We start from the raw sequence: 72,089 nt of genomic DNA, 5'->3' as shown, positions 1-72,089 counted from the left end.
AGATGCAGGGTACATCAAGTTGATTGTGGAGCTTTAATCCGCTGCTTCTGAGGCTGCTGGGAGAGATTTCCCTTTCTCTTCTTTGTTCTCACAGCTCCCAGGGCTAAGCTTTGGATTTGGCCCTGCCTCTGCGTGTAGATCGCTGGAGGGCGTCTGTCTTTTGCTCAGACAGGATGGGGTTAAAAGAGCCGCTGATTGGGGGCTCTGGCGCACTCAGGCCGGCGGGGACGGAGGGGCACAGAGTGCGGGGCGGGCCTGCGGTGGCAAAGGCCGGCGTGACTTTGCACCAGCCTGAGGCGCGCTGTGCGCTCTCCCGGGGAAGTTGTCCCTGGATCCCGGGAACCCGGCAGTGGCGGGCTGCACAGGCTCCGCGGAAGAGGGGTGTGGAGAGTGACCCGTGCTCGCACACAGGCCCCTCGGTGGCGGCAGCAGCAGCCCTAACTTCTCCCGCCCGCCTCTGGGGGTCCGCGCTTTCAGCCGCGGCTCGCGCCCGTCTCTGGATTCCGCGCTTTCAGCCGCGGCTCGCGCCCGTCTCTGGGGTCCGCGCTTTCAGCCGCGGCTCGCGCCCGTCTCTGGGGTTCGCGCTTTTAGCCGCGGCTCGCGCCCGTCTCTGGAGTTCCTTTAAGCAGCGTTCTTAAACCCCTCTCCTCACGCCCCAGGAAACAAAGAGGGAAGGAAAAGTCTCCTGCCTCTTCTGCAGGTGCAGGGTTTTCCCCGGAATCCCTCCCGGCTAGCTGTGGTGCACTAACCCCTTCAGGCTGTGTTCAAGCCGCCAACCCCAGTCCTCTCCCTGCGCTCCGGCCTCAGCTCGCAGCCCCGCCCGCCCCGGCGGGTGAGCAGACAAGCCTCTCGAGCTGGTGAGTGCCGGTCGGCACCGATCCTCTGTGCGGGAATCTCCCTGCTTTGCCCTCCGCACCCGTTGCTGTGCACTCCTCCGCAGCTTCGAAGCTCCCCCCTCCGCCTCCCGCAGTCTCCGCCCGCGAAGGGGCTTCCTAGAGTGTGGAAACTTTTCCTCCTTCACAGCTCCCTCCCACTGGTGCAGGTGCCGTCCCTATTCTTTTGTCTCTGTTTTTTCTTTTGCCCTACCCAGGTACATGGGGAGTTTCTTGCCTTTTGGGAGGTCTGAGGTCTTCTGCCAGCCTTCAGTAGGTGTTCTGTAGGAGTTGTTCCACGTGTAGATGTATTTCTGGTGTATCTGTGGGGAGGAAGGTGATCTCCGCGTCTTACTCTTCCGCCATCTTCCGCCTTCCCCCTCAAGATCCTTTTAATGTGCTGTTGGATTCTGTTTGCTAGTATTTTGTTGAGGATGTTTGCATCTATGTTCATCAGTGTTATTGGCCTGTAGTTTTCTTTTGTGAAACCTTTGTCTGGCTTTAGTATCAAGGTGATGGTGGCCTCATGGAAGCAGTTTGGGAGTGTTCCTCCCTCTGCTATATTTTGGAAGAGTTTGAGAAGGATAGGAGTTAGCTCTTCTCTAAATGTTGGATACAATTTGCCTGTGATGGCATCTGGTCCTCGGCTTTTGTTTTTTGGAAGATTTTTAATCAAACTTTCAATTTCAGTGCTTGTGATTTGTCTGTTTATATTTTCTGTTTCTTCCTGGTTCAGTCTCAGAACATTGTGCTTTTCCAAGAATTTGTTCATTTCTTACAGGTTATCCATTTTATTGGCATAGAGTTGCTTGTAGTAACCTCTCATGATCCTTTGTATTTCTGCAGTATCAGTTGTTACTTGTACTTTTTCATTTCTAATTTTATTGATTTGAGTTTTCTCCCTTTTTTTCTTGATTAGTCTGGCTAATGGTTTATCAATTTTGTTTATCTTCTCAAAGTACCAGCTTTTAGTTTTATGTATCTTTCCTATCGTTTCCTTCATTTATTTTGCATTTATTTCTGATCTGATCTTTATGATTTCTTTCCTTCTTCTAATTTTGAGGGTTTTTTTTTTCTTCTTTCTATAATTGCTTAGGTGTAAGTTTAAGTTGTTTATTTGAGATGTTTCTTGAGGTAGGATTGTACTGTTATAAATTTCCCTCTTAGAACTTCTTTTGCTGAATCCTGTTGGTTTTGGATCGTCATGTTTTCATGGTCATGTGTTCCTATGTTTTTTATTTATTTATTTATTTTGCAGTACACGGGTCTCTCACTGTTGTGGCCTCTCCTGTTGGTTGCAGAGCACAGGCTCCAGACACACAGGCTCAGCATCCATGGCTCACGGGCCCAGCCACTCCGTGGCATGTGGGATCTTCCCGGACCGGGGCATGAACCTGTGTCCCCTGCATTGGCAGGTGGACTCTCAACCACTGCGCCACCAGAAAAGCTCTCTAGGTATTTTTTGATTTCCTTTTTTATTTCTTCAGTGATCTCTTGGCTATTTAGCAGTGTATTGTTTAGCCTCCATGTGTTTGTATTTTTTCCAGATTTTTACCTGTAATTAAAACTGTGTCTCACAGCATTTTCGTTGGAAAAGATACTTGATGCAATATTAATTTTCTTAAATTTACCAGGGCTTGATTTGTAACCCAAGATGTGATCTATCCTGGTCAATGTTCCATGAGCACTTGAGAAGAAATTGTATTCTCTTGTTTTTGTATAGAATGTCCTATAAATATCAGTTAAGTCCATCTTGTTTAATGTGTCATTTAAAGTTTGTGTTTCCTTATTTATTTTCAGTTTGGATGATCTGTTCATTGGTGAAAATGTGGTGTTAAAATCCCCTACTATTATTGTGTTACTGTCAATTTCCTCATTCATGGATGTGAGCATTTGCCTTATGTATTGAGGTGCTCCTATATTGGGTGCATAACGATTTACAAATGTTATAGCTTCTTCTTGGATTGATCCCTTGATAATTATGTAGTGTCCTTCTTTGTCCCTTGTTAATAGTCTTTATTTTAAAGTCTATTTTGTCTGGAATGAGAATTACTACTCCAGCTTTCTTTTGATTTCTTTTTGCATGGAATATCTTTTTCCATCCCCTCATTTTCAGTCTGTATGTGTCCCTAGGTCTGAAGTGGGTCTCTTGTAGACAGCATATATACAGGTCTTGTTTATGTATCCATTCAGTCTATGTCTTTTGGTTGGAGCATTTAATCCATTTACATTTAAGGTAATTATCGATATGTATGCTTCTATTACCATTTTCTTAATTGTTTTGGTTTTGTTTTTGTAGGTCTTTTCCTTCAGTTGTGTTTCCTCCCTAGAGAAGTTCCCTTAGAGTTTGTTGTAAAGCTGGTTTGGTGCTGCTGAATTCTCTTAGCTCTTGCTTGTCAGTAGAAGTTTTAATTTCTCCATCAAATCTGAATGATATCCTTGCTGGGTAGCATAATCTTTGTTGCAGGTTTTTCTCTTTCATCACTTTAAATATGTCCTGCCAGTCCCTTCTGGCTTGCAGAGTTTCTGCTGAAATATCCGCTGTTAACCTTATGGGGATTCCCTTATGTGTTATTTGTTGTTTTTCCTTTGCTGCTTTTAATATTTTTTCTTTTTTTAAAATTTTTGATTGTTTGATTAATATGTGTCTTGGTGTATTTCTCCTTGGATTTATCCTGTATGGGACTCTCTGTGCTTCCTGGACTTGATTGACTATTTCCTTTCCCATATTAGGGAAGTTTCCAACTATAATCTCTTCAAATATTTTCCCATTCCCTTTCTTTCTCTCTTCTTCTTTTGGCACCCCTATAATTTGAATGCTTGCACCTTTAATGTTGTCCCAGGGGTCTCTAGGGCTGTCCTCAATTCTTTTCATTCTTTTTTCTTAATTCTGCTCTGTGGTAGTTATTTCCACTATTTTATCTTCCAATTCACTTATCCGTTCTGCCTTACTTATTCTTCTATTGATTCCTTCTAGAGAATTTTTCATTTCATTTATTGTGTTGTTCATCATTGTTTGTTTGCTCTTCAGTTCTTCTAGGTCCTTGTTTAATGTTTCTTATATTTTCTCCATTCTGTTTCTGAGATTTTGGATCATCTTTACTATCATTACTCTGAATTATTTTAGGTAGACTGCCTATTTCCTCTTCATTTGTTTGGTCTGGTGGGTTTTTACCTTGCTCCATTGTCTGCTGTGTATTTCTCTGTCTTCTCATTTTGTCTAACTTACTGAATTTGGGGTCTTCTCTTCACTGGCTGCAGGTTTGTCGTTCCTGTAGTTTTTGGTTTTTGCCCCCACTGGGTAAAGTTGGTTCAGTAGATTGTGTAGGTTTCCTGGTGGAGTGGACTTTATATATATATAAAGGAAGAGAGCAACCAAATCAATAAACACATCTACCAATTATAATAAGCTCTAAATACTAAACTAAGAGCAACATAAAGCTAGAAACAAATTAGATACAGAAAGCAAACCCAAGTCTACAGTTGCTCCTAAAGTCCACCACTGCAATTACGGGCTGATTTGGTGTCTATTTGCGTATTCTAGAGATGCAGTGTACATTAAGTTGATTGTGGGGATTTAATCTGCTGCTCCTGAAGCTGCTGGGAGAGATTTCCCTTTCTCTTCTTTGTTCACACAGCTCCCGGGGTTCAGCTTTGGATTTGGCCCTGCCTCTGCATGTAGGTCACCTGTTCTTCACTCAGACAAGACAGGTTTAAAGGCGCAGCTGATTCGGGGGCTCTGGCTCACTCAGGCCGGAGGTGGGAGGGGTACAGATGTGGGGCGAGCCTGCGGCGGCAGAGGCTAATGTAACATTGCACCAGCCTAAGGCGCACCATTTGTTCTCCCAGGGAAGTTGTCCCTGGATCATGGGACCCTGGCATTGGCAGACTGCACAGGATCCCGGGAGAGGAAGTGGGGATAGTGACCTGTGCTTGCACACAGACTTCTTGGTAGCTGTAGCAGCAGCCTTACTATTCCATGTCCGTCTCTTGTGTCTGCACTGATACCTGTGGCTTGTGTCCATCTCTGGAGCTCGTTTAGGTGGTGCTCTGAATCCCCTCTCCTTGTGCATCCCGAAACAATGGTCTCTTGCCTCTTAGGCAGTTCCAGACTTTTTCTGTGACTCCCTCCTGGATAGCTATAGCGCACTAGCCCACTTCAGGTTGTGTTCACGTAGCCAATCCCAGTCTTCTCCCTGGGATCTGACCTCTGAAGCCCAAGCCTCAGCTTCCAGCCCCCACTTGCACTGGTTGGTAAGCAGACAAGCCTTTCAGGCTACTGAGTGCTGGTCAGCACCTATCCTCTGTGCAGCAAAGAGATCCTCTCTGCTTTGCCCTCTGCACCCCTGTTGTTGTGCTCGCCTCCATAGTTCCAAACCTCCCCCCCTGCCCACCCTCTGTCTCTGCCAGTGAAGTGGCTTCCTAGTGTGTGGAAACCTTTCCTCCTTCACAGCTCCCTCCCACTGGTGCAGGTCCCGTCCCTATTCTTTTGTCTCTGTTTATTCTTTTTTCTGTTACCTTACTGAGGTACATGGGGAGTTTCTTGCCTTTTGGGAAGTCTGAGGTCTTCTGCCAGCATTCAGTATGTATTCTGTAGGAATTATTCCACATGTAGATGTATTTTTATATATTTGTGGGGAGGAAGGTGATCTCTATGTCTTACTCCTCTGCCATCTTAAAGGTCCACCCTACAATACTGTTTTGATTACTGTAGCTTTGTAGAATTGTCTGAAGTTAAATGGTGAACTTTTTAAAGAAAGATTAAGTAGAGGTATGAGGGAAAATCCAGAAAAAAACATTAAACTAAATATACCGTAAGTTTATATTACTAAAAAGATATTTCTCTAGTATAATTTTAGTGTTGTGATATAGTTGTTTTACATTGATTTAGCCATTTTAATTTAATAGTATCATCCAATAGCATCTAAATTTTACCAGGACTACAATGGTAGAAAACATAGAACATAGATATGCCAGAGTGCTTAAAAAATTACTCCACATGTCCATGTTTGAGTCTAAGTCGTTTTATAGGAAATTACTGTATCACCTATTTACAAGGAATAAGTCATTCCTATAGCTTTTGTTCCATGGCTATACCTTCACAATATAGTGTCATTTCCAATTCATTTATCTCTACAGACAAATATAAATATAATGATTATATTTACTGGACCAGTTACTGAATGATCAAATATGGGTAACTTACCTGAATATTACAAAAAATAATGCATAAATCCATAATATGTGTAAGTTGTTTTTATAATATACTCAGTAATTTTTAAATGTATCAAGATTTTCAATGGAAATACATTTACATTAGGTATATTTTTTAAATAAATAGTTTCAGGCATGTAACATTTATTAAGACATACACTCATTCAGCTTTTTTGTCTTTGCCTTTATATTTTTTATTGTTCTACTTTTCTCTGGGTGATATAGAGAACTTGAACACTATTTTACAAGTGGCAGCACCAATATCTTGGTCTTTGATGTTGGCACTGGGCTTGTCACATGGTCACATTGCTCTTGGACTATCAGGTTACCCTTCAAGTCTTCTGCAGCAACAGTTTCCATGACTAAATCTTGATTAAAATAATATCAAGGTTTTATCTATAATATTGGAGAATTAACTTGTAACTATTTTAATGTAAAATGATTTCTTTTAATGCCAGGGATGGGTGTTGTTTGAGATGCCTGTGTCTTATCCAACAGACAGTAGAGACCAATCATAAAGAATGTGAGAGACAAGAAACAGCTCCCCACTCTCCACTATGATTCTTCTTGTCACTATGAAAGACATAATCTGGGAAATAATTTAACAGAAAATAGGAGAGAATGGCACTAGAGTGTTCTGATTTAATTGTTTTATAATTTTAAAAAGCAAGAAAGAAAAATTTAAATTGAAGGAAAATGCAGAATGAATCATGTCAAGTTTTATCTAATTTGGGGAGAAGGGAAAGGGACAGGAAAATGAGAATAAATGAAAATTTCTAGTTCTATCTTGATTGGAGGAGATATTTTTTGTAATCAGTACCTTTATAGGGCTCTACCCATTAGATTAATAAACTCCATACTTAACAAAGATCATGAAATATTGCATTTAAAATAACTGAGATGGTAATGTTTTCTACTTGTCAAGTTTGGCTAGAACCTACATTATATTTCACAATAAAATAATGATGGATGAGCAACAAATATCACAAACATCCTGTATTGTAGGTACCTAAGTCAAAGAAATATATTTCTATGATGACTTTATGATTGAAAATAAATTTTAGTTATAAATTTTAAAGGAAAAAACAAGTTTATTTGAATAATAGTTCATTACTCTCATGATTCATCTACCTCTAACTGGACTTAAAAGAAGTGAAATTTGAATTAAATATTAGAATCACTTTAATAAAATATAATTCAACTATATGCTATATGATGCATTGATTTTAATTATATCAATACATCATTTTCTATCAGAAGTTCCAAGAAATATTTGCACATTACCAAATTAAATTTTGTTTCGGAGTTCTAGAAGTTGTATGCAAAATTTGTCCTACTTAGATTTAAAATTCTCCCTGTAGTCTTTTTGTCCCTGAAGATTTTAGGTATGTACAATATGTAATATACATATAATGAAATACCTTGATAATTCAAAATTGACAATATGAATTTCAACTATTGAAGTGGGTTTCATGTAGTTCCATTTTAAATGTCTATTAAATTATGTTATTTTCCTCTGTGGTAAGTACAGTAAACCTCTATATTTATAGCATTTCTGTTTTCTCTCCTATATATAAATTCTTTTTTTCTCCTTTTCTTTAAGTCCTTTATTTTTTTTCCTAGCATGTGAATATTACTTTTATTTATTTATTTATTTATTTATTTATTTATTTATTTATTTATTTATTTATTTTACATCTTTATTGGAGTATAATTGCTTTACAATGGTGTGATAGTTTCTGCTTTATAACAAAGTGAATCAGTTATACATACACATATGTTCTCATAGCTCTTCCCTCTTGTGTCTCCCTCCCTCCCACCCTCCCTATCCCACCCCTCTGGGTGGTCACAAAGCACCGAGCTGATCTCCCTGTGCTATGCGGCTGCTTCCCACTAGCTATCTATTTTACGTTTGGTAGTATATATATGTCCATGCCACTCTCTCGCTTTGTCACAGCTTACCCTTTCCCTTCCCCATATCCTCAAGTCCATTCTCTAGTAGGTCTGTGTCTTTATTACTGTCTTACCCTTAGGTCAAGTCCTTTATTTTAATTTCATGTCTAATAGAAATATATCCGAGTTATACAGAATTAAATGATGTCACACATATCACTCTTAATCCCAAATGATGCTGGTACAATGAAGCATTTTTTTCTGTAGACAGAATATCTGAATCCTTAGTCACTAGGGTAAAGAATGGAAGCTAGTATTGATTTAATTTGCATAGACTGTTGGAACATGGGCCATGGGAATTGGTGGTCAAAAAGAATGGGCCTGTGTGGTACAAGGACAGAAGACCTATTAGGTTCTCTCCACATGTAACCAGGTAGAAAAGATCCTTCAATTTTTTTTTTTAATAACAGGAAATAATGTGTATTAAAGATAAGTCATTCTAATTTAAATTTTGAAGTCTTTTATGAGCCAAACAACACACACCTGTGTGGCTCACATGGCCTCTGGGCCACCAGTATTTTATTTTTTCATATTTTTGTTTTCCTTGATTATTAGTTAAATAGTTTTGCTTTGTTTTGTTTTGTTTTAACAACTCTATTGGAGTAAAATTTCTTAACAATGTTGTGCTAGTTTCTGCTGTGTAACAAAGTGAATCAGTTATGTGTATACATATATTCCCATAGTCCTTCCCTCTTGAGACTCCCTCCCACTCTCCCTTTCACACCCGTCTATGTGGTCACAAAGCATCAAGCTGATCTCCTTGTGCTATGCAGCTGCTTCCCACTAGCTATTTTACATTTTGTAGTGCATATATGTAAATGCTATTCTCTCATTTCATTCCAGCTTAACCTTCCCCTCCACATGTCCTCAGGTCCATTCTCTAACTCTGTGTCTTTAATCCTGCCCTGCTCCTAGGTACATTAGAACTTTTTTTTTTGAATTATATATATATATGTGTTAGCATACGGTATTTGTTTTTCTCTTTCTGACTTACTTCACTCTGTATGACAGACTCCAAGTCCATCAACCTCACTACAAAAAACTCAATTTCATTTATTTTTATTGCTGAGTAATATTCCATTATATATATGTGCCACATCTTCTTTATCCATTCATCTGTCGATGGACACTTAAGTTGCTTCCATGTCCTGGTTATTGTAAATAGTGCTGCAATGAACATTGTGGTACATGTCTCATTTTGAATTATGGTTTTCTCAGGGTATATGCCCATTAGTGGGATTGCTGGGTCATATGGTAATTTGTTTTTAGATTTTAAGGAACCTCCATACTGTTCTCCACAGTGGCTGTATCAATTTACATTCCTACCAACAGTGCAAGAGGGTTCCCTTTTCTCCACACCTTTTCCAGAATTTATTGTTTGTAAATTTTTGGATGATGGCCATTCTGACTGGTGTGAGGTGATACCTCATCATAGTTTTGATTTGCATTTCTCTACTGATTAGTGATGCTGAGCATCCTTTCATGTGTTTGTTGGCAATCTGTATATCTTCTTTGGAGAAAAGACTATTTAGGTCTTCCTCCCATTTTTGGATTGTGTTGTTTATTTTTTTTTATATTGAGCTGCATGAGCTGCTTGTATACTTTGAAGATTAATCCTTTGTCAGTTGCATCATTTGCAAATATTTCTCCCATTTTGAGGGCTATCTTTCTGTCTTGCTTATGGTTTCCTTTGCTGGGTAAAAGTTTTTAAGTTTCATTAGGTCCCATTTGTTTATTTTTGTCTTTATTTCCATTTCTCTAGAAGGTGGGTCAGAAAGGATCCTGCTGTGATTTATGTAATAGAGTGTTCTGTCCATGTTTTCCTTCAAGAGTTTTATAGTGTCTGGCCTTACATGTAGGTCTTTAATCCATTTTGAGTTTATTTTTGTGTATGGTGTTAGGGAGTGTTCTAATTTCATTCTTTTACCTGCAGCTGTCCAGTTTTCACAGAACCACTTTTTGAAGAGGCTGTCTTTTCTCCATTGTTTATTCTTGCCTCCTTTGTCAAAAATGAGGTGACCATAGGTTTGTGGGTTTACGTCTGGGCTTTCTATCATGTTCCATTGATCTATATTTCTGTTTTTATGCCAGTATCATTCTGTCTTGATTACTGTAGTTTTGTAGTATAGTCTGAAGTCAGGGAGCCTGATTCCTCCAGCTCCGTTTTTCTTTCACAAGATTGCTTTGTCTATTCGGGGTCTTTTGTGTTTCCATACAAATTGTGATTTTTTTTTGTTCTAGTTCTGTGAAAAATGTCATTGGTAGTTTGATAGGGATTGCATTGAATCTGTAGATTGCTTTGGGTAGTATATTCATTTTCACAATGTTGGTTGTTCCAATCTGAGAGCATGGTATATCTCTCCATCTGTTTGTATCATTTTAATTTATTTCATCAGTGTCTTAGAGTTTTCTGCATACAGGTCTTTTGTCTCCTTAGGTAGTTTTATCACTAGTTGTTTTATTATTTTTGTTGAAATGGTAAATGGGAGTGTTTCCTTAATTTCTCTTTCAAATGTTTCATCATTAGTGTATAGGAATGCAAGAGAATTCTGTGTATTAACTTTGTATTCTGCTGCTTTACCAAATTCATTGATTAGCTCTCATAGTTTTCTGACATCAACTTTAGGATCTCTATGTATAGTATCAGCGAATATGCAAACAGTGACAGCTTTACTTCTTTACTGATTTGGATTACCTTTATTTATTTTTCTTCTCTGATTGCTTTCGCTAAAACTTCCAAAACTATGTGAAAAATTGTGGTGAGAGTGGGCAACCTTGTCTTGTTCCTGGTCTTAGAGGAAATTGTTTCAGTTTTTAATCATTGAGAATGATGTTGATTATTGGTTTGTGACATATTGCCTTTATTATGTTGAGATAGGTTCCCTCTATGCCTACTTTCTGGACAGTATGTTTTCATAAATGGGTGTTGAACTTTGTCAAAAGCTTTTTATACATCTATTGAGATGATCATATGGTTCTTCTCCTTCAATTAGTTAATATGATGTATCGTATTGATTGATTTGCCTATACTGAAGATTCCTTGCATTCCAGGGATTAACCCCACTTGATCATGGTGTATGATCCTTTAAATGTGCTGTTGGATTCTGTTTGCTAGTATTTTGTTGAGGATTTTTGCATCTATGTTCATCAGTGTTATTGGTCTGTAGTTTTCTTTTTTGGGGACTTCTTTCTTTGGTTTTGGTGTCAGGGTGATTGTGGTCTTGTAGAATGAGTTTGGGAGTGTTCTTCACTCTGCTATATTTTGGAAGAGTTTGAGAAGGATAGGCATTAGCTCTTCTCTAAATGTTTGATAGAATTCACCTTTGAGGCCATCTGGTCCTGGGCTTTTGTTGGAAGATTTTTAATCACACTTTCAATTTCAGTGTTTGTGATTGGTCTTTTCATATTTTCTATTTCTTCCCTGTTCAGTCTTAGAAGGTTGTGCTTTTCTAAGAATTCTTCCATTTCTTCCAGGATGTCTATTTTATAAGCATATAGTTGCTTGTTGTTGTCTCTCATGATCCTTTGTATTTCTGCAGTATCAGTTGTTAACTTCTCCTTTTTCATTTCTAATTCTGTTGATTTGAGTCTCCTCCTTTTTTTTCTGGTTAATGGTTAATCAATTTTGTTTATCTTTTCAAAGAACCAGCTTTTAGTTTTATCAATCTTTGCTACTGTTTCCTTCATTTATTTTCCCTTTATTTCTGATCTGATCATTATGATTGTTTCCTTCTGCTAATTTTTGTTTGTTTGTTTGTTTTTCCCCCTCTAATTGCTTTACATGTAAAGTTACATTGTTTATCTGAGATATTCTTGTTTCTTGAGGTAGGATTGCATTGCTATAAACTTCCCTCTTAGAAGTGCTTTTGCTGCATCCTATTGGTTTTGGGTCATCGTGTTTTCATTGTGATTTGTTTCTAGGTATTTTTTTTTTTATTTCCTCAGTGATCTCGGTATTTAGTAGTGTACAGTTTAATCTCCATATGTTTTATTTCTTACAGTTTGTTTCCTGTAATTGATATCTAGTCTCATAGCATTGTGTTCGGAAAAGATACTTGGTATGATTTTAATTTTCTTAAATTTATTGAGGCTTGATTTGTGACCCAAGATATGATGTATCCTGGAGATGCTCCATGTGTAACTGAGAAGTGTATTCTGTTGTTTTGGGATGTAATGTCCTAAAAATATCAATTAAGTCTCTCTGGTCCATTTTGCCTTTTAAAGCTTGTGTTCCTTATTTATTTTCATTTTGGATGATCTGTCCATTGGTGAAAGTGGGGTGTTAAAGTCCCTCACTAGTACTGTGACACTGTCAATTTCCCTTTTTATGTCTGTTAGCATTTGCCTTATATATTGAGATGCTCCTCTGTTGGGTGCATAAATATTTACAATTGTTATGTCGTCTTTTTGGATTGATCCCTTCATCATTATGTAATGTCCTCTTTGTCCTGTAATAGTCTTTATTTTATTTATTTATTTTTAAATTAATTAATTTATTTACTTATTTTTGTCTGTGTTGGGTCTTTGTTTCTGTGCGAGGGCTTTCTCTAGTTGCGGCAAGCGGGAGCCAGTCTTCATCATGGTGTACCAGCTTGTCACTATTGTGACCTCTGTTGCTATGGAGCTCAGGCTCAGTAGTTGTGGCTCATGGTCCTAGTTGCTCCACGGCATGAGAGATCCTTCCAGACTAGGGCTCGAACCCATGTCCCTTGCATTGGCAGGCAGACTCTCAACCACTGTGCCACTAAGGAAGCCCAATAGTCTTTATTTTAAATCTATTTGGTCTGATATGAGTATTGCTACTCCATCTTTCTTTTGATTTCCATTTGCATTTAATATCTTTTTTCATCCCCTCACTTTCAGTCTGTATGTGTCCGTAGTTCTGAAGTGGGTCTCTTGTAGGTAGCATATATATGGGTCTTGTTTTTGTATCCGTTCAGCCAGTCTGTGTCTTTTGGTTGGAGCATTTAATCCATATACATTTAAGGTAATTATTGATATGTATATTCCTATTAACATTTTCTTAATTGTTTTGGGTTTGTTATTGTAAGTCTTTTCCTTCTCTTGTGTTTCCTGCCTAGAGAAGTTCCTTTAACATTTGTTGTAAAGCTGGTTTGATGGTGCTGAATTCTCTTAGCTTTTGCTTTTCTCTAAAGATTTTAACTTCTCTGTCGAATCTGAATGAGATCTTTGCTGCGTAGAGTTATCTTGGTTGTAGATTTTTCCCTTTCATCACTTTAAATATGTCCTGCCACACCCTCCTGGCTTGTAGAGTTTCTTTTGGAAGATCAACTGTTAACCTTATCTGGATTCCCTTGTATCTTATATGTTGCTTTTCCCTCACTGCTTTTAAATTTTTTCCTTTGTATTTAATTTTTGATAGTTTGATTAATATGTGTCTTGGCGTATTTCTCCTTGGATTTATCCTGTATGTGATTATCTGTGCTTTCTGGACTTGGTTAACTATTTCCTTTCCCATGTTTGGCAAGTTTTCAACTATAATCTCTTGAAATATTTTCTCAGACCTTTTCTATTTCTATGCTTCTTCTGGGACCCCTATAATTCCAATGTTGGTACACTTAATGTTGTCCCAGAGGTCTCTGAGTCTGTTCTAAATATTTTCATTCTTTTTTTCTTTATTCTGCTCTGTGGCAGTGTTTTCCAATATTTTATCTTCCAGTTCACGTATCTGTTGTTCTGCCTCAGTTATTCTATTATTGATTCCTCCTAGAGTATTTTTAATTTCACTTATTGTGTTGTTCATCATTGTTTGTTTGCTCTTTAGTTCTTCTAGGTCCTTGTTAAACGTTTCTTGTATTTTCTCCATTCTATTTCTGAGATTTTTGGATCATCTTTACTCTCATTACTCTGAATTCTTTTTCAGGTAGACTGCCTATTTCCTCTTCATTTTTTTGGTCTGGTGGGTTTTTAACTTGCTCCTTCATCTGCTGCATATTTTTCTGTCTTCTCATTTTTTTTAACTTACTGTGTTTGGGGTTACCTTTACTCAGGTTGCAGGTTCGTAATTCCCATTGTTTTTGGTATCTGCCCTCAGTGGGTGAGTTTGGTTCAGTGGCTTGTGTATGCTTTCTGGTAGAGGGGACTGGTGCCTGTGTTCTGGTGGGTGGGACTGGATCTTTTCCCTCTGGTGGGTGTGGCCATGTCCAGTGGGGTGTTTTAGAGTGTCTGTGAACTTTGTATAATTTTAGGCAGCCTCTCTGCTAATGGGTGGTGTTGTGTTACTGTCTTGTTAGTTTTTTGGCAGGGGCATCCAGCACTGGAGATTGCTGGCCATTGGGTGGAACTGGTTCTTAGTGTGAGATGAAGATCTCTAGGAGAGTTCTTGCCAATTGATATTATGTGGGGCCAGTCCGTCTGGAGGTCCAGTGTACTTGACTTAGACCTCCCAACTCAGAGGCTCAGGCCCAACACACAGCCAGTGCACCAAGACCCTGCCAGCCACACAGCTCAGAAGAAAAGGAAGAGACAAAAACTAAAACAAAAATAAATAAATAAAAGCAATAACCAAATAGACAGAACCCTGGGACAAACAGTAAAAGCTAAACTATGCAGCCAAAATCACAGAAAGAAGCATACACATACACACTCACAAAAAGAGAAAAGGAAAAATTATATATATATATATACATGGAATTTTATATATATATAAAAGGAAGAGAGCAACCAAACCAGTAAACAAATCCATAATTGATAATAAACATTAAATACTAAACTATTATAAACATAAAACCAGAAACAATTTAGACACTGAAAGCAAACCCCAAGTCCACAGTTGCTCCCAAAGTCCATTGCCTCAATTTTGGGAACATTCATTGTCTATTCATGTATTCTTCAGATGCAGGGTTTATCAAGTTGATTGTAGGGATTTAATCTGCTGATCCTGAAGCTGCACAGAGAAATTTCCTTTTCTCTTCTTCGTTTACACATCTCCTGGTGTTCAGCTTTGGTTTTGACCCTGTCTCTTCCTGTAGGCCACCCTCAGTAGTCTGTTACCCTCCCAGACAGGAGGGGGCTAAGACAGCTGCTGTTTAGGGCTCTCTTGATCTCTCAGGAAGGGGAGAGGGAGGAGTAGAGTAGTCATAATTGGAATGCGGGTGATCCTGCAGTGGCAGAGGCCGGCACAACATTGCAACAGCCTGAAGAGTGCAGTGCATTCTCCTGGGGGACTTGTCCCTGCATCTTGGGACCCTGGCAGTGGTGTGCTGCACAGGCTACCAGGGCGGGGTGTGGGTAGTGACCTGTGCTTGCACACAGGATTCTTTGTGGCAGTGGCCACAGTATTAGCAGTTTATACCCATCTCTGGGGTTCAAGCTGATAACCGTGGCTTGTGCCCATCTCTGGAACTCATTTAGGCAGTGCTCTGCCTTCTGTGGGCACACTGGGAAGGAATCCCCTCTCCTTGTGTACCCCAAAACAAAGGTCTCTTGCCTCTCCAGCAGGTCCATACATTTTCCTGGACTCTCTCCTTGCTAGCTGTGATGCACTAGCCCCCTTCAGGCTGTCTTTATGCAGCCAACACCAGTCCTCTCCCTGGGGTCTGACCTCCAAAGCCTGAGCCTCAGTTCCTAGCCCACACCCTCCCCAGTGAGTGAGAAGACACGTGTCTCAGGCTGATGAGTGCTGGTTGGTACCACTTCTCTGTGAAGGAATCTCTCTGCTTTGGCCTCTGCACCCCTGTTGCTGCACTCTCCTTCATGGCTCTGAAGCTTCCTCCCTGCCCACCACCATCTCCACCAGTGAAGTGACTCCCTAGTGTGTGGAAAGTTTTCCTACTTCACAGCTTCCTCCCAGAGGTGCTGGTCCCATCTCTATTCTTTTGTCTCTGTTTTTTCTTTTTTCTTTTGCCTTACCCAGGTATGTGAAGATTTTCTTGCCTTTTGGGAAGTCTGAGGTCTTCTGCCAGCATTCAGTAGGTGTTCTGTAGGATTTGTTCCACATGTAGATGTATTTTTGATGTATTTATGGGGAGGATAGTGATCTCCACGTCTTACTCTCCTGCCATCTTGAAGGTCTCCCCACGTGTATTTTGACTCCTAGTTTAGGCAACAAAGATGAGAGAAGTGAATTCAGATGGTGTAGAAAACAGTAATTCTTCTGCATGGGGGAAGGGACGTCCATAGGTGAGATTTTGTTGGAAGGCAGTGAGGGCACTTGGCTTTGAGCTTTCTTTGCATACCCAGACACTGTTTACACTTATGTTGTATAATTTGAGCTTAGCTGGGGAGTGAGTCTATGATAGATATTTAAGATATATGTGAATTCTTAATAGCTGTCCCTTAGTTTGTCCCTCATTCACTGTCCTGTTCTAAAAAGAAAAGCCATGTTGTTTCAACGACTAGTCCAATTTTGTAGACTATGTTAAGGCAATAGAGACAGAGGGAGTGTCTGTCTCTCTTTATAGACTAATGCAGTGTAATAAAAGAATATAGAAACTTGTCATTAATTAGCTCTGTGGTCTTGACAACATCATTTATCCCATCTGGTTTTTGTTCCTCTGTTTGTAAAATGAGGAGGTCTTACCAACAATCTCTCTAAAATCCCCTCTTAAACATAAATTTTTATGATATAAATTTTGATCAGATTTAATACAATATTTTTGAAACAGTGAATGCAGAAGTAAAGTAGTAATTTGGATGGTTTGCTAATTAATGTAAGATGAAAGTGAATCGAAAAAAACCACACATCTTAAGAGTCTATCTGACAATAGTCATGATCGCAAATGATTTTGCTATTTCGATAACACTATTCACCTATGCCAGTTCCCTCATGCTGCTCTATTTATACTCCCAAATGTAACACTTTCAGCAACAGAAAAATGTTACTCACTTATTGAACTACCCAATACCCATGCAAATTTTTGCCAAAGTAGCATTGCTAAGTGATTGACCCACCCCCATTGAATTTTTTTTTTCAAATAATTCCTTCACTTGAATCACAAGCAACAACCAGCCAGTGGAAATTTTTGCAAAACTTTTGGCTTTTTGTACTAACCTAATAGTAGATGGATATTTCCTCACTACAGATGAAACAAATGTTTCTCTTTGGGTAAGTTTGCCCATTAAACAACTTTTGCCATTGAAATCTGTTTAGATTTGGGCAGTTGGGACATCACCAAGTTAAATAGATGCTTGCTGAAATATCTGTTTTATTTTGCTGATTCAGAAACATGTTAATTGTTCTGTGAATTTAATAACAATCATCAAGCATTATTTTAAAATAATTACTTTGTCAAAAGGTAGTACTTCTAATGTTTGATTTTGTTGGCTTGTGAAGTAGACTTCAATCTTTTAAAATTACTTAAACTATCTACTTTTTCCTGAATACAAATGAATCATTTCTTTTGTGTGTGTGTGTATGACAATCACACTCTGCTCAAAACTTGCCCAGAGAGAAGTCCAAGACCAACAAAACACATCATTGTTGCTTAACAGAATAGAAAAAAAAATGGGATTTTTTGGAAAGTTCATACCTATATTTATTTTGAGCAACTATCCCCTTCTTGATCTCAGTTTCCTGTGTGTGAAATGATTAGTTTGCATTAGATGATTTCCAAGGTATCTCTCAGCCCTAACTTACCAGGACTCTATGACCCCATTTATAAACCTTATGAAGCTAATATTCTGCAGTTATGTTTTGGTCCAATATCAATACCAATAAACATCAGCACTGAGAAACAATTAATAAGAAGTTAATGTTTTGGATGCTGCAAACAGATATTAATATAAATGAAAGCACAGTTTAGTTTTCATTAGATGTAACTGGATTTCTTCTGTCATTCTTTTTGTTACGTACTATATATAAAGTTGGAATTCTTACCTAACTTCGGTGTATTATCCCCATTCTCTTTTCCATCCTCACTTTATTCATCTTCTATCATATTCTGAAGATTCAGAGGGATTGAGTTGAGAAAAGCACCAGTTTAAGGGGAGTATTAATAAGCTCTTTTCCAAGCCTCAACTTCTTCCCCTCCTGACCCAAATGCTCAGATGCCCTGTATATCGTTGTAAGGCATGTTCTGCTTAGGGATCAATGTGGTTACAAATTAAGAATAAAATCACCTGTAGGAAATACTATATTTTTTTGCTTAAAATATATCAATTCTTTGCTTTTCCCTTATTAATAAATGACATCAGGCAACAATATTCCCAGCCTCATAAAATTAATCTAAGTCAATCAGCATAATCCTGTGTCCTTCAGAGAACTATTAAATTTGCCAATCTCCCTTGCTCTGTGACCAATCTGAATTATAAGAGTTAAAGGTACATCCGCTGGAGGACTTTAACTTTCTAGATATGAGAATCATGATCAGATAATGAGAATCATGATCACATTTTCTTTTTTATCTTGATGCTGGAGTTGGAGTTGCCATCTTGCAAGAATAAAGAAAGACCAAGAGAAACAGATATACAGAAGTCCTGACATCACTGAATGGGTGAACCTAAACCATAGCAACTATTAATATCTAGTCTTCTTGTCATATGAGAGAAAATAAAGAGGTTTGTTTACAGTGAATGAGGTTATGGGATGCCTAGATTTCCCCTTCAAGATTGAAGGATTTATTCTTCCACCTGCTAAAAAGATTATGAGCTGACATCCCTCAGCTGTCAAGCCCTGTTCCAGAATTGTATCAGCTGAAGAACACCTCTTTGCTGAGGGAGGAATTGTCTGCTCTCTTGCTGGAGAAGCCCCTATCCACTGCCTGTTTGATGTGGGAGTATAAATATCTGGGTGTCTCCCTTCAACACAGGATAACCATCTCTGAAAAACCATCCATCTTTGGAGTTCCCCACAAGCTCAGCTGACATCTTGTTATAAATTAACCACAGCCCAACTCTTCCTCTACTCAAAGTCTTGCTTTCTTCAGAACTCCTAAGGTGATGTTTCTGAGAACACTCCCTCTGAAAACTTCTGATGCTAGTCTCTGTCTCAACTTGACTTCTAACAAAAAACATATTACAGTGTTGTTTAATCCACTGTTAAACTTTCTGTTACTTGTGCCCAAAATTATGCCTAATTTATACATGAATATATGAGACAATTAGAACACTGGTTAAATGCTTCTTAAATAGAAACTGTTACCAAATTGAGTCATTTGGACCCTACTCAGACCCTAGCCCAGCCCAGTCTCTGCATCCACGGAGGAGGGTTTTTTTTTTCCATTGTGGTTTCAGTAGATGAAATCAAGGTTGAGATCAACACAACACCAGCTTTATTCAGTGGCCAAAAAAATGGAGAAGGGGGAACTAAGTTTACAGATCACCTTCTAGCCCATCTAGGTAGAGGGATTTAATTTTAAAGAGTAAAGACAAAGGGAGGAGGAGTGAGGCTAATGATTGGGAGGCATATGCATTAGTCTATGGGGAAGAGGCAGGGCTTTTTCCGAGGGAGTGCAGTGCCACCCCCTTTTTTATCCTTTTATGGTCCTTAATGTCCAGTCATGGCCACCAGTAGGTGTGTCATTTAATATGCTAACGTAGTAAAATTAGTGTATAATGAGACTCAGGGTCGGTTGGAGGTCAGATTTATTAACATTGTCATCTTGGTCCCAGCTGGCTTCATGGGGTTTTTTTGTTTGTTTGTAGCTTCCTTTCTTATTTCTGGATCCCTTAATGTAAAGATTTATGTTAACTCCTTGGGGTTAACATAAAGGTGGGGTTTGATGGGTTTTGAGCAAAGATTTGGAGCAGCTCTGGCAACAAAACCACTGGGTGAAACTAACTGTTTTAGACTCCAACAAAGAGAATACCCACCACTTTTCACAGAGGTAGGGTTCAAATCCAGGCTTGGTCTCTTAACCAGCAAGGTAAATTTAAGCAAAATATTTAAGCCTCTTTGTCCTCAAGTGTTAAGTCTAATAATAATACCATTCTTATTATTTAACTTTTTGGTGACTAATAAATAGGTAACACATGTGACACATCCAACACATATAATTGTCCTTGATCATTTTTTGTGAGGATTCAACAAAATAACATCTGAATAATACCTAACATATATAGTTACCCACTCTGTAAACAATAGTTATTACTATTACATTAACTTCAGAATTGTTTTCCTAAAATGACACCAGCCCAAAATTATAATTCCAGATTTGATCACCTCAAAGGTTATCTTGCATATGTAACTCTTTGACATTTATTAGGTTTCTCCTTTTAATTTTATTTTTAGATGTGTGTGTGGTCCAAGTTCTTCACTGGGATTTATGGAAGTGGCATGAGTGGGGAGATTTGAGAATGTGGCAATGACAGAGGTACTCATTCAGACCTGTCTCTGGAGCATCCTCAGAGGAGGGCCAGAGGTCCAGAGGATCTGTGACACATTACAGTGGCCTCGGGTCTCAGGTGTAAAATGACTTCAGATAGGGTCTGAAGCTGAATCTAACCTCTGTACCCCAACACCGAAATAAATCTCAGAGGCAGAGTTTTGGGTGAAGTAGAAAAATATGGCTTTATTCCTTTGCCAGACAAAGGGGACCATAGTGGCTAATGTCCTCAAAACTATATGTCCCAACCTGGAGGGGGTAGTGAGGAGTTTTATAGTAATGGTTCAAAGAGGGCATGATCAGCTCATGGACATTCTTCTGATTGGTTGGTGGTGAGAAAAGTGGGAGTCAGCATCATCAACGTTCTAATTCCAACCAGGTCTGGAGTCTCCATGCTTGTGAGCACCATACCCTTAATTTCTCCCACCTAGTGGGGATTTCAGTCTTTTCATAACAGCTCAAAGATATTGTTATGTGTATCCCTTGAGAGGGAACCAGGACCCAGCCCCAAGGCTGCACTATTGTTTCTTTTGACTGCTCCTCCCTTGTCTCTGTTTTCTCTTCCTTCCCTAATTAGCAAATGTTGGAATCTGCCCATTGGAACTAAGGAAAGGTCATGGAGGCTGAATGAAGCCTATTTCCTGTAATCAAGAAATAGGGGCCACAAAAAAGCTTTTGTGTCCAGGAGCCCCACAGTGTCTTGCTAGGTAATAGGCCTACATGTCACTTCCACCCAAGAGGATCAGGACCTCAGAATTTTATATGCCAATATTGACTAGTTCTTTTATGCATGTCGGATTTTGACAGACACTCGCTCCCCACATCACATGTGGGTGCTTCTGCATCTATAGCTTTGCAGCACTTAGTGGAACCTCGGTAACTATTTCCTGATCTTGAAACAGTTTATCAGTGGGTTTCTGTTCTCCACTATAGTATGCCTTTAACAGTAAAGAATGAATTCTTCCTCTGAGTTAGTCAGGACTGTTTAGCCAAGAGATCAAGTATTATCTCTCACTCTTAACATTAAAAAAAAGTCAGTGTTTCAAAGGAGTCATCTCTTAAAATTTGAGGAAAGAAATGTTGGAAACACTATTGTAGAATTGTTGGTAAAGTAAGGCTCATTCATGGCAATTAAGCTGCCTCAATTACTGTATGATTTTTTCATGAACAAAAGCTTCCTCCCTCTTGAGGAATTCATGGCCTGTGGGAAAGTTAATGGTGAGATTCTATGTAGTGAGACTCCCTAAGGGAGTGTATTAGGCTTGCCACCTTCGGAATCTGGATGGATGAGGGTGGGCTGCCAGGGAAAGTTTATCAAGGTTCTGTTTCTGTTAAGAGCCACAGGTCCTCAGGGAGGAAAATTACTGGGCAGTTTGCTATTGTAGTTGGGCTCCAGCTCAATGTCTCTAGAATAGAAATTTCAAACCGGCAACCTGAAAGCTGAACATGGCCTATGGATTTGTTTTATTTGGCTCCTATACTGTTTTAAAAAATGATACCAACATTTAAAACAGGAAATTTCACATAAAAATCCAGATTTCTGGCTTCTGCTGCAAAAATGGAAAGATCTGGCAACATGGGGCTCACATTCCTGTATGACAACAATTGGCTGGATCTATGTAATGGCTCTTCAACAAGAAAAGAATATGCTCTTCTGTTTACCACAGTCCCCACCATTCCCTAATATTCTCCAACTCTGAACATGACTGTCAGTTGTCATTTATCATCATGCTTGTAGTTTTCCAGTGTAAAGAATTATTTCTTCATAAAGATGTACATCTTTCTCAAAAGAAGGATAAAACAGAATGAGAGGTCCTCAGGTTAAAAATCAATGAGATAATTTTCCATTAGAGGTGAAGAATAATCATACACATTTAATTCTGTTTAATTTAAAGTTTATACCTAGCCCTAAATTAAGGGAAAATCCTCACTACTCTTTGAGAATTCATAAAAAATATTAATTTGATGAAAAGACGATTTTGTTCTCACCATATACTATTGACTTTAAGATTAGATTTGACATATCATAAGACTTTGACCACTTAGATAAATAAATATATTTGCATAGAAAAAAAGATCTAGGACCAAGCCGTTTCTCATTCCGAGTAAGTCATACAGATTCTGAGGGACTTTCTGTCCCCTAGGATGTGAAAGAAATGTGTATATTTTAAATCCCTGTCTGAGATATTGACACCTCTTCACTAGCTGAGAATACCTACCCAAAACTTTATGAATCTGCACTTCCAAAATGCATCCATCAGAGTCTTTCATACTATCATCTGATAGAAACTTTAAAGGATGTGTCCCAGAACTTTATGGTTGACCTTGTCTGTTCATATTTTTTTAAATCAAGAGTTGATGAAGACAATGATGATTTGCTTAATTTATTTACAGATGACAGTATTGGGGGAAAGAATGTCTCCAAACTTATTTTCAGGTTCAGTATCCACATCTTGAGTGCTCCCCACACTAGAGATATACTTCACAGGTTCATTTATCATCACAGACTCAGAAAAAGACAACAGTACATATAAAAAGAGTCATGACTCAATAAGAATCCACTTAAGAAAAAAAAAAAAAGGTGAGGAAAAGCTCACTATGAGTGAATAGTGTTACATAACTTTCAAAAACGTCTAAGTAATCTTAGGACATTTATAGAAATATAGAATGTTAGCCCCTCCACACTATGCACTTGTCAGATCTTATCCAATATTTATTTTCATTTTTCAGAATCATAAGTGTGTGTGTGTGTGTGTGTGTGTGTGAGAGAGAGAGAGAGAGAGAGAGAGACAGAGAGAGACAGAGAGAGAGAGAGAAAGGGGAATGGAAAGATCAGGAATACGGAGTCAACAGCATGTTATATGAAGAATGGTTAAACAAACTTCAACTAATTACATCAGAAAATAATACGAAAGTCAATAATATATTTTATTTAAAAGAAATGGTTATGTTTAGATTATTTGGGTATATTTCCTCTGTAGATCAAATATGTAGATGTAGTACTAAAAGATAAGTAGTCAATACAAGAAATATTTTTCTCACAAAGGGTTTCACATCACCCCACCAAACAAATAAAATGCACTATTTCAGGGAAAATCTTTGTGCTTATTACCCTTTCTGTATTCAGCTGAAGGTTAAAGAAGTATCGTATTACATGATATTTAAAAGCCCTCAGGTCACTGGGAACTGCTCATTTTATAAACATTTTTTTTAAAATGAAAATTGTTTGGTCTCTCGCCTTTTATACAAATCCAAACAGTTGAGGGTTGCCACAGTTTTATAGCAGATCTGCCTTGTTTTCATGGACAGTTGTAATTTTTTGTTTGTTCAGCATTCAAAGAGACTTCCAACTTTTGAGATATTTACTCTCCTTACCTCTTGACAGCCTTGGCTGATCAGATGGTACTGCCTAGAATTTGCCTTTGGAATGGGGAAAACAGGGTCCATAAGCAGTTAAGAAATGATTCCTAACAGCAGTGCTGGCATCATTGAGAATTTTACGATGCCAGTGAGCATCTAAAAGAAGTGTCCTATCTAAATTCCTTTGATCACTTATCATTTTATGATCTGGTTCCCCAGCCTTCATATCACTTCTGTGCATGTCTCCCCAATATTCTAAGAAATAATTTTGCTGCAAAAGTTAACCAGAGATGATTTCTGTTGCTTGTAGGCAATAAGTTGATGCAGAAAAAATTTTATGAGAGACTATTTTATAGAAGTCAATGTAAATGCATTAATTTACAAGAAATAAAACTGCAAGGGGTTGGTTTTGGTGACTTATGCTCACCCAGCACATTCTCTTACAAGGGAAGAATATATTGTAATCTACATTCTAGTCAGAAGATTTGGGGGACATAGAACCCATGAGAGAGTTTTATAACCCACCTGGTTACAGCGGATCACAAGATCAAGCAATGGGACCCTGATATTTATTCTCATTGACAGGGCTCTTCTGCTATAGAGACAAAAGAAAAAAAACAGAAGAGACTTGGGGTTTCTCTAAACCTCTCTAAGTATTTGTATGGGCACTATCAATTTTCTTCTCTGACTCCTAGTTTTCAATATTTCATTATGATGCATTCTGATTGGTACACTTTAATGGCCCAATTTTTCCTTTGTTGCTTCTCATGTAATAACGAAGCATGTGAACCAAGATTCCTTAATCACCCACTTAATTACTGATTTTCAAAAATTTACTTTTGAATACTATAATTTCTTTCTAAATTTTGGGAATACCTTTGCTATTCATTAGGTACAGCCTATGGTTGATTATGTGCTTTTATAAAAACTTCAAAAAATACTCAATCTAAGGCAAAAAAAATACTCATCAGAATGTATTGAATGTTTAGAGAAAGAAATTTAAATGATGAGTGCTCTTTCACTGTAGTGATTTAATTCAGCTGTTTTTGATGTGACTACTTTTCCAATTAGAATAATTGTTCTCTTTGACAAACACAATATTACTGTATTTCCACTGATTTCACCATGAATGAGGTTTCTACAATTAATTATTCCTTATTGAAACATACTTATCACCTAAGAAATTTAATGTAATGGTACAAATAGTATGTGCATCATTTATCAATTTATTCTAAAATCTGCATAAAAGGAAAATTATAGTATAGTGGAAAATGCACAGGTTTTAGAATAATATGTCTCAATGTTATTGAAGTATTTTGGCTTTCTAAATGTTTCACTACATAAAACAAACTTCCCTTCTTTAATTTTCCTATTATCTGTCATGCTTTGCATTATCATTCAAAAATGGAATCATAGGGCTATCATATAAAAACACTATAATAAATGCTAGGAATGCCACAAGTTCTTGTCCTCATATATCTAATTGTATTCTTAAGATAACTTGACATATATTACGAAGATAAATAATGACACAGCACAATACAGAATACATAGTGCTGAATACTGCAGTCTATGAGCAAAACTGAATTCTGAAAAGAAAAATCACTACTGATTCTCTTCCTTAGAGGAGGTGAGCATTAGCTGAAACTTAAAGGAACAAAGAGAACCTTCACTCTATTTAGAGAGCATTGCAAGGAAGAGTGCTGCTCACTATAAGATAATATGTTTGTGTTTTTAAAACATTCCATATGTGGGAATTTGTTATAGCAAAAGTAGAAAATTAAGACAGATTTCAATACCTGAGAGTGAGACACTGCTGTAACAAATATGTAAAAATATGTCAAAATGTCTTGGAATTGAGCAGAGTGAGGCTGATGAATTTTCAGGAGCATGTTCAAAAAAGCTTAGATTGCCTTAAACATGTTGTTAGTAGAAGTATAAGTATTAGTGACTCTGCCAGGGAAGACTCAGAAGAAGTGAAAAGCATGGTAGAGAAAATATAGATTGTCTTAAAGAATACCTAAATCATCACAAACAGACTATTAGTAGAAATATGAACATAACAAGTTCTGTTGGTGAGGGTTCAAAAGGAAATAAGTAACACATTACTGACCAATGGAGGAAAGGTTCTCCTTCTTGTATAGTGGCAGAAGTCTTAGCAGAATTATCTTCCTGCAGTTATGTGGAAAGCAAAACTTATAAGTGATAAATAAATAAAACTTATAAGTAATATTTAGCTGAAGAGATTTTCAAGCAAAGGGATAAAGAAGCAGCCTGGTTTCTGTTGGCTGCTTATAATAAAATGCAAGAGGAAGGAGATAAATTGGGAGAAGAATAGTTAAACAAAAAGGAACCAAGAGGTGATGATTTGGAAAATCTTCAGCCTATCTAAATTGCCAAAAAAAAAAAAAAAAAAAAAAAAGCTTAAAATTAAGGGATTCATTGTCAGGAATATATGATCTAAAGAAAAATCTGAGGGTGTGTCTCTAACAAACTTTTGCTAGTATTCCCAGAAGATTAAAAGGTCACAATACTCAGTCACACATAAGACTCTTTGAATAGGTTGAGTGTGCCTCTCAGATCCCCTCAATCAAACCAGAGAACATCTTGGAAGTTTAAGGGTGCTGTTCCTCAATTATCTAAGGGAAGCCAAAAATAGAGAACTATCTAAGAAGTATCTGTGCAAGAGTCTCTTGTGTAATGGAATGAATCTCTATGACATACATAGTAGATCCACAAAGTTCTTGTGAAGTTTATACTACAAGAAACACTGTCAGTTTGGACTAAAAGATATAAAGTATGAAATGAAAGAAGGCTATTGGATCCTTAAAATTCTACTGGCAGGAAACAAGCTAGTAAAACTACTTAGCTGCAAACACCTGTCATATTTCATGAAAAGGATGATTCAGAGTAGAAAGCCATGAGCTTGAAAAGAGGGGCTGAAAAGCATAGAAAATTATTCACAGGTTGAAATCTAATGGAGTTTCCTCAGCTAGATTTAGAAATTATTAGGACGAGTATCTCCTTTTTTCCTTTAGTTTTCTCCTTTTTTCTTAACTGGAATGTCTATAAATGTTTTCCTATGCCTGTCCAACATTTTATTTCAGAAGCAGTTAATGTGTTTTTAATTTCACAGATTCACAAATAGAAAGGAATTGTGTGTGCCCAAGGATAGTTCATACTCAGAGCCTTATGCATACCTAAATTAGGTCATTTAGATGATGACATTTGGGACTTTGAACTGATGAGATTTGGGATTTGGATGAGATTTTAGACACTTGGTTGATACTCCATGAGTTAGACTTTGAGGAATTAAGGGTTCAGTGAATAAATTTTGCATGTGGACAGGTAAATTTTAGGGGAACAAAAGGCAACTGTACTGGATTGATCCATGTTGCCATGATGTCCATATCCTCATTCCCACAATTTATAAATAGATTATCTTGCAAGACAAAAAGAATTTTACAGATGTATTTAAAGTTAAGAAACTTGAGATAGGGAAAATATTATCCAGATGGGCTCAATATAACCATGCAAGTCTCAACAGCATAAACTTTTCTCAGTTTTCCTGTTGTAGCACAACCAGAAAAAATGGTAGAGTGAGGACTTGGTCCACCATTGATGGCTTTGAAGATGGAAGTAGGTGCCTAAGCTAAGGAGTATAGGCGATTTCCAGAAACTAGAAAAAGCAAGAAAAGAGATTGCCTTCCTATAGCTTCCAAAAAGAAAGACATTACTGCCAACACCCAGCAACTTGGTCAGATATTAGCCTCATGAGACCTGTGTCAGATTTCTTACCTATAGAACAATAAGAACCATGCAGATGTGTGCAGCCTTTCTCACCTCCTGGTGCACTGCCTGAGTTGGAGAGATATTGCCTGAGCTGTGTAGCTGATGAGTGGTCTTGGTGCTCTGCCCGGGTGTCAGGCCTGAGCCTCTGAGGTAGGAAAGCTGAGTCCAGGACACTGGACCACTGGAGACCTCCTGGCCCAAAGTAATATCAATTGGTGAGACCTATCCCAGAGACCTCTGTCTTAACACTAAAGACCCAGCTCCACCCAGTGGACAAAAAGCTCCACGGCTGGTCACCCATACCACACAACTAGCAAGACAGGAACACAACCCCACTCATTAGCAGAGAGGCTGCCTAAAATCATACTAAGTTCACAGACACACCAAAAAACACCACCAGATGCAGCCCTGCCCACCAGAAAGAAAAGATCCAGTCCCACCAACCAGGACACAGGCGCCAGTCCCGTCCACAGGAAGCCTACACAAGCAACAGAACCAACCTCAACATATGGGGGCAGACATCAAAAACAATGGGAACTACAAACCTGCAGCCTGTGGAAAGAAGACCCCAAACACAGTAAGTTAAAAAAAAAAATGAGAAGACAGAAAAATATGCAACAGATTAAGGAGCAAGGTAAAAACTCACCAGACCAAACAAATGAAGAGGAAATATGCAGTCAACCTGAAAAAGAATTCAGAGTAATGACAGTAAAGATGATCCAAAATCTTGAAAATAGAAGGGAGAAAATATAAAAAAACCTTTAAGAAGGACCTAGAAGAACTAAAGAGCAAACAAACAATGATGGACAACACAATAAATGAAGTTAAAAATTCTCTAGAAGGAATCAATAGCAGAATAACTGAGGCAGAAGAATGGATAAGTGACCTGGAAGACAAAATAGTGGAAATAACTACCACAGAGCAGAATAAAGAAAAAAGAATGAAAAGAATTGAGGACAGCCTCAATAGGCTGTCCTCATAGAGACCTATTAAACACACCAATATTCAAATTACAGAGGTTGCAGAAGAAGAAAGAGAAAAAGAAAGGACTGGAGAAAATATTTGAAGAGATTATAGTTGAAAACTTCCCTAATATGGGAAAGGAAATAGTCAATCAAGTCCAGAAAGAGCAGAGAATCCCATCCAAGAAAATCAAAGGAGAAACATGCCAAGACACATTAATCAAACTATGAAAAATTAAACACAAAGAAAAAATATTAAAAGCAGCAAGAGAAAAACAACAAATAAAACACAAGGGAATCCCATAAAGTTAACAGCTGATCTTAAAGCAGAAACTCTGCAAGCCAGAAAGGAGTGGCAGGACATAATTAAAGTGATGAAAGGGAAAAACCTACAACCAAGATTACTCTACCAGCAAGGATCTCACACAGATTCAATGGAGAAGTTAAAATCTTTACAGATAAGCAAAAGCTAAGAGAATTCAGCACCACCAAACCAGCTTTACAACAAATGCTAAAGGAACTTCTCTAGGAAGGAGACACAAGAGAAGGAAAAGACCTACAAAAACAAACCCAAAACAATTAAGAAAATGGTAATAGAAACATATGTATCAATTATTATCTTAAATGTAAATGGATTAAATGCTCCAACCAAAAGATACAGATTGACTGAATGCATGCAAAAACAAGACCCACTTCAGACTTAGGGACACATACAGACTGAAAGTGAGGGGATGGAAAAAGATATTCCATGCAAATGGAAATCAAAAGAAAGATGGAGTAGCAATTCTCATATCAGACAACATAGACTTTAAAATAAAGACTATTACAAGACACAAAGATTGACACTGCATAATAAACAAGGGATCAATACAAGAAGAAAATATAACCATTGTAAATATTTATGCATCCAACATAGGAACATCTCAATACATAAGGCAAAGGCTAACAGCCATAAAAGGGGAAATTGACAGTAAGACAATCATAGTATGGGATTTTAACACCTTACTTTCACCAACAGACAATTTATTCAAAATGAAAATAAGAAAGATATACAAGCTTTAAATGACACATTAAACAAGATGGACTTAATTGATATTTATGGGATATTCCATCCAAAAACAACAAAATACACATTCTTCTCAAGTGCTCATGGAACATTGTCCAGGAGAGATCGTATCTTTGGTCACAAATAAAGCCTTGGTAAATTTAAGAAAATTGAAATTGAACCAAGTATCTTTTCCTATCACAACACTGTGAGACTAGATATCAATTACAGGAAAAAAACTGTAAAAAATATAAATCATAGAGGCTAAACAACATGCTACTAAACAACCAAGAGATCACTGAAGAAATCAAAGAGGATATCAAAAATACCTAGAGCCAAATGACAATGAAAACACAATGACACAAAACCTCTAGGATGCAGCAAAAGCAGTTCTAAGAGGGAAGTTTATAGCAATACAATCCTACCTCAAGAAAAATCTCAAATAAGCAACCTAATCTTAAAACTAAAGCAATTAGAGAAAGAAGAACAAAAACCCCAAAGTTAGCAGAAAGAAAGAAATCATAAAGTTCAGATCAGATAAAAATGAAAAAGAAATGAAGGAAACAATAACAAGGATCAATAAAACTAAAAGCTGGTTCTCTGAGAAGATAAACAAAATTGATAAACCATTAGCCAGACTCATGAAGGAAAAAAATGGAGAAGATTCAAATCAACAGAATTAAAAATGAAAAGGAGAAGTAACAACTGACACTGCAGATATACAAAGGATCATGAGAGATTACTATAAGAAAGTATATGCCAATAAAGTGGACCACCTGGAAAAAATGCACAAATTCTTAGAAAAACACAAACTTCCAAGGCTGAACCAGGAAGAAACAGAAAATATGAAGAGACCAATCACAGGCACTGAAATTGAGACTGTGATTAAAAATCTTCCAACAAACAGAAGGTCAGGACCACAAGACTTCACAGGAGAATTCTATCAAACATTTAGAGAAGAGCTAACACCTATCCTTCTCAAACTCTTCCAAAATATAGCAGAGGGAGGAACACTCCTCAACTCATTCTACAAGGACACCACCACCTTGACACCAAAACCAGACAAAGATGTCAAAAAGAAAGAAAACTACCAACTAATATCACTGATGAACATAGATGAAAAAATCCTCAACTGAATACTAGCAAAGAGAATCTAACAGAACATTAAAAGGATTGTACACCATGATCAATTGGGGTTTATTCCAGGAATGCAAGGATTCTTCAGCATATGCAAATCAATCAATATAATACACCATATTAACAAATTGAAGGATAAAAGTCATATGATAATTTCAATAGTTGAAAAAGCTTTTGACAAATTTCAACACCTATTTATGATAAACACTCTCAGGAAAGTAGGCATAGATGGAACCTACCTCAAGAAAATAAAGGCCATCTATGACAAACTCACAGCCAACATTGTTCTTAATGCTGAAAACTTGAAACCTTTTCTACTAAGCTAAGAACAAGACAAGGTTGCCCACTCTCACCACTATTATTCAATATAGTTTTGGAAGTTTTAGCTACGACAATCAGAGAAGAAAAAGAAGTAAAAGGAATCCAAATTGGAAAAGAAGAATTAAAACTGTCACTGTTTGCAGATGACATGATACTATATAGAGAGAATCCTAAAGTTGCTACCAGAAAACTACTAGAGCTAATCAATGAATTTGGTAAAGTTGCAGGATACAAAATTAATGCACAGAAATCTCTTGCATCCCTATACACTAATGATGAAAAATCTGAAAGAGAAATTAAGGAAACACTCCCACTTACCATTGCAACAAAAAGAAAATAATACCTAGGAATAAACCTATGTAAAGAGAAAAAAGACCTGTATGCAGAAAACTTTAAAAGTCTGATTAAAGAAATTAAAGATGATACAGACAGATGGAGAGATATACTATGTTCTTGGATTGGAAGAATCAACATTGTGAAAATGACTGTACTACCCAAAGCAATCTGCAGAATCAATGCAGTTCCTATCAAACTACCAATGGCATTTTTCACAGAAGTAGAATGAAAAATTTCACAATTTTTATGGAAACACAAACCACCCTGAATAGACAAAGCAATCTTAATGAAGAAAAATGGAGATGGAGGAATCAGGATCTCTGACTTCATACTATACTACAAAGCTACAGTAATCATCACAGTATGGTACTGGCACAAAAACAGAAATAAAGATCAACGGAACAGGATAGAAAGCTCAGGGTTAAACCCACACACATATGGTCACCTTACCTTTGATAAAGGAGGCAAGGATATATGATGGAAAATAGACACCCTCCTCAGTAAGTGGTGTTGGGAAAACTGGACAGCTACATGTAAAAGAATTAAATTAGAGCACTTCTTAATACCATACCTAAAAATAAACTCAAAATGCATTAGAGACCTATGCAAGGCCAGACACTATAAAACTCTTAGAGGAAAACAAGGCAGAACCCTCTGTGACATAAGTCACAGCAAGATCCTTTATGACCCACCTCCTAGAGAAATGGAAATAAAAACTAAAATTAACAAATAGGACCTAATGAAACTTAAAAGCTTTTGCACAGCAAAGGAAACCTTAAACAAGACGAAAAGACAGCCCTCAGAATGGGAGAAAATATTTGCAGATGAAGCAACTGACAGAGGATTAATCTCCAAAACATACAAGCAGCTCATGCAGCTCACTATCAAAAATCAAAGAACCCAATTCAAAATGGGTGGAAGGCCTAAATAGACATTTCTCCAAAAAGTTATACAGGTTGCCAACAAACACATGGGAAGTTGCTCAACATCACTAATCATTAGAGAAATGCAAATCAAAACTACAGTGAGCTATCACCTCACACCAGAAAGAATGACCATCATGAAAAAATCTACAAACAATAGATGCTGGAGAGGGTGTGGAGAAAAGGGAACCCTCTTGCACTTTTGATGAGAATGTAAATTGATACAACCACTATGGAGAACAGTATGTAGGTTCTTTAAAAATCTAAAAATAGAACTACCATATGACCCAGCAATCCCACTCCTGGGCTTATATCCTGAGAAAGCCATAATTCAAAAAGAAACATGTACCACAATATTCATTGCAGCACTATTTACAATAATCAGGACATGGAAGCAACCTAAGTGTCCATCCACAGATGAATGGAGGAAGAAGATGTGCCACATACACACAATGGCATATCACTCAGCCAGAGAAAGAAATGAAATTGAGTTATTTGTAGTGAGGTGGATGGGCCTAGAATCTGTCATACAGAGTGAAGTAAGTCAGAAAGAGTAAAACAAATACCATATGCTAACACATATATATGGAATCTATAAAAAAAAGTGCTTCTGATGAACCTAAGGGCAGGTCATGTATAAAGACTCAGACATAGAGAATCCACTTGAGTACACGGGGAGGTGGAAGGTAAGCTTGGACAAAGTGAGAGAGTAGCACTGACATATATACACTACCAAATGTAAAATAGATAGCTAGTGGGAAGCAGCCACATAGCATAGGGAGATCAGCTCAGTGTTTTGTGACCACCTAGAGGTGTGGGGTAGGTAGTATGGGAGGGAGGCACAAGAGGGAGGGGATAAGGGGCTATATGTTTACATATAGCTGATTCACTTTGTTGTACAACAGAAAGTAACTCATTGTAAAGTAATTATATGCCGTTAAGGATGTTAAAAAAAAAACAACAAAAACAAAAACTCAAACAAGAACCATGCAAAGCAAGGGCTGCTTGTCTCTAAAACGATAGCTGTATGTATACATGTTCTGCGTTACAAGGTAAAGGGCAATTCTCAGTTTTAAAAGTTTGAAAAACCCAAGTAAAGATGGCATTTGAATAAGTTTATTATCTAGCCTACATTTCCAGTTACATATCACAAGTGCACGTTATATTCTAGTCAATTAAAGTAAATGCACTCTCCTGAACATGGCTTTGGTTCCATAACATTATTCTTATTGTTCTTTCCACATGGACCCACTGCCCTTATTTACCTGGTGAAACCCTACACTTCCTTAAACATGTCATTCAAGAGTCAGTTCCCATGGAAAGTTTTCCTGATGCCCTTCTTCCCATCCTTGTCATTTATGTAAAAAACTAGCAGTCTTTCTCTATCTATGTATCTTCTGTTGTCTGAATGTTTGTGTTCCCTCAAAATTCACATGCTGGTATCCTAATGCCCACAGTTATGGTGTTAAGAGGTGAGACTTTTGGGAGTTGATTAGTTCATGAGGGTGGAGTCCTCATAAATGGAATTAGTGCTCATATAACAGCGTTCCACCAGAGTTCCCTAACCCTCATCTGACCATGTTGGCACACTGTTCCCAGATTTCCAGCCTCCAGAACTAAATTTTGGTTGTTTGTAAACTACCAAGTCTGCGATATTTTGTTATAGCAGCCTGAACCGACTAAGACAGAATCCATATATATTTTTTTTAATTAGTAGAAACTGCTATGAGATAGCTCTTGAGCTCCTACCAAGAAGCCCCATTGAAACTCCAGTAATGAATTGAAAAAAATACTTAAGCAAATATTAATCATTGGCAGATAGTCATGGAAAACTCATGCTAGTCTGTCTATGTGTATTTATATATATATTTTTTAAGAGAGCAAAAAGTGTGAACAAAGGAGGGTCAGTGTGTGTGTGTGTGCATATGTGCAAGGTGTTCACACAGAAGTGTTTTTTACAGAAAAATCACAAGGTTATGAAAAATATTTTGACATGATTATGAAACTGGCTTAAGAAAAATAAACTAAGGAGGGAATTTATCTCTGTATGAAAGAAACATAAACAGGATTCTCCAGGGATAGCTACTACGGCCAATTTTGTTCCCCATCTTAATTAACTGTACCTTGGTGTCATTCAGAAACAAAATACTTGGTTATACAAGCCATTAATTTGGACCAATATGGCGATTTATCATGAAATCTTCATAAGGTTGAGCTGCAAACAGCAACTCATACAAATAATTAATCATTGTTTGAGCTAAAACCAGAGGAGTAAGATACTTAGAGAATCTATTATTAAAAACATGTCTATACATAGAATGGATTTTTAACAATTTAATCATACTATTTTTCTACTTTTTAAGCTTAGGTAGTGAATTATAGTAGTTGGTATGGACTCAGCTATCTAATATATGCTATATTTTAATCATTCTTCTTTATTCATCAATTACAGTACTTGCGTTTCAAAGGTATTGCTTAAGTTTGAAAAAGTGATATCACATTTTTTACAGTTTTGATTACCTCCATCTTTACTAGCACAGAAATCAAATTTCTACTCTTTAGAAATTCTTATCAGTTTTGGGTTTCTTTCTCACTTTTAGGAGAATGAGAGATTGACAAAATCTCATTTATGTTAAATGAGAGGAAAATTACTTGCCTGAAAATTTCAGTTATCAAATAGATTTATTATTAGGGGGAAAGAAGATGATTTTTGTTCTGGTCATTTCTTCCTATAATAAATACAAAAATAAATGTTTTAAGTCATTTTATACCTTGAATATTATATTTGTCAAGATACATTTGCATGTTTTAATTATCTTAAAATACATTTTGCATAGACATTTCCTAATATTGTGTGCTACAAGAGTTTCCCCCAAAATTAGTTTAGGGGAAAATATTTTAAAATAAATATTTATTCTTTTATACAAGTTCATATTATTAAGCACCTGGGAACCGTCTGTTTGTATGAAAACAATGTGTTTAATATGATTATATATTTAGTACTATAAGCTCAGTGAATATTATATAGTAATATAATGAGTTGTTATTTATATTCCATGCCTTAGAAAGTATTAAAACATTTCTTTAAAATAATATGTGTTAGTTTTTTCTTCAAACTTTCTAAAATTTCTTTAAGTCTGTGAGGATATATAGATTAAGTTTTATAATTTTTCCATAAACAGTTTCACAGATTGTGAATACTAAATGGTAAATCCAAAGATCAAGTACATATACATGAAATGTATCAAATCATTGGTCAATAATCTATGTTGATACTTCTATGACAAACTGGCAATGTCATTGATACTCATATCAAAGCCATATACTTAATCAGTAATTAATATGAATAGAACAATAGCAAAACTATATTTTATGATATACTGTATGTATTTCTTCCAAATTCAAGTTCTTTCAACATACAGTGGAATTAATTGAGAGTGTTAGTTCCTCTTTTCTACATTTTATTCATTTCCCATTCTTTCATATCTGTGAGTGGTGTAAGACTTTGTGGTTGTGATTAAATATCAAAGCATTATTTACCGAGTGACAGAGTAAATAGAAGTCTATGTAAGCACTTCTAATGAGTTTTCCCATTATTAGATGATTTTTCTTTTAGGATGATTTTTCCTTTTGTCTATTATTACAAATGAAAAGAAAGAAAATGAGTATTTAGGAAACTATTATGAAACAGGTATCTTTCTGACATTGTACATAATTCCTTCCATCACAATGTAAACAGTTATTATAATTCCCATCTTACAGAGGGGAAATATTGCCTATAAACCATAAGCTGTATTCCAAAATGAGACATCCAGGAAAACAATATGGATGGAATTTGGGTCTCAGATCTCTGAGAATTCTAGGTTCCTACGTTTTTAATGTCTTTAGTGGTTTAATAAAATGTTTAAGGGACAGACTTAATGTCATATATTTTTTTGTTTTTTTTTTGTTTTTTTTTTTTGTGGTACGCGGGCCTCTCACTGCTGTGGCCCCTCCCGCCGCGGAGAGCAGGCTCCGGGCCTGCAGGCCCAGCGGCCACGGCTCACGGGCCCAGCCGCTCCGCGGCATGTGGGATCCTCCCGGACCGGGGCACGAACGCACGTCCACTGCATCGGCAGGCGGACTCTCAACCACTGCGTCACCATGGAAGCCCCTTAATGTCATATCTTTAATTCTGTCCTCGCCAAAGAGACGGGCTATGCCTCTTTTATATTTCATACAATGTAATATGCTTCCAGATCAAAATGATAAAACTGATTCCAGAAAATGAAAGTCTAGATCCATTTAAACTGCTAAATCATAGCATCAAACATTTTGAGGCTACCAATAACTAATTCCAAATAGGATGATAATGCTAATTGTGAGACAAAAGCACTGAAGACATAATGTGGTCTTAAACTATGAAGATAAATGAAGGAGGATAATAGAATCTTGGCATAGAAAGATAATTTTAGAGCATTCATTCTAATTTGTGTTAGTTCATCGGTAGAAAGTACTAGAGCCTGCACATTTGGTTTTCAAATCTCTGTCATGGCTCTTTTCCAGGGACAGTTTTGTGTGAGGAGGGATGATGTGAACATCCGGAAGTAATGTGGCCATCACAGGATGCTATGGGGACATATCTTTTGGCACCAAATAATTTATACCAGCTCCAGGAGGAGCTGTGTTCTGAAAAGTATTATTCGGAAAGACAGTTTGCAACAACAACAACAAATCAGTGAACGTACAACTACTAAATTTTAAAAAATCACTTCATATTATATTTAATTATATTATATACTTATCCTAAAGTGGTTAAGTTTTAAGCCAACCCATATTGTTAGAATTTCTTACTCAAAAAAAAAAAGTAAAAAAAAACAAAACAAATAAACAAGTGAAAAAAAACGATGTGTTAGTTAACTCGATAGTGGAAATTCTTTATATAAATATGTGTATATTTGATATATATTTGATTTATATATATATATATATATATATATATATATATAAAATCACCACAATGTACAACAATATCCTACAGTTTTGTCAATTATACTCCAATGGAGCTAAAAACAAGATCCAACAGAATCTCAGAATAAATCGTAATTTATTTGAATGGAAAATAGATTCTAAACACTGTGTGTGTGTGTGTGTGTGTGTGTCTATGTGTGTGTGTGTGTGTGTGTGTGTGTGTGTGTGTGTTTCTAAATCATCTCTTAATGGCCTTCTGTCTTTTTCTTTTAGGGAAAATAAAGATAAGGATGCTATTTTGTTTTACTTGATGAATAATTGTCATTTATTTCATTAATTCTATTAAGGGTAAAGCAAAAGTCAATGTATTATGATTGATAAAGAAGATCTGGACTTTACTGTTAAGGAGGTAGCAAGAAAGAAGACCACATACCAACCTGACTAATATATGTGGTGAGATTTCTGTGAAAAAAATCTCTTTGATTGTATTGAAGTAATTATACTTTTCAACTGAGGTATTGATGTCTCTCTAAGTTAAAAACTCTTGAATAAATGTGTAGATGGATATAGGAAAGAAATACATATTGCTGTTCTATTTATAAGTTATTGTTTTGATTAGAATGGATGCCATAAGATCATTTTATCATATAAATAATTACAATGAACCATTACTTTTAGATATATTTCTTCTTCTAAAAGACTGAAAGAGCATTTAAGGTCAACTGAAACAAAATTATCAGGAGACACATGCACAGAACATCATCAAGTAGTAGGATTTCTTATGAGTGAAAACAATCTAGATATACAAAAATATAAGGAGTTTAGATATATGTATTTTATAAGTTCAAATATAAGGGAAATCTAAGTGTGTCTACATATTTGAGGAGAGAAAGAGAAAGAAGGAGGATGATGACACCTTCCCTAATTGTTTTCCTTTGCATATTTGCCATGTAGTAAATGTGTGTCTGTGTGTCTAGTGGAATATGGTAGTTAAAATTTGTCTTCTCAAAGACATACCTGGCCATACCTTGATCTTGGACTTGCAGACTTCAGAAAATAAATATCTGTTATTTAAGCCACTCAAAACAATTTTTGTCTTCTCAGGGTTAATTCTGATGCCCTCTCAATTTTTAAAGGGACAGTGTGTTATGGGTTGAATTGTGTCCTCCTAAAACTAAGATATGTTGTAGTCCTAACCCCTGGTACCTCAGAATGTGACCTTATTTGAAGTTAGGATCTTTACATAGATAATCAAGTTAAAATAAGTTTATTAGGGTGAGTCCTAATCCAACATGACTGGTGTCCTTATAAAAAGGGAAAAGTTGAACACAGAGACAGATGCACATAGAAGACAGACAATGGGAAGAGACACAGGGAGGAAGTGACCGTCCTATATGCCAAGGAATGACGCCTGGAACAGATCTTTCCATCAGAGCCCTCAGAAGGTATCAAATCTGCTGACATCTTGATTTCAGACTTCTGGCTGCTGAAATGATGAAATGATAAACTTTGGCTGTTTAAGCCACCCTGCTGGTGGTACTCTGTTATGGCAGCCCTAGCAACTCATACATACTGCCTCCACTTTCCTTAGCAAACCCCTCCCCTACTATACACTATTGGAATATCTCCAGCCCATGTAAGGTTTTGGTGTTGCAGAGAGGATGTCCATATGGAGAAAATAAGGAGACCAAATTACAAGAAAATGTAGAGACAAGAAAGGCTGATCAATAGTCAGGGAGAGCAGAAGAGTCCCAATTATAGCAGTTGAGCTGCTGCTTCTAACCAGGTGTGAAGAGCTACACCTTGACTTCTCAAAAATAATTTTTGTTCCTTTCAAGTGAGCTAGATTGAGCTAGGATTCTAGTCCTCTAAAGAAAAAGGAGCTGATAATTTTTGTTAACATCATATGTGTTTGACTAAGAGTTTTTTATTTCCTTGTTTTTAGGAATGCATGCACGTATGTGTACACATATACGTATATACACAGCAATGCTATTTTAGGAAGAGAAACTTGGTTTTGCTTGTTTCTATCTATATACCTAGTCATCATGGTTACATTTCAGAAGATATTATCAGAGTTGAATGTTGGGTTTTTTTCATCCACTGTTTTCACCTCCTTAATCATGTAAGATAAACTTACCTTAAAGCTAACTAATACTATTGCTATATTTGCTGCATTGCTGCATTTCTCAGTAAGACAGATGCTGATTATGTGAGGTGCTGTTACCTGCCAAGGTGTGTGCCCTAGAGGCACTTGAGACCAGTATGTAAAGTTGAATTGGGGAACAGGGGATTGTGCTCAGCCATATCTACACTAATGTGATTGATCCAAGGCTTAGTTCAAATCCTGACCAGACCAGGGCTGCAGGATATTTGACCACCAAAATTATATATACACATATATGTGGCATGTATTATGATCCTGAAATACTTTGTTGAAATACCAAGAGGCAATATCACATTCCAAAGGACTTCCTAGACATTATGCAGAATTTACAAAGCTGGTGGCCAAAACCTGATGATAATTTTCCCCCTACTTCTATTTGAGAGAATTAGATTTTGAGAGAAGTTTTCTTTGAAAAGTTCTGCCCAATGCAGAAAGAGGAACTGCATGGCCATTTTTTTGCCCCAAGACCACTGAAACCTCAAAGATATATTTTTTAATATGACTACTTTGGAGAGAAGAAAAGGGAAGGAGTGGGTGTACCCTCCCGTATCTTGAACTTAAAAAGAGTATCTCAATAGAACAACTCAGGGACCTTGAGAAGTGTTTCTTTATAATTGGTGGACAGGATCAACTGAGGTTAGCCTCCACCTAAAAAAATCTAAAGGGTGAGAGACAGGCAGGACAGCTGTTGACAGATGGACCAAAGGAGTAGTGGCTGATTAGGGAAGTCCACTCCCAGTTTATCAATACTGAAGGAGTGTGTGCTTGTGTGTGTATGTGTGTGCGTGTTTGTGTGTGTTAGTGTGTGCTCATTCAAGAGGGCTGCCTGAAGGGGCAAACAGGCTTGATTAAAGACAAACCAGAAATGCTGCCAGATGCTCAGAGACTGAGAAAAAAGCAAATGAGGAGCCAGAGAAGGAATCATCTCTCACTTGGAGGGTGAGGAGTGGAAGACAAGAAAGGGTCTACGGGAGAAAAGGGGTCAGCTTCCAACTATTTTCAGGCCCAAAGGAGTATGACATTGGCCCCTCCTCTCACTCCCTGTATACAGACCTTTATGGGGACAGACACCTCTGATGCCAAGAATGGAGAAAAACAGTAGAATTATAAGGTAAGGAAAGAAAACAAATCAGCCACTTGGTTTCTGACCCTGACTGCTGGCTTCCTTGTCTGTAGCAGAGCTGAATAAGGAGGGTGGGATAAGCCCTATCCTTATACAGGTTCCATCTTTACTATTCCAACGGGATGGGGAATTTTAATAAACAATCAAAGAACTTTTTTATTACTTGAGTTATATCACAAAAGAAGCATTCATAACAGGAAAAAAACTGCATAAATAAAAAGGGACTGTGAGAGACAAAAAAGAAAAAGAATTAAACTTAATTGTTCCATCTCTAAGGGGAATTTTCTCTATCGAAAATAATATGCTGCAACTTCATATGTAGGCTTTATCCAAAAATCAGCAAGAGAGATGGCTAATAGACTTCTGTTGAATGATTGTGAGTTCTCAACTAAATGGTGTTATTTCAATTCTAAGTTTGACAAAATAATTTATGTATACATTTTGAAAATATTTTTTTATTCCCCATTTCTCTCAATTTTAGGAAGTTATTCTTTCTAAAGCAATACTAGTATGTTTTATGTCACAATTGCTTAACATACATTAGTTACAAAGATTGTCGTAAAGAATTGCAGTTACATGTCACAGACTCAAGCATCCTTGTGATACATGTTCAAAACAGCTTTAGAAAATACAGCATATCAAAGAAAACAGTGGGATTTTATTCAGTTGCATGACCTTCAGCCAGTATTTAACCTTTTAGTGCTCAGCATCTTCATGGTCAAAAGTGGATAAAAATAGCTACTTCCTTAGGTTGCCATGAGGATTAAATGGACTCAGACATGTAAAACATTTAGAATAATGACTGTCACAAAAAAAGTGTTAAAGTGTTAGAAAATACTATTGTCATATCTACCTCATTATGCAGCTATACACACTATACTAGAAAAGTATTTGTAACACTAATGAGTAATTAGTGCTTAAGTGTTGATATATGTCTATTAACAAGACTTTCATGAAATAAAGATGAAAATGGTGATTCAATGACTAACAAATATTTATAATGATGCTATTCCTATTTAGGCAAAGTAAATATTTCCTGAATCACTCATAAGTAAAATAGGAATTGCAGAAATATTGCTTAACTCTATGAAAGTAGTACAAATGAAAATATAAATGGGATATGTATGTTAATTACCAGTAACAATGATATTGTTTGCCCAGTTTGTTAAAATGGAATGTAATATAAGTGCAGAGGATTAAATTATTTAATATTATGTAGATAGAATTCTTTTAAAATCTAACAAAAATATCTGAAAACATCCCTTAGTTTTTATTTTTAATTACCCATAATTTCTTTCTCACTATGAAAAGTGCTCCTTTTTAAATTGTTCAAGAAGCCACAAAACAAATTGAATAGTTAATATATACCCTGATTTTTCTATGATTAAAAAAAAACCTCTTTATAATTAAGAGTTCTTTTTTCCTCCTTCCTTCCTTCCTTCCTTCCTTCCTTCCTTCCTTTCAAGTTAAATAGCATACTGTGGTTTCTTTTTTTCAAGTACATGATTTTGATCTTTTGTTTTCAAATAATACCAAGCTTTTAAAACACATCATCCCTTACCCTGATTATAATGGCAATAATTTTGATGGCTTGTCTGGTTATTAGGGATTTGACTTGTACTTCAGTTTTTCATTACCATTCTCTGTGACTTAATTACTGCAGAGTGCATGAAAATACTCAAGACTTTAAAAGCACTTAATTTCCATGATTAGGTATCTCCCTGCTGTAAGTGGAGAACGAATTTAGGAATATCTGTTTTATTAATAACACTCATGGAATATAGTGACTCAGAAACCAAATCTCATTACCTTTGCCATATATTCTAGCTCTTTCCATGGAGATCTTTTTTTTTCCCCCTTTGTGAAACCACATAGAGGGTAAATTCTATGGCTAATCTTTCTGTCATCAAAGAAGGTACAAATATGATAAGATCTCAGAATCCTCAACCAGCCCTGTTCTTATTACAAGAGTGGTAGGAGAATATAAACACAGAGGAATGACTTTATCACTAACCAGGGCTGTATCCAAAAGCCTACACAGTCAGTGTTTTATCTCATTGCATAACATGAACTTCTGCAACTCATTTCACATTTTTTAGCTGTTGATCGGATTATTTCCTGGGCTCCTTTCCCCTGTGCCTGCCTCCATCTGTCTGATCTTGGCTCTTGAATCTTACCACTCTGATACGAGATTAGCTCAGAAAAGAAACCAAAAAGATTTCTCTTTAAGCCTAAGCAGAGCTGGCCTCAGTCACTCTGTCCACATTTTCCTTCTTTGAAACTTCTGCCTGTCTGCCCCAGCCACAAACCTCTTGTTGCAGGAGACCTTCCATGTGAACCATTACTCAGGACCAGGCTTCTTACCTCAGCCTTACTGACTGACGGAGAGAGAAAAAGGAAGAAAATGGTAAAGCAATCTTAAAGGAAAACAAAAAGGATCTAAGAAAGAGTTCCCAGAGTCCACTTTTTCTAGTCCTGCTCAATTAAAACACACTAGAGTTTTGAAGAAAAAAGCAATTTACCAAACAGGGGACAGTAAATCGTTCATTTTTGTTGTATTTTAGAACAATGATTAATACAGTACACTGCATCAGAAGAGTGAATAATGCCAGTGGTGCTATAGAAGTTGTAGATAGGGGACTTCCCTGGTGGCACAGTGGTTAAGAATCCACCTGCCAATGCAGGGGACACGGGATGCATCCCTGGTCCAGGAAGATCCCACATGCTGCAGATCAACTAAGCCCGTGTGCCACAACTACTGAGCCTGCGCTCTACAGCCCACAAGCCACAACTACTGAGCCTGTGTACTGCAGCTACTGAAGCCCACACACCTAGAGCCTGTGCTCTACAACAAGAGAAGCCACTGCAATGAGAAGCCCGCGCACCACAACAAAGAGTAACCCCTGCTCGCCGCAACTAGAGAAAACCCACGCGCAGTAACGAAGACCCAATGCAGCCAAAAAATTAATTAATTAATTAATTTAAAAAATAGAAATTGTAGATAGTATTGTAAGAAAATCAAATATCCCTCCCTGTGAAGCTCTGAGGTTATTGTCTGTTCAATATCCCTTCTCATATAACTTGGAACTCTTTCTATTAAGAAACAAATGCCTCCACCCTCCATCCATCTGGTTGGGATGGCACTGATGCTGCTCCTCCCTGTGTCACCATGCTTTCATTCATGACTGAGGCACAGCTGCATAGATGAACACAGCCCTCAGCAGCATTGTCCTATCTTAAGCTCTTCTCTAGAACTGTACCAAAGGAGGTGTTTGTTTTCCCTAGATGTTATTACCTTGGGAAACTGGAGGCTAGGAGCTTTACACAGCCTTTTTTTAAAATACTGCTTGAGTAAAAGGCCAACATGGAGAGGAGAAATAAGAATCAGGAAGTGAGTCCCTGGGCCCTGCCATGACAAAAATCAGCTCAAGATCTGGACTTCTCAATTGTGTGATCCAACACATTTCTTCTCTTTAAAAAAAAATAATAATGTTTTTGTCTAAGGTTAACTGGAGTTTCTACTACTAAACCCCAAAGTTGTGACCAATATGATCACCTTATATTTTTATCAGTAGCTCCAATCAAATTCTGATTGAATCTTGTTTAATTTTATAAGACATAAGAGAAAATTGGTTAATTACCACTTGAAACTAATGATATATCATATATTTTATTCTCATATTAAATTCAATAATGCTATTAGTAATATGAGATGTATTTTTAAATTACTTGGGAGATTCTGCCCTTTTTATATTTGAGACTAAGCAGCATAGTTTCATATCTTGGGTTCTTAATATTTTCCTGAGTTTTCCAACATGCTTCTGGTTTTCAGAACATAATGTTCTTTTCCTCCAGGTAATTTCATTTGAAATAATCCATAGGGCTATCAAAATTACAACTTTATTCACTTGATAATTATATCTGTAGAAATCACTTGATAGTTGTCTTCTGTTTTTTGTTTGTTTGTTTGTTTGTTTGCTTGTAAAATAATAAATATCCTGCGACTTTTTATGTTTGAAAACACTCAAATTATTTTCAAATATTTTGAAATTGGCAAAATAAAAAAAAGACTTCTTCCCAACAAATAATGCTGTGTGTGTTTCTGATGGAAACTTAATCCATATGTTTCTCATTTCATTTACAATTAGCTGACAAAAGTGTTGTTTTGCAAGAGTTTGATATCTATTATTTTCAAAAATGCTTAAGTAATTTCCTCTTATCTACAGACTGTTAAAAGGAAATCTATCTCAGTATAATTTGGTTTCTTGATTATTTAATTCTATTTGTGGATTCAGGTGGTATATTGTCAACAGATTAATCAAAGGTTATTTTAAGAACTATTTTTAAAATTCTAAACCATTAAAATGATAGTAATAATGGTAGAAAAGAAATAATCAAAGGAAGGCTGCACGATGTAAGTCAGACAGCGAAAAATAATGAGAAAAATGGACACTAAGAAGATAACAGCCAGATGGCTCAGCCTCAAGTCAATTTCTTAAATAACTACATGCTGTAAAACTTTGGATTCAAATCAGTTTCAAATTTAAGATATGGAACAGGAAGCCCTCCTAATTGTACAATAGAGCAAGACAGAGAGCGAGTGTTAAAGTTCAAAGAGGGTGCTCAGTCCACCCACTGCAGGTCCCTGATCCTCCACTTTGTTCTCCTCCTCCCATCCACTTCATCCTGTTACATATTTGAGCCCCATAACTGTACCCAAGTGAGTTGGAGCCCCCAAATACTCCCAGCGTGAGACAAAAATCTCACTTTCTGTTCAAAACTATTGAACGCGCATCCTGTCACTTCCTTTTCTTTTTTACATCTTTATTGGAGTATAATTTATTTATAATGTTGTGTTAGTTTCTACTGTATAAAAAAGTGAATCAGCTATACGTATACATAAATCCCCATAGTCCCTCCCTCTTGCGTCTCCCTCCCACCCTCCCTATCCCACCACTCTAGGTGGTCACAAAGCACCAAGCTGATCTCCCTGTGCTATGCGGCTGCTTCCCACTAGCTATTTTACATTTAGTAGTATATATATGTCCATGCCACTCTCTCACTTCGTCCCAGCTTACCCTTCCCCATCCCCATGTCCTCAAGTCCATTCTCTATGTCTGCCTCTTTATTCCTGTCCTGTCCCTAGGTTCTTCAGAACATTTTTTTTTATAGATTCCATATATATGCGCTAGCATACAATATTTGTTTTTCTCTTTCTGACTTACTTCACTCTGTATGACAGACTCTAGGTCCATCCACCTCACTACAAATAACTCAATTTTGTTTCTTTTTATGGTTGAGTAACATTCCATTGCATATATGTGCCACATCTTCTTTATCAAGTGTCCATCTACTGATGGACACTTAGGTTGTTTCCATGTCTTGGCTATTGTAAATAGAGCTGCAATGAACACTGTGGTATATGATTCTTTTTGAATTATGGTTTTCTCAGGGTATATGCCCACTAGTGGGATAGCTCGGTCATATGGTAGTTCTAATTTTAATTTTTTACGGAATCTCCATACTGTTCTCCATAGTGGCTGTATCAATTTACATTCCCACCTACGGTGCAAGAGAGTTCCCTTTTCTCCACACCCTCTCCAACATTTATTGTTTGCAGATTTTTGGATGATGGCCATTCTGACTGGTGTGAGGTGATACCTTATTGTTGTTTTCATTTGCATTTCTCTAGTGATTAGTGACGTTGAACATACTTTCATGTGTTTGTTGGAAATCTGTATATCTTCTTTGGAGACATGTCTATTTAGATCTTCTGCCCATTTTTGGATTCGGTTGTTTGTTTTTGTGATATTGAGCTACATGAACTGCTTGAATATTTTGGAGATTAATCCTCTGTCAGTTGCTTCATTTGCAAATATTTTCTCCCATTCTGAGGGTTGTCTTTTCTTGTTTATGTTTTCCTTTGCTGTGCAAAAGCTTTTAAGTTTCATTAGGTCCCATTTGTTTATTTTTGTTTTTATTTCCATTTCTCTAGAAGGTGGGTCAGAAAGGTTCTTGCTATGAATTATGTCATAGAGTGTTCTGCCTATGTTTTCCTCTAAGAGTTTTACAGTGTATGGCCTTATATTTAGGACTTTAATCCATTTTGAGTTTATTTTTGTGTATGGTGTTAGGGAGTGTTCTAATTTCATTCTTTTACATGCAGCTGTCCAGTTTTCCCAGCATCACTTATTGAAGAGGCTGTCTTTTCTCCATTGTATTTTCTTGCCTCCTTTATCAAAGATAAGGTGACCATATGTTCGTGGGTTTATCTCTGGGCTTTCTATCCTGTTCTATTGATCTATATTTCTGTTCTTGCTGTCACTTCCTTTCATGCTACTTTCATTTCTGCCATTTGGATGTGAAATTCTGGGAGAGACAATTGTCAAATGACACATTCTATGAGTGTCACATATTAGCAACAATTGAACTTAATATTCCATTTGATAAGCAAGCGTTTGCACCATTTGAAAAATAATATACTCTTCATGATTTCTCTCCATTCTGAACATAAAATAGCATCACTACTAATGCTTATACTTATCAATCATTTCTAGATGTCACGGTTTCTCCTTGGTGTTTTGCACACATCTTTGCTAGTCTTCCAAAAAACAGGAAAGTTACATCTTGTTATGCACATTTTACAGAGGAAAAAATTAACAGGATCACTCTTTCCACAAGTTCCCACCGGTTAGTATTATAAAAATATTGTCTTCAGGAATATTTCACACTGTACAAACATTTTGGAACTGCTTGCTACAAGTAGTATTTCTTAATGGAGAATTAATAGGGATATGTTTATATCACAAAGGAGTATGTATAAGTATATATAGAGATAGTATATCTATCTATCTATCTATCTATTGCAGGTTTAGTTCCAGACCATTATAATAAAGCAAATATTACAATAAAGTCACATGAATTGTTTGATTTCCTAGTACATATAAAAGTTATTATGTTCACCCTATTATGTAGTTTATTAAGTGTGCAATAGAATTATGTCTAAGAAAACCATGTGCATACTTAAATTTTAAAATACATTATTGCTGAAAAATGCTAACCATTATCTGGGCCTTCAGTGAGTTATAGTCTTTTCACTGGTGGAGGGCTTAAAGTATGGTGAAAATTACCAAAATGTGACACAGAGCACAGAGATAGGAAGTGAGCAAATGCCATTGGAAGAAAAAGGTGCCAATACACTTGCTCAAAGCAGGATTTCCACAAACCTTCAATTTGTAAAAAACACAATATCTGTGAGGCACAATAAAGCAGAATGCAATAAAATGAGGTATACCTGCATATATACTTAATATGTACAATATATAGACTAAATATACACCATGTCTACCAATGTTCCAACAATCTTGTAGCTCTGTCACCTAGAAAACAAGTCTCCAAGCACATCGTAGGACTGCAGAATCATATGAAATGTTTTTAAGGTCCAGGTCTGGAATTGGCCTACAGTTTGATGAGCAGAATAATGAACTATTGGAGATGCAGTGTTAGGGTCCCTCCACATCCTGTAGACCAGATTCAGGTATATGATGTGGTGAAAACCTAAAACACTGCCTCCCCAATAGTTCATTCTCTTTGTCACCAAGCTCTTTTATTCTCTCCAAGGACTGAACATACTTGCCAGCTCCCAGAGGAGTCAGTTCTCTCCAGTCCTATCTTGCCAATGCATGTTTCTAAAGACCAAGATCATTGGGATTGTGTAGTAATCTCTCACAGTTCTGGTTACGGCCCATGTTGACCCGATGACCTATCATTTAAAATAAGTTGTTTGCCGGCACATACCTGATACAGGGAGAGAATGTCCTCAGTAAACAGAAAGGAGAAAAGTGGAAGATATACAGTAGTCATTGGTTGATAGAAATACTGAAATTTCAAAGGGTAGCTATTATGAAAGTACTTTACTCTGGGATTGGGTGAGATTCTTCCTTTCTCTGAGGAAGCAACTCTTTTATCCATGTCCTCCTAGGCTCCAGGTTCTGGGAAATTATTCCTTGTCCATTAATTTACTTGTCCACATCAGAAATGAGAATTCTTTAGGAGGTGCCTGCCTTTTGATAATGGAAACTTATTGTAGATAATAAACAGTCATGTTTCTAGGGTAATATATTTCTGTCCAAAACTTAGTAGGCTTCTGCTCTATTTACTTCCAGTCAGTTCCCTATGTTAGAAATCACATCCATGGTTCTTTCTTTGATTAAATCTCAAGAATAATTAATTTCTTATTGTCATCATAATGCTTATCTCTCAACTGAATGGCATTTACTTAAGATTATCTGGTACAATAGGTAAAAAGACAATACCCCTAAGTTCTCTTTTCCTCAATTCCTTTATTCAGTTGAGTTGTATTCCACACCACAGCTTCAGTCTGTTCTTTTCTCCATGAGAGTTTATCTAACAACGACCATAACATGATAACATAACAAAGTCCTTGTAAGCCCATCCCTTGTTGTTAGAAATCTAATGCTGTAAGGGGTAAAATCTCGTGTTGTCCCTACATCCTTACCTTTATGCCCATAAACTTACTAATTCTGAACTTATTGTTTTTAAATAATTTATCAAATGTCATAAAATGCATTCATTTTATCCATCCACAGTTTCCTAATTTTGTAGCAATTAGAAGTAATTATGTAAGCAATTGCATATCTTGGTATTACTAATATTTTCTTACTGTAAAATAGTGATCACCAGCTTCCAAGCCTCTAATACCTGAGTCTTCACCACTTGCAATTACCTCTTCACTCTTGCCACATATTTTCATTTTTTTAAATATATTTTCTGTACTAGCCAGGGCAGAATAGACTATATTGCAAGGACAAATATGTTTCAACATCTCACTCGCTTTTTGTAATCAAAGTTTATTTCTGGTTCATGCCATAGTCCAATATGGTGGTATGGATCTCTGAGTTTTATTCAGCTCCTCTTCTTCAATCAGTGACTCAGGAACCAGCCTGCTTCCATTGTCTAATTATGTCATTTTGTGCATGTAGCCTCCAGAGTCACTATGGGATGGGGAAAGAAAATGAGAGTACCATCTGAATTATTTGTTTAAGGCAGTGCTTGAAAACATCTTCAACATCTCCCACACAAAACTGGTCAGAACTTGGTCACATGACAACAATATATACTCAAGGGAGCCTGAGAATTGTAGTCTTCCTGTGCCCAGGAAGAGGAAGTAGAATGATGAATATATAGTACTCTTTGCCATGTGACTGAGAATGTTTAATTAAAAGCTATGTTTCTTCGTCTGTCTTTATTTGAAGGTTAAAATAAGGAACTCTGCTTCACATAAATTTCCCAATGCTGTCTACTGCCCTATTACATTAATCTACTTTCATTTTGAAACAACCACAATGAAAAAGTTCTAAGAAATAATTCTTTTTCTCTTTAAAAATGTTATAAAATTTCCCCTGGCCCTGGGAAATCTGGAGTTGGAGAAAAATGCATTGGCAGAATTCATTTAACTATCACCTCTTTTGCTCCACCTATAGTTTCCAAGTTGTCTCCTCTTCCTCTCTCCTCCCATCTCTTTTTTGTTTGTTTGTTTTGTTTTGTTTTGTTTGCGGTATCCAGGCCTCTCACTGTTGTGGCTTCTCCCATTGCAGAGCACAGGCTCCGGATGCACAGTCTCAGCGGCCATGGCTCATGGACCCAGCCGTTCTGTGGCACGTGGGATCTTCCCAGACCAGGGCATGAACCCACGTCCCCTGCATCAGCAGGCGGTCTCTCAACCACTGCACCACCAGGGAAGCCCCTCCCATCTCTTAATGGTAAAAGATACAGTGTTTCTGGTTTTAGGAATCACCATATGGGAAGTATCCAGTGCTTTAAAACTCTTTTTCATGGCATGGCACATATGTAAATTTTTAATATTTTATGATGCACTTAATCATATTATACTGTGTATTGTCCAGGTCACACCAGATTTATTTTTTTAGACACTCTTTGACATGCATTCTATAGTGGTCCTGACCTACTGACCATTCAGAGAGAATGGTAGTAAGAGGTGGAGAATAACAAGGATGATTCCCAAATTTCTGCTTTAGATAATTGTTATTTGATATAAACACAGATGAAATGAAAAGTTGTCACTGGAACAAGGTCTGAATGTTTATAAATTTAAAAATGAGTGAACTCATTAGCCTTAATAATATAAATAGACCATATGTGACTATATATCTACCTGTGTGTGCTATAAAACGTGAATATTGATACTTAAAGGACAAACTATTCCTTTTTGTATGTAGTTAGAAATAACTGAGTATCCTTAATCCAAAGTATTAATATAATCTTCCCTTCTCTTCATTGCAACCTTAAAGCTGAAAATAGCATTGATCTCCACTAAAGAGCTATAATTTTTTGGATAATTTGTACTAGAAACTGCATTAATCTCAATCCAACTGAATGCAGAGCAGTAGATTAACAAGAAGGTCTTTTAAGATATAAATAAGTAAATAAAAACAATTATACAATCAATTTGACATCACAACAAGCATACATATTTCTTCATTTCAGACATGGAGGGGAGAGTCACTTAAATGATAAGAATTTATATTAAAATGAAATGATATAGTCAAAAGAATAAAATTAAATTAAACAGCTGTATGGAGGATTTAGGTTAGATACTTCTGTTAAATATTATTTTAGCCTTGTGTTTCAAGAAAATGAGAAACAGAATTTTTTTTTGAATTACTTTGTTATAGCTTTTTTTCTCCCTTCTTACAATCTTGACCTCTTATTAAAGATATGTTTCTATTTTATAAGCACACTCTAACAGCAGTTGTTTTCTATCTAACCTGGGGTAAATTTGCTTCATATGAATTTAGGTCTCTGAAATTAACCTTCTCTATAAGTCTTGTGATTATTCAATAAATATTAATTTTAAAAATATTCACTTAATTTTAATTGGTTTGTGTGTGTGTGTGTGTGTGTGTGTGTGTGTGTGTGTGTTTAAGGAAGAAAACTGCATAATGAGCATCTCACATGGCCTCCCATGGCTGGATTCAATATTATTGGGCCACAGAAATAAGTACTAAAGTGTAAAGAAGGGGTTTAACTCAGAAGAATATAGACTATAAGAATTAATGGTCAGTGGAGACCTTCAAGATGGTGGAGGAGTAAGACGTGGAGAACACCTTCCCCCCACAAATACATAAGAAATACATCTACACGTGGAACAACTCAGACAGAACACCAACTGAACACTGGCAGAAGACCTCAGACTTCCCAAAAGGCAAGAAACTCCCCATGTACCTGGGTAGGGCAAAAGAAAAAGGAAAAAACAGAGACACAAGAATCGGGACGGGACCTGCACCAGTGGGAGGGAGCTGTGAAGGAGGAAATGTTTCCACACACTAGGAAGCCCCTTTACTGGCAGAGACTGGGGCTGGTGGAGGGGAACTTCGGAGCCACAGAGGAGAGCACAGCAACAGAAGTCCAAAGGGCAAAGCAGAGAGATTCCCACATGGAGGATCAGTGCTGACCAGCACTCACCAGCCTGAAAGACTTGTCTGCTCAACTGCCAGGGCGGGTGGGGGCTGGGAGCCGAGGCTCAGGCTTCGGAGGTCAGATCCCAGGGAGAGGACTGGGGCTGGCTGCGTGAAGACAGCCTGAAGGGGACTAGTGTGCCACAGCTAGCTGGGAGGGAGTCCAGGAAAATGTCTGGAACTGCCTAAGAAGCAAGAGACCATTGTTTTGGGGTGTGTGAGGAGAGGGGATTCAGAGCACCACCTAAACAAGCTCTAGTGAGGGGCATGAGCCATGGCTATCTGCGACCACCAGAGACCAGTGGACACCAGAGACCAACATAAAAGGCTAAGGCTGCTGCTACAGCCACCAAGAAGCCTGTGTGCAAGCACAGGTCACTATCCACAGCACCCCTCATGAGAGCCTGTGCAGCTCACCACAGCCAGGGACCCATGATTCAGGGACAACTTCCCCAGGAGCACACATGGCATGTCTCAGGCTGTTGCAACATCATATAGGCCTCTGCTGCCACAGGCTCACCTGCATTCTATACCCCTCCCTCCCCCTATCCTGAGTGAGCCAGAGCCCCCAATCAGCTGCAACTTTAACCCACCCTATCTGAGCAAAGAACAGACACCCTCCGGCAACCTACATGCAGAGGCAGGGCCAAATCCAAAGCTTAACCACAGGAACTGTGCCAACAAAAAAAGAAAGGGAAATTTCTTCCAGCAGCTATGGAGCAGTGGATTAAATCCCCACAATCAACTTGATGTACCCTGCAACTCTGGAATACCTGAAGAGGCAAAGAATCATCCCAAAATTGAGGGAGTGGACTTTGTGTGATTTTGTCTGTATAGCTTTGCTTTTACCATTTGTCCTAGGATTCTGTCTGTTTACTTATTTATTTATTTATTCATTTTTTAATATAGTTTTTTTAGCACTTGTTATCATTGGTGGATTTGTTTTTTGGTTAGGTTGTTCTCTTCTTTCTTTCTTTTATTTTTAATTTTTAATAATTTTATTATTTTATTTAATAACTATATTTTATTTTCTTATTTCTTTCTCTCTTTCTTTCTTTCTTTCTTTCTTTCCTTCTTTCCTTCTTTCTTTATTCTATCTTTCTTTCTTTTTTTCTCTGTTTTCTTCTGAGCTGTGTGGCTGACAGGGTCCTGGTGCTCCGGTCGGGTGTCAGGCCAGTGCCTCTGAGGTGGGAGAGCTGAGGTGAGGACATTTGTCCACCAGAGACCTCCCAGCTCCACATAATATCCAGCAGTGAAAGTTTTCCCAGAGATCTACATCTCAATGCTAAACCCAGGTCCACTCACGATGAGAAAGCTACAGTGCTGGACACACTATGCCAAACAACTAGCAAGAAAGGAACACACTAAAACTCATTAGCAGAGAGGCTGACTAAAATCATAATAAGGAAACAAACACCCCTAAACACAGCACCGAATGGGGTCCTGCCCACCAGAAAGACAAGATCCAGGCTCATCCACCAGAAAAAAAGCACCAATCCTCTCCAAAAGGAAGCCTACACAACTCACTGAACCAACCTTAGCCACTGGGGGCAGACACCAAAAACAACGGGAACTATGAAACTGCAGCCTGTGAAAAGAAGACCCCAAACACAGTAAGTTAAAAAAAATGAGAGGACAGAAAAATATGCAACAGATGAAGGAGCAATGTAAAAACCCACCAGACTAAAAAAAAATGAAGAGGAAATAGGCAGTCTACCTGAAAAAGAATTCAGAGTAATGACAGTAAAGATGATCCAAAATCTTGGAAATAGAATGGAGAAAATACAAGAAACGTTTAACAAGGACATAGAAGAATTAAAGAGCAAACAAACAATGATGAACAACACAATAAATGAAATTAAAAATTCTCTAGAAGGAATCAATAGCAGAATAACTGAAGGAGAAGAACAGATAAGTGACCTGGAAGATAAAATGGTGGAAATAACTACAAAAGAGCAGAATAAAGATAAAGAATGAAAAGGATTGAGGACAGTTTCAGAGACAACTAGGACAACAGTAAACACACCAACATTTAATTATAGGGGTGCCAGAAGAAAAAGAGAAAAAGAAATGGAGTTCAAAGATATTTGAAGAGATTATAGTTGAAAACTTCCCTAACATGGGAAAGAAAATGGTCAATCAAGTCCAGAAAGCACAAAGAATCCCATACAAGATAAATCCAAGGAGAAACACACCAAGACACATATTAATCAAATTATCAAAAATTAAATACAAACAAAAATATTAAAAGCAGCAGGGGAAAAGCAACAAATAACATACAAGGGAATCCCCATAAGAACAGCTGAACTTTAAGAAGAAATTCTGCAAGCCAGAAAACAGTGGCAAGACATATTTAAAGTGATGAAAGGGAAAAACGTACAAGCAATATTACGCTACCCAGCAAGGATCTCATTCAGATTCGAGTAGAAATCAAAACATTTACAGACAACCAAAAGCTAAAAGAATTCATCACCACCAAACCAGCTTTACAAAAAATGCTAAAGGAACTTCTTTAGACAGGAAACACAAGAGAAGGAAAAGACTTACATTAATAAACCAAAAACAATTAAGAAAATGGTAATAGGAACACACATAGCAATAACTACCTTAAATGTAAATGGATTAAATGTTCCACCCAAAAACATGGACTGACTGAATGGATACAAAAAGAAGACACATATATATGTGGTCTACAAGAGACCCACTTCTGACCTAAGGACACATACAGAGTGAAAGTGAAGGGGTGGAAAAAGGTATTCCATGCAAATGGAAATCAAAAAAATCTGGAGTAGCAATTCTCATATCAGACAAAATAGACTTAAAAAAAAAGACTATTACAAGACACAAAGAAGGACACTACATAATGATCAAGGGATCAATCCAAGAAGAATATATAACAATTATAAATATGTATGCATCCAACATAGAAACACCTCAATACATAAGGCAAATGCCAACAGTCATATAAGGGGAAATTGACAGTAACACAATTATAGTAGGGGGTTTTAACACCCCAGTTTCACCAATGGACAGATAATCCAAAATGAAAATAAATAAGGAAACATAAGCTTTAAGTGATACATAAAACAAGATGGACTTCATTGTTATTTATAGGGCATTCCATCCAAAAAAACCCAGAATACACTTTTTTCTCAAGTACATATAGGACATTGTCCAGGATAGACCATATCTTGGGTCGCATATGAAGCCTTGGTAAATTTAAGAAAATTCAAATTGTCTCAAGTATATTTTCTGACCACAACACTATGAGAATAGATATCAATTACAGGAAAAAAAATCTGTAAAAATTACAAACACATGGAGGCCAAACAATACACTACTAAATAACCAAGGGATCGTGAAGAAATCAAAGGGGAAATCAAAAAATACCTAGAAACAAATGACAGTGAAAACATGATGACCCAAAACCTATGGGATGCAGCAAAAGCAGTTCTAAGAGGGAAGTTTATAGCAACAAAATCCTGCCTCAGGAAACAAGAAACATCTCACATAAGCAACCAAAACTTACACCTAAAGAAATTAGAGGAAGAAGAACAGAAAAACCCCAAAGTTAGGAGAAGGAAAGAAATCATAAAGATCAGATCAGGAATAAATGAAAAAGAAATGAAGGAAACAATAGCAAAGATCAATAAAACTAAAACCTGGTTCTTTGAGAAGATAAACAAAATTGATAAACCATTAGCCAGACTCATCAGGAAAAAATGGGAGAAGACTCAAATCAATAGAATTAGAAATGAAAAGGGAGAAGTAACAACTGACACTGCAGAAATACAAAGGATCATGAGAGATTACTACAAGCAAATATATGCCAATCAAATGGACAACCTGGGGCTTCCCTGGTGGCACAGTGGTTGAGAGTCCACCTGTCGATGCAGGAGACATGGGTTCATGCTCCAGCCCAGGAAGATCCCACATGCTGTGGAGCAGCTAGGCCCGTGAGCCTTGACCATTGAGCCTGCGTGTCCGGAGCCTGTGCTCCTCAACGGGAGAGGCCACAACAGTGAGAGGCCCACGTACTGCAAAAAAAAAAAAAAAAAAATGTAGACAACCTGGAAGAAATAGACAAATTCTTCGAAATGTACAACCTTCTGAGAGTGAACCAGGAGACCAGGAGGACACAGAAAATATAAACAGACCAATCACAAGCACTGAAATTGAAACTGTGAGTAAAAATCTTCCAACAAACAAAAGCCCAGGACCACATGGCTTCACAGGATAATTCTATCAAACATTTAGAGAAGAGCTAACACCTACCCTTCTCAGACTCTTCCAAAATATAGCAGAGGGAGGAACACTCTCAAAACTCATTCTACGAAGCCACCATCACCCTGATACCAAAACCAGACAAAGATGTCACAAAGAAAAAAAATAATAATAAAGGCCAATATCACTGACGAACATAGATGAAAAAATCCTCAACAAAATACTAGCAAATAGAATCCAACAGCATATTAAAAGGATTATACACCATGATCAAGTGGGGTTTATCCCAGGATTGCAAGGATTCTTCAATATACACAAATTAATCAATGTAAAAAACTGTACTAACAAATTGAAGGAGAAAAACCATATGATCATTTCAATAGATGCAGAAAAAGCTTTTGCCAAAATTCAACACGAATTTATGGTAAAACCTCTCCAGAAAGTAGGCATAGAGTGGGCTTACCTCAAAATAATAAAGGCCATATATGACAAACCCACAGCCAACATTGTTTTCAATGGTGAAAAACTGAAACCATTTCCTCTAAGATCAGGAACAAGACAAGGTTGCCCACTCTTGTCACTATTATTCAACATAGTTTTGGAAGTTTTAGCCACAGCAATCAGAGAAGAAAAAGAAGTGAATGAATTCAAATCAGAAAAGAAGAAGTAAAGCTGTCACTCTTTGCAGATGACATGATACTATGCATAGAGAATCCTAAAGAGGCTACCAGAAAACTACTAGAGCTAATCAATGAATTTGGTAAAGTAGCAGGATACAAAATTAATGCACAGAAATCTCTGGCATTCTTATATACTAATGATGAAAAATCTGAAAGAGAAATTAAGGAAACATTCTCATTTACCATTACATCAAAAAATAAATAAAACACCTAGGAATAAGCTTACCTAAGGAGACAAAAGTCCTGTATGCAGAAAACCATGAGACACTGATGAAAGAAATTAAAGATGATAGAAACAGTTGGAGAGATTTATTATGTTCTTGGATTGGAAGAATCAACATTGTAAAAATGACTATACTACCCGAAGCAATCTACATATTCAAAGCAGTCCCTATCAAACTACCAATGGCATTTTTACACAGAAATAAAATGAAAGATTTCACAATTTGTATGGAAACACAAAAGATCCTGAATAGCCAAAGCAATCTTGAGAAAGAAAAACGGAGTTGCAGGAATCAGTCTTCCAGACTTCAGACTATACTACAAAGCTACAGTAATCAAGACAGTATGGTACTGGCACAAAAACAGAAATATAGATCAATTGAACAGGTTTGAAAGCCCAGAGATAAACCCATGCACATATGGTCAACTTATTGTTGATAAAGGAGGTGAGAATATAAAATGGAGAGAAAAACCTCTTCAACAAGTGGTTCTGGAAAAACTGGACCACTGCATGTTAAAGAATGAAATTAAAATATTCCCTAACACCACAAAATAAACTCAAAATGGATCAAAGACCTAAATGTAAGGACAGACACTCTAAAACTCTTAGAGGAAAACATAGGCAAAACACTCTATGACATAAATCACATCAAGATCCTTTTTGACACACCTCCTAGAGAAATGGAAATAAAAATATACAAATGGGACCTAATGAAACTTAAAACCTTTTGCACAGCAAAGGAAACCTTAAACAACACAAAAAGCCAACCCTCAGAATGGGATAAAATATTTGCAAACGAAGCAACTGACAAAGGATTAATCTCCAAAATTTTCAAGCATCTCAGGCAGCTCAATATCAAAAAAAATCAAACAACACATTTCAAAAATGGGCAGAAGACCTAAATAGACATTTCTCCAAAGAAGATATACAGATTTCCAAGAAACACATGAAATCATGCTCAACATCACTAATCATTAGAGAAATGCAAATCAAAACTATGATGAGGTATCACCTCACACCAGTCAGAATGGACATCATCCAAAAATCTAGAAACAATAAATGCTGGAGAGGGTGTGGAGAACAGGGAACCCTTTTGCACTTTTGGTGGGAATGTAAATTGATACAGCCACTATGGAGAACAGTACGGAGGTTCCTTAAAAAGTTAAAATTAGAACTACCATACGACCCAGCAATCCCACTAGTGGGCATATACCCTGAGAAAACCATAATTCAAAAGAAGTCAACAGATGAATGGATTAAGAAGATGTGGCACAAACATACAATGGAATATTATTCAGCCATAAAAAGAAATGAAATTCAGTTATTTGTAGTGAGGTGGATGGACCTCACCTCATAGAGTCTGTCATACAGAGTGAAGTAAGTCAGAAAGAGAAAAACAAATACCACATGCTAACACATATATATGAAATCTATGAAAAAAAAAAGTAATGAAGAACCTAGGGGTAAGACGGGAATAAAAACACAGACCTACTGGAGAATGGACTTGAGGATATGGGGAAGGGGAACGGTAAGCTGTGACAAAGTGAGAGAGTAGCATGGACATATATACACTACCAAATGTAAAACAGATAGCTAGTGGGAAGCAGCCGCATAGCACAAGGAGATCAGCTTGGTGGTTTGTGACCACATAGAGGGGTGGGATAGGGAGGGTGGGAGGGAGGGAGACGCAAGAGGGAAGAGATATGGGAACATATGTGTATGTATAACTGATTCACTTTGTTATAAAGCAGAAACTAATACACCATAGTAAAGCAATTATACTCCAATAAAGATGTTAAAAAAAAAAAGTCGTGTACCATAATGTTCGTTGCAGCTCTATTTAGAATAGCCGGGACATGGTAGCAACTTTAGTATCCATTGACAGTTGAATGGATAAAGAAGATGTGGCACACATATACAATGGTATATTACTCAGCCATAAAAAAAGTGAAATTGAGTTATTTGCAGTGAGGTGGATAGACATAGAGTCTGTCGTACAGAATGAAGTAAGTCAGAAAGAGAAAAATAATTACCATAGTTAACCCATATATATGGAATCTAAAAAAAAAAAAAAGTGGTTCTGAAGAACCTAGGGGCAGGACAGGAATAAAGATGCAGACATAGAGAATGAACTTGAGGACACAGGGAGGGGCATTGGTAAGCTGTGACGAAGTGAGAGAGTAGTATGGACATATATACACTGCCAAATGTAAAATAGATAGCTAGTGGAAAGCAGCCACATAGCACGGGGAGATTAGCTCAGTGCTTTGTGACCACCTAGGGGGGTGGGATATGGAAGGTGGGAGGGCGACACAAGAGGGAGTAAACATGGTGATATGTGTATATGTATAGCTGATTCACTTTGTTATAAAGCAGAAACTAACACACCATTGTAAAGCAATTATACTCCAATAAAGATGTTTTAAAAAAAAAAGGAATTAATGGTAATGAGAGAAATCAATGAATACTTTTGATGAATCTAAATAACTATTAATTATAAAACAAGGTGAATACAATGGATAAAAAATATATACTTAATTGCTTTAACTATCATGTTATTCAAAAATAGAATAGAGATTTTTAAATTTTATCTTAGAGTTTATTAGTAATGCATGTATTTTTAAAGTAACCTCTGAAAGAATGTATACATGTAACTTGCAAATCAATAAAAAAAAATGCTAGAATAAAACTCAATCCTATCAATAGATTTCCATTAAGGAGGTAAGAAAGTATTTATGAAAAGAAGAGAAAAGCAAGATAAGTAAAGACACATTCACAGACAAACACACACAAACACACACAAATGGATGGCAAAGAGATTAAAATACATACATAAGCATGATAAGAGTAAATGAATTAAGCACACTAGTGGGTGAAAAAAAGAAAGTTGTAGATTCCAGTATCTAATATGATATCTTTTGTATAAAACTTTTGAATGCAGTACAAATATTATGTTTTTGTTGGATACATATATCTGTAGTACACTTACCAAAACCGAAATGGGTAAGATACCCACCAAATTCAAAAGAGCAATTACACCTAAGAAGGGAAGAAAAAAAATATTTATAGTGTTTTATTTAATTTAATAATAAGTTAAATTTTGGTAATTCTGGGTGATACATACATGAATGTTTATTGTATTTTCTCTATGTTTTTCTTTGTGTTTGAATTTTTCACCATTAAAAAAATTGTGTAAGTTAAAATATCGGCTAACCTTATCTAGCTCTTATAGACACCACTTGGTGTCTCCACATCATCTAAGGATCATAGTTCCTTCATTTTGCTTGTTCTGTCACCCTCTTAGTGGGTGGTATTTGTCTACCTCTTCAATGATAGTCTCCCACAGCAAGAAAGAGGAAAGAAAAAAAAAAAGAGTTAGAAGCTATCTTTTACAGACATGACACTTCAGTTTCACACATTATTTTTGTTTATAAACCATCAGCCAGAATTTAGTCATATAATCATACCAATCATACCAGAGGCTGGTAAATATAGTCTTAAGATGGGTGAACATGTGTTCTGGTTAATGCTTAGGGGTTCTAGTATTAATAGGAAACAGAGAAGTATGAAGATTGCCAAACCACAAGTACACTCTTCTATAGAATACATTGTTTCTAAAAGTATGGGCCATAGACCACTGATTGTTCAAAATCTTTTTTTTTTCCTTGGGGGAAGTATAATTTTATGCTGCTAGGTCAGTATATTTTAGCAAAACAGCAGTTTAACAGGAGGACTTCTTGCCTATAATACACACACACACACACACACACACACACACACACACACACACGAGTTTTAGGTTTAGTGAGAAAAAAATAAATCCCTTGAAGTGCTTGAGGGTTAGGCATGAATACTTTAAAATATTTTTTTTATTTTTATTGAAACATAATTGATTTACAATGTTGTGTTAGTTTCAGGTGTATGGCAAAGTGATTCAGATATAGATATAGATATATATATACATATATATTATTTTTTCAGATTATTTTCCCTTATAGCTTATTACAAAATATTGAGTATAGTTCTCTGTGCTATACAGTAGGCCCTTATGGCATGAATACTTCTATCAAGGTATTTCATGAATTAAAACAGAGCAATCAAAAATAAAACAAAAAAATAACAGCAATAAAAATAAATAAATAAAACAGCAATCATATTATTCCTAAGCACTAAACTGCATGAGGAAGAGTGGGACTAGGGCAAGTTGGTTAAATTCTTCTCCTAAGCAAGTCTCCTTAGTTTAAATAAAAGCAATTCTCCTTAGTATAAATAGGCATCTGGAAGGAAACAAAGTTAGAAAGACCAACTAATATCATTTGGAGGAATGATATTGAAATTGTCAAGATCAGATTATTTTAGTTAACATTATTAAACATGTGAACTGTCTTCCAAAAGTATCTCAGCTGGACAGGGTGTTACAACTTATTACATTATTGCCATTATTTTAAAAACCTGTCTTGATCTTATAAGAGTGATGGGGGTCATAGCAGTTACTCTGATTTCAGGCATCTAAATACAGGGAAAATTCTTATGTTTTCCTCCTCTAATATCCATTACTTATAAGGAATAAGGTACAATTACAAGGTCTTTTGTGGTCCCTGTATCCATAAATTAATGGTAAGATATGACTACCTGCTGAAAGCTATAGGTACCATACTAAAATTTTGATAGTATATTTAAAAATTTTAATTCTCTATTGATATGTTCTGTCTTCAAGAAAAATGTTAAAAGCAGAAAATCCACAAAAGACACCAGAGAACACTGCTGTCTTTCAAAGCAGTCAAGCTCTGCAATTTCTTGTTAAACTTTTGTGAGGTGAAGTTGGCTGAATACAGATATTTTCCAAAGATGGGGAGTTGGCAGATATGAGGCACACTGGCATTTTACTAATGAAAAAATAAACTGGTTCAAATGATTGGAAAGTATGAAATGTTTGTGTATTATTATCTGTTAATGATGCATGTGGTATAATTGGAAGCTACAAATAACTTTCTTCAATTGCACATGTTAGTAGCTGCTGAGGTTAGAGAGATTTATCCCACTTTAAAATCAGCGTTATAAGAATATGGCATTTAAAGAATAATGTGGAAAAGTCAATGTATGTTAATGACTCGAAAAGTCAAAATTCACATAATTATAACACCGCATTTCTTTCCAAGAATTCTGTGGAAGGAAATGAAAAGTCAAAATTATTTTTATCGCTTTTATCCTAAGTATCGCTTCAGGTACAAGTTAAAGCTTCTCTGCATTTAGTCAGTACCATAGAGTCCTTTGCAGTCATTTAAGTACAATTATGCAAAATTGTTATAATAGCTTTAAAAGATATGTATGTGAGAATACAAAAAAAACTTTAATTTTTTTTTTGAAGAAAAGGTATATTATATGTTGGAAAACTGATGACAACTTCAGGCACATTTTAAAATGTCCTGAAAATGCTAAGATATGTTTCTACATATTTGCCAACTGTAGCAGAACACGTATAACAGATTTTCTTCTATTTCAGACAATTTTAATGCTATATATGTGTGTGTGTGTGTGTGTGTGTTATATACATTATTATTATTATCATTATCATTATTACTCAGGGAATATATTCCCTGAAAAAATACAGTTGACATTTTAGTTCCCATTCACCCTCAAAGTTAGCTAGGCCTGAAAATATAAACATTACTTTGTTTTTGGAAAGCATCAATAATAAAGTCCACCTTTTTTTTCCAGTGGATTGGTACTGGCTCTATGAAGCATGAGAATTATCCTTAAATAACATGCTTGTGAGTTTAAATAAATTACAGGACAATGAGACTTAGTTAACCATGATTTTCCTTTCTAGAAAACACAAATCTTCATGAAGGGTGAAAGACTTAGGATTACTCTACAAACGTCTCTCAGTCTAAGGAGGAAAGAATAAATATACATTCATTAAGTGTGCACTTCGTTCCAGTCTTTTAGACAACGAGGGAGAAAATACAATCATCAACTTAGCTGGCCAGCCCGACAAATCCACAGGCTTGAAAATGTACCATAACCATGAAAATTACAAAGCCAGGATGCATGGGAAATCTAATGGGTTCAAGGACTCTCCAAGTATTTTCAGAGACCTTATCACCTAAGCTCATTATATCGATATGAAAAATAGAAGAAAAACGCCTGGCCCTTCTTTCTGGAGCTCATTCCAAAGTCTGAAGGAGAGTGTTCTACCAATTACCACAGTTGCAAAATTTCAAGTTTCTTTGTCTCAAAGTTAAGCAGAACTAAAAAGTTTAACCTTATTTCCATTTCAGAATTAATATTCTCAGAAGGCAAGTGTTCTAGATACATTGATTACTTCTGCTAAGAAGAAATGTAGGGAAAGATAAAGCACGTGAAAAGTTCCAAACAAACTCTGGCTCTAAGCAATAAAAAAAATTGTAAAGGCTCATTTTAAGGAGTAAATTTTTGGAGATTAAGGCTCTAAGGGAGCAAACACATTTTCTATTGTGATATGAACACATAAGAATGTTCTAATATAATTTTAATTAATTTATCATGTGTCTGTCCTTTACCTCAACTTAGCACTTACTTTGTAAATTTATGTGGAAAGAAAAGAAGATAAACGGACCTGCCATAGCTTACCCTGGCATAGTTACTATTTCTATGAGTTTTGATTTCCCAAATATGTAAATTCAAGCCTAGTTTTCAAACTAATTTAACAGTGATGGCTGGTTGTGTTTCTGTAGCTGTTTAGTAAAGATATTGTGTTTCTCATGTTTAAATCTCATTTAAAAAAAAACCCAAACTTTTAAATATTTGACCTTATTTTTAGCAATAAGCACACACAGAAACCTTCATGAAGCCAAAAATAATTTGACAATTTTATTTCTGAGAAGCCATAGAAATATTAGTTTTGATGACAGGATTTAAGCTTTAATTTACCAAGTGCCCATGCAAAGATATGTGACTTGCAAATTTTGCATTTAGGAAACTAAGATTAGCTTCTTTATAACTGCTGCTGTAATATTAATGTAATAAGAAAGGGAAAAAGGGCAATCGATATGGCAACAACCAAATCAGCTCAATTTGGGTTGCAGAAAATTCTGTTTTCCTTTGGCTTCTTCATGATAAATATTTTACTCAAGATCAAATTTTCAAAATTCTAATTGGTTAAATAAAAGAAGAAATTGATTCTCATTGACTCCATGGTGGTTATAAATAGAAAACATATTAAAAAGATACCACTAGATTCAGATAATTCACATTCCACTATTTTATTTTTATTATTATTACTGCTATTATCATTACTAAATTCATGAACAGACATTAATATAAGCTCTTATGAAAGGTAAAGTCTTTATACAAGAATATTTTATCCTTTTTAAATTTACCTATAGGGTAAAATATTGATAATAGAGAATTTCCTGTATATTTATGGTAGTTTTGACATTACAGCAGTAATGAAAGATACACTTCCAAAAGGATTTGGTGTCTACACAGACTGGTTCACACTGAGAAATCTTCACTTCCAGAGAATATTTGATGGGAAAATGAAAAGGCAAACATGATAAACAATCATAAGAGCAATTCTAAAAGATGATGTAGTGAAGTTCAGCCAGGGAGTATGATTCAGGTTGGTGGTACCTTGGTGTGATCATCATGTTCCAGGATGTAACACTCAGTTTCAATCCTGTGAGTGACTTTTTCTTTGGATGCTGCAAGATTATATCTTGATTTATCCTGTCCTGGATTTCTCTTTGTCTTCTTTATGGATGACTTTTCCTCTAAGTGTCATTTAGATGTTGGACTTCTTTATTCCTTTCCTGAGCCTAATTTCACATTTCAGATTTCCTACCTGGTATTCAAGCCCATCTAGTCAGCTCTTTACTAGACAACTTCATTTTCTGAAAACAAACTAATCAGTAATTCAAAATTGTAAAAATGAATAGGTCTTAGAGAAACAATGATTAGGGGAGATGGAAATTCTTAAGAGAGAGTGGTAAAGAAATGTGTCTTTGAGAGGGGCACTGGATCCAAGGGTCAAAGCTGGTAAGTTAGACATATGGTTTACACTCATAGGAAAATTAGAAGCAGAGAAAAGAGCATAAGCAAAATCCCTACAGTAAGAGAGTACATGGTACATCTAAGCCTAGTGAACAAAGAGTAGCATAAGAAGTTGAAAAGGAAGACAGGAGCCAAGATCATAACAGACTTGATAGAGCTTGAAAAATCATTTGATTTTCATTCTAACAGCAATAGAAAGACATTGAAGGGGTTAAAGAATCAAGTGTGACATGCTGGGCTCATTCATTCATTTATTCATTCATTCAAAAGATATTTGTTACATGCCCACTATGTGTCTGGCACTGTGGTAAGTGCTGGGAATATGATATGAAGGAAACAAACCATTCTTACTCACAAGAAACTTACCATTTAATGAAGACTGGGTTATTAATCAAATATGAGTATGCAAACCCAAACTGATATTTGTTCTGAAGGAAAAAATAATGTAACAAACTCATTAATGAAAGAACTCATAATATGGTAAAGCTGGTTCAACAATCCTTTGAGGAACAGGAACTTAAATAGTTCATTAGTAAGGGCACCTTGAGATAGTTTTTTTTTTTTTTTCTTTTTTCTTTTTCAAATGAGACATTTGTTTAATGTTCTATAGGACAGTAAACTTTAGTGTTTGGGAATGTTCACATTTCTGTAGCAGGATGTGGTAAACAGATAGTTAATATTTTCTGTATGTATAATTTATTGTTTCTGAATTTGAAGTGAACATATATTAACATTAATATTTTAATTAAAATATTTTATAAAAATGCTAAACAGATATTTCAAATACTTTGCAAAGAGGAATATGAAGTTACTAGATAAACTGGGCTAATTGTTTTCTTTGTGTTGTGCCTAAGAAACACCGAGACTGTAAAAGGAAGCCTGAGAAACCAAGAAGAATCACCAAGAGAACTGAAGAATATAAATATAAAAGCAATAATTCATCTGCCCTTGATGAATAAGAAAATTATTGAAGGTGAAAAGTTTTAGCAGAATTTTAAAGGCTGCTTTTTCACTATGGGTTCTTGATTCATCATAGGAAAAGTAGAACATATGGCATCAGTGTGAACGTTTTGGGGTATATCAGGCTCCACATCTAATATTTCACATTGATTTCATTTAACAATAGCAAAAGAAAGGGAAAAATAAAGTAATATTATAGAGATCAGAATGGGTCCACTGCTAAGCACCTTTTATTATGGGTACACATTTTGTACTTCCAGTGTTTTTTCCTAAAATTCTTATAGAAAGAATCTTCCAGAAACCTAGCCCTCTTTAAATCCAGGTCAGTTGGTGGCTAAGCCAGAATAATCCATAGATACCTCAATAAAATTCCTGCTTCACATCATCCAATAAGAATATATGGCTGACCCAATATTTTATAGAAAATTTAATATCAGTGTGATGTGATAATATATGATCACCCCCAAAATTCCATTATTATCAAATCACCATACCCTTAGGAAATACCAGGTCCTAACAAATTTCATACTAATCATTTACGGGTCCACATGAAAAATATCTACCCACTACTTGGAGGGAGAAGGGACCTTAATTTCCTACAGATTGCCTCTCTAATACATGGAAGAGAACAAAATCACTAAAAATAAGTTCCCTTAGCAAACTTGTTTCCATTTTGGGCTATGGAATGAGGTTGAGCCCTATTTTCAGTATTTTAAATGTTATGCATATTAGATTCCCTTGGTGGTCCAACTATACTCTACAAAAACAAATAAATAGAAAAACAAACAACCAAAAAAGTGTTATTGGAGGAGTCAGTATAACGGAAGAAATGTCATTTTTATTTATTTTAGAGATTTGTTTTCATTGTAATACTCCTAAACAGGATAGATTTGGAGTTGGTTTCTCTCCTGAAAAATACATATCTGAAATGTTTATCTGAAATGTAGCCAAGTTTCTGAAGATTTGGAAAAGATAGATACTACAAGAAGACAATTTTATTGTTGAAAATGGATGATTGTCATGTTTTCTAGTAAACAAATTAAATTTGGAAACTTTTGCTCCCATGTACTGTACTCGGTAGCCATCACAGCAGCTTGTGTGTGTACAGTTGTGAAGCACGTTGCAGGCATGGCATTATTCTGATTTGGATCTTGCTGTCTGCTGACTGCCTCATTTTTTAAGAGGGATGGCTTGCATGTGCAATGTACAGTATAATATTTGAATCTGAGCCAATCAAAAAAGCACCAAAATGCTTCCATTACTCAAGAAACCTTCAAGTTCTTCATGGCACATATGAGAAAAGATGAAAGTTCACTTTCTTGGAAAAACAAACACTTCCTATACAAATAAACACAGACATTTATAGCAGTATAAATTGTTTGTGAAAATGATTTTACTTGAAAAGAAACAAAGGATTAAGTTATTGTCATATTAAACATTTGCTACTGTGCCTATCTTCTTTTTTGAAATCTCTACCAAGAAACCAAGGCTCAAATATTTGCTGATTTAAGTATTCTATATTTGGACCATTTTCTTTTTGGTCAAATCTTTTAAAGATGTCTTAGGGAGGACATACAAACCAGAAAAGAAGACCACAACAAAATGACAAATCAAAACTATTAGACATAATTTTGTCTAATTTTGATTAGACATAATCAAAACTAAAGATTTATGCCCTCTGTAATATGCTGTTACAAAATGAAAAGATAATCCAAAGACTGGGATGAAATATTTTTAATATTTATCAAATATATTTGACAAAGTGTTTGTATCTGTAATATAAAAAGAGTACTTAAAATTCAATGATAAGGAAACAAACACAGTTTTTAAAAAATAGATGAGATTTTAAATGACAATTCAAGAAAGGTAATATACAAGGAGCAAATAAGCACATGAAAATATGCTCAGCATCATTACTCATCTGAGAAATACAAATCAAAACCTAAATGAGTTAACAGTAAAACACTTAAGATGTCTAAAATTTAAAAGATTGACAACACCAAGTATTAGTAGGGATATGAAACAACTGGATTTTTCATACATTGCTGATGAGAAGATAAAACAGTGTAACTGCTTAGGAAAAACAGTTGGGTGGTTTCTTATAAAGTTAAAAATAAAGGTATACAAAACATATAATCCAATTTGAGCTAATTTGAACCTCTTGGAGTTTGACATAAAAGTAGGGATGATCTCAGTTGACAGATAACTTTGTCTTGCAAGGAGGCAGTAACAGTGAAATCAGAATAACAACATAAATTGGGAATATTGTTTGGCAGCAACTATTATAGTAGTGGCATTTGCTTAGAAAATTGCTTTATGTATTTGTATATAATTATCTTAGTATACTTTTGCCAAAGACTAATGGGATTTATTTATTGGAATAAACAAAAGCAGTTTTACTCCAAAAGCTATAACTAATTTGTTTATGATCTTTTCTGGGTTGTTTAATTCTTTGGCCATGATTCTAAGGTTCTAACATCTTTCTTATCTCTCTCATAGAGTAGTTGTAAAAATAAAATGACATAATGGATATGTAAGTGCTTTGGAAATTGTAAAACACTGATTGACTATAAACTATTATATTCAAGCAACTATTAATTTAATCAATTTCACTGTATCATTATTATGGATATTAAAAGATCTAAAATTATTAAACCTGATTCCTGCCATTTGCTATGATCAATCATTAGTTAATAAAAACCATAATGACTAAATAGATCAATCTGTAGAAATAAAAGAGGAATAGATATTACTCATACGATTATCAAAATATTTGCTTTGATTTTATTTCAGTCACCCTGAAAAATGATTCCATGTAGGGTAAAATTGCAAAATTATTGAAAATTTGTTTTATTTAAGTGCTTTAGGACTTTTTTTTAAAGCCCTGGCTTTTTATTATGTAAATACCTCCCTTGATTGCAAGAGGTAATAATCATTATAACACTGATTTCAAGTTCTATAATATATACCATATGAAAAAACAGGATGTGTCAAAACCAAAATTCTTCTAATAAGTGATTGTTGGATGACTCTTTTGAAATCATGCTTCAATATTTATCCATATGCTTCAGAGAAAAAGAATTGGCACATGCATTAAAATCAGTGGGAGAAGGTTACCTAATTTTAGACATGCTGAACTAAACTTTGTACTTGCCAATTGTATTAAATCATAATTAATAAAAATAACAAGAGCTCTGCTTTCATGTTTTAAGAAATCCAAATACTCACAAATGTTGAAATAATAAAACGAGATTGAACATGAAATTTTTCTCAATTTATAACAATGAATTGTAAGTGTTCAATTTACACTCAAGTGGAAATTCTTCTATTATATATGTATTTAATTGAAGTATAATTGATTTACAATTCATGTTAATTTCAGGTGAACAACATAAAGATTGATTTTTGAGAAATGTAAGTGATCCTAGTTTAGAAACAAAAGCAAGAAAAAGAGGAAATAATCTGAAATAATTGAAGGAATAAAATTTATGAATTAAAAACTACATATTAATATATAAACATGTATATCATATCAATGGCAATTCAATTTAAATAATTGACTTCTTTCTGTGCAAATATCTATAAAATATATCCTTTCTGAAATCATTCTTTGGTAAAAATAAAAGATAACTATAAAAAGAATCCTATGACAATCTAGAGAGGAAATATAAATTTTGTCCAAAAAACAATATTCTTATCGGTATCAGCCATCTCCCTTCCAACATGACATTTGAGAAGCTATGTGAAAACCTTTAAAAGATTTTGAGAAGAAATAGTTTTATACATGACTGCTAGAAAAATTCTGTGTATTCACTGAACAGTTCCCTCTTTCTGTGTGCCAACTATGTTTCCCAGACTCTCTTACAGTTAGATTTGGGCCATATGGCTGAATTCTGGCCAGCAAGGGGGAGGCGGGGGTAAGGGTGTTGGAAGAAACTTATTCTGGGTCATACAAGCCTCCTACGGAAATGGTCAGTCATCTTCTGCTTTCTGCAGCAAACTAGGAATCTGTTCATAAGACTGAATTACTGATTCAAAGAGATTCAGAATCCCAGGATCACTGCTAGGAGAAAAACAATCAGAGCTGCAATTATGTTGTGATGTTAATGAGAATAAACTTGCTGTATTTGTTTCCTATTGTTACTGTAACAAACTGCCATAAATTTAGTGGTGAAAAAAAATATATATCTAACAGTTCTAGTGGTCAGAAGTCTAAATTGTGCTCACAGAACTGAAGTCAAGATGTTGGCCCATCTGCATTCTTTCTGAAGACTTTAGGGGACAATCCATTCCTTGCTGTTTCAAAAGGCTGCCCACATTTCTTAGTTCACAGCCTCATCACTCCAACCTCTGCTTCTTTCCTCACTTCTTTATGACTCTGACCCTCCCGCCTCCCTCTTATAAGGACTCTCAATTATATTCAGCTTACTAAAATATTCCAGGATAATATCTCCATATCAAGTCTTAACTTATCATATCTGAAAATCCCCTTTTGCCATGGTTATATATTCAAGAGGTTTGTGGAATTAGGATGTGGACATCTTGGGGGGCCACTATTCTGCCTACTAAACTTGGATATGTAAACTGCTAAGATTTGGGGGTGTATTTGTTACTGCAGTATAGCCGAGCCTGTCAGGACTAATAAACAAAACACGTTTTTCTCTAGCAAAATGTTAATGTGAAAACCTCCACAGATATGTAATGTCTCAAATATATCATACATACCCCCTCTCTTTAAACTATTGGAAATAAACTCTTTTATTTGAGAAATGAAGCAAAATTTCCAACTCAAGACTGCAACAGTGGTTTAAATGGACTCTATCAGGCATGAACGTCAAATTTAAGAATTTGTGTGCTGTGGCTCCACCAACTGTAATGATTCTGCTTTTGTTTCATTCCCCAAATCAGGAATGTGCTTGCTAGGATACATCCTTCTGTTCAGAGTTTACGCTCAATTTTTTTGTTTTGACAACTATTAAAAAACAAACTAAGCTGGTGCTTACCTGTACCCATTATTGCTAAATCTAGTTCAGCATTTCACAAGGTTGGGACATACTACTTGAAGAATTTTTATTTTTTTGTTTTTTGGCGGTACGCTGGCCTCTCACTGCTGTGGCCTCTTCCGTTGCGGAGCACAGGCTCCGGACGTGCAGGCCCAGCGGCCATGGCCCACGGGCCCAGCCGCTCCGCGGCACGCGGGATCCTCGCGGACCGGGGCACGAACCCACGTCCCCTGCATTGGCAGACGGACTCCCAACCACTGCACCACCAGGAAAGCTCTTGAAGAATTTTGAAATTAATTTTTTTTGTGGGAATGTATATTAGTGCAACCGCTATGGAACACAATGTGGAGATTCCTTAAAAAACTAAAAATAAAACTACCATATGATCCAGCAAACCCACTGCTGGACATATATCTGGAAAAGACAAAAACTCTAATTCAAAAAGATACACACATCCCAAAGTTCATAGCCACACTATTTATAGTAGCCAAGACATGGAAGCAGCCTAATATCTGATAGGGGAACAGATAAATAAGATGTGGTGTGTGTATATATATATATATATATGAATAGTACTCAGCCATAAAATGAATGAAATATTGCCATTTGCAGCTACATGGATGGACTTAGAGATTATCATCCTAAATGAAGTAAGTCAGAAAGAGAAAGACAAATATCATATGATATTGCTTATATGTGGAATCTAAAAAAAATGATATAAAAGAACTCATTTACAAAACGGAAATGGACTCATAGACATAGAAAACAAACTTATGGTTACTAAAGGGGAAAGCTTGGGGGGGTGGCAGACGGAATAAATTAAGAATATAGGATTAGCAGATACACACTACCATATACAAAATAGATAAACAACAAGGATTTACTGTATAGCACAGGGAACTATATTCAACATCTTGTAATAATTCATAATGGAAAAGAATCTAATATATATATATATATATATATATATAAATAACTGAATCACTTTTCTGTACACCTGAAACTAACACAATATTATAAATCAACTA

The sequence above is a fragment of the Aethalodelphis obliquidens genome, unplaced genomic scaffold (assembly GCF_003676395.1).
Source record: "Aethalodelphis obliquidens isolate GAN/ISIS:26980383/991018 unplaced genomic scaffold, ASM367639v1 scaffold1, whole genome shotgun sequence".
NCBI classification, from domain to species: Eukaryota; Metazoa; Chordata; class Mammalia; order Artiodactyla; family Delphinidae; genus Aethalodelphis; species Aethalodelphis obliquidens.
Note: the sequence above shows the minus strand (reverse complement) of the source record.